Source organism: Rhipicephalus microplus, chromosome 2, assembly GCF_043290135.1.
Source record: "Rhipicephalus microplus isolate Deutch F79 chromosome 2, USDA_Rmic, whole genome shotgun sequence".
NCBI lineage: Eukaryota > Metazoa > Arthropoda > Arachnida > Ixodida > Ixodidae > Rhipicephalus > Rhipicephalus microplus.
Window position 1 is genome coordinate 89,647,838 of NC_134701.1, and position 72,089 is coordinate 89,719,926.

The following is a 72,089-nucleotide window of genomic DNA, read 5'->3' on the forward strand; positions in this document are numbered from 1 at the left end:
CACAAGTCTGGCGACCACGACACGTTTTGGAGCCATGGCCATATTTCTGGCATTGGAAGCAACGGCGGGGGTTGGGAATATATGGTCTCACGGATGTCTTTGTGTACCCAGTCTGAATAGTTTCCGGCAAATCACTCGAAGCAAAGGTCAGTACTAAGTGTTTGGTTGGGATTTCCTTTTGATCTCTTCTGATCTTAATACGCTGTACGTTTGTCACGTTCTGGCTCTTCCATCCTTCCAGAAGTTCAGCTTCCGTCAGCTCAAGCAAATCTACGTCTGATACGACCCCGCGAGATGAGTTCATGGACCTGTGTGGCGTAATACTGATGGGTGTGTCTCCAAACGTTGTGAGGGTGTTCAGTTTATCGAATTGGTTTTGTTCATGTATTTCAAGGAGTAGATCTCCACTGGCCATTTTGGTAACCTTGTACCCGGCACCGAGAGTTTCGGTTAAGGACCTAGCCACTACGAAGGGGGATACTGTTCTGGCTTGCTTGTTAGTTTTTTCACAGTGTATAACATGGAATCGAGGAAAGGTTTGTCTTGGCCGCATGAAAAAGTTGATGTCTTCGGTGCGTACCCGCTTTGAGGAGGCACGATCACTTAGTAAAGGGAATGCTTTGTGCATGCTAATTGTATGTTGTTCGGTAGCGTTGGCGGCCACCCACCACGGAGCCCAACGAGGGGACGCTGCAGGTCTACAGATGCTGAAACCTGCAGGCGCCAGCCGTACAACGCCACTATAACCCAATGCGCCTAGACCAAGGTAGGCTATTTGCACAGGGTTAACCCTAGCCGCCAGGAAGTTTGGAAGTAAACGGAAGAGAGTAGAAGACAGGACAGATAAACAGTAAGAGATAAAGACGAAGATGTAGGGAGAGAGAGATAGGAAAAGGCGACTGCCGATTTCCCCTGGGTGGGTCAGCCCAGGGGTGCCGTCTACGTGAAGCCGGGGCCAAAGGGGTGTGTTGCCTCTGCCAGGGGGCCTTAAAGGTCCAATCACCCAGCGTCAGCTCAACCCCCAGGATCCCCTTTTCCCCGGACACGGCAAAGCCACGCACGGCTAGGCGTGGGAGGGAGCCAAAACTCCCCCGTTAGCTCGGGTCCGTGGTGTCGCTACACACCAAACGCCTACTTGCGCAGGCGCCCCTGCGGGGAGGCTATCTGCTTATGGTTAACCCTAGCCGCCAGGAAGTTTGGAAGTAAACGGAAGAGAGTAGAAGACAGGACAGATAAACAGTAAGAGATAAAGACGAAGATGTAGGGAGAAGGAGATAGGAAAAGGCGACTGCCGATTTCCCCTGGGTGGGTCAGCCCAGAGGTGCCGTCTACGTGAAGCCGGGGTCAAAGGGGTGTGTTGCCTCTGCCGGGGGGCCTTAAAGGTCCACTCAGCCAGCGTCGGCTCAACCCCCAGGATCCCCTTTTCCCCGGACACGGCAAAGCCACGCACGGCTAGGCGTGGGAGGGAGTCAAAACTCCCCCGTTAGCTCGGGTCCGTGGTGTCGCTACACACCAAACGCCTACTTGCGCAGGCGCCCCTGCGGGGATTGTATAGAGAGAGTAAAATTTTTCGCGTTTTGAGTGGCAGGTTTTTCAACATTTCATATGTGACATGGTCGTAGCCTAGAGCGGAATTACTGCAAGTGTTTAGTGATGTTTGCAGCTCAGCTAAGTTGAAAGGTTGGTTGTATGCCTCGTAATTTGTGCACTTGGATTCTAGTTTCTGCTTTTCTATCTTTGCTTTGTATCTTTGGAAAGCTTCAGTGTAGTGTGACGAGCTATACACCTGCTCGTAGTGTGCACCGAGAAAGTTCGCTTGATCTTCCAGGCTGTCACCCTGTGGGTTTACGAGTGGAAGTGAGTTTACTTGTCTTCCTGCTACCCTACGAACCATGTTCCAGACTTTAGCCTCTTGTGTATATGAATTTATCCCTGATAAACCTTGTGCCAGCTTTCTCTTCTGGCCTGCCGACGCGTTCTCCTGCCTCGAGATTTTATTTTCTTAAAGCTCTCAAGGTTTTCCGCTGTCGGCGAGTTCCGCAGCAACCCAGGCAGCACGCCGCCGTTGGAGCAATCTTGGACCAACATCGGCTAACATCGGCACCGACGTCGGGCCGACGTCGGAAGTGCAACTTCTTCCAATGTCGGGCCGACGTTCAAGCCAATGATGGGCCGACGTTTTGCCGATGTTTTAGCCAGTATGCAACCAACATTGGGCCGATGAAGGCTCATCGTATTGCCGACAAAGCTGCCAATGTTCGGCCAACATTAAGCCATATTTCAGCCAGTCACATGTCATTTTTACGCCGATGTTTGCTGCACGACGAATATTGGCTACGGATGTACGACCGACATTGGACCAATCCAGGGCCACATTGCAGCCAATCAAATGCCGTTATTACACCGATGTTTCCTGCACGACGAATATTGGCTACTGATTGGCTTGCCATTATGTAACCATTATTAGTAGGGAATTTTTCTTACCGGAAGATTTAAACAATATGCCTCGATGATCCGCTCTTGTAGCTTTGCAGCCCTGTATACTTGGAGCAACAGAAAATTGAATGCTGAGAACTGAAAGCAGTTACTCGATCTATTTCATCTTTTATACCTCATTCCCTTTGCTAACACTAGAAGTATAGTTTATTTTTTTACCAATTTATCTTTTGCAATAGCGAGTGCTTTATTTGGTACAGCAGATCGAAAAAAGCCGTTAGGAAGTAAATGTTGAAAGCGTATGTCTCCCACTTGCAATCCCCACATATGTCCCCCACATGGTAATCGAGAATATTCATAGTTTAGAGCATTTTTTTGTAACTAAAACATGGTGATGGTGCTTCCGAATCAGCATAACCTAGCCGAACAGTGCACCACCGACAGTCTGCAGAATATTTATTCTTTGTTTTTTTTATTTATTTGGTACAACAAAAAATGTATACATTGAAAAATATATATACACAACTAAAAAAGGCCCGTTCTACTGCAGGCCAGGTTGCGTTGGGGGCACAGTGACAGTGGTGCTGTCAAGGCCCTGGCTGCTGTGGCTGGGCAGGAAGCCAGCTGCCGCGAGCAGCCGATAATCTGCACTCTGAGAGCGGGGATCATCGGGATGCTCCACAACAAATGCTTCTCTGAAGCGCCGCTTCCTGCCCCCACAGTGATCACCAGACCCTGGCAGCCACCTCTTAATAAAGTTGAGGGCCTCCGCCTGGTCGCACCCTGCTTTTTGCAGATGACATCTGCATACAAGAACAGAAATACCATCGTACACATGAAGCGCTGCAGTACAGAGAATACACAAGGGTACACACACATAAAACAATGAACAAGTCTAACCTGTCACTAATCTACAGAGCCTCAGGTTCACAAAGGCCCTTTTCCATTTTCTGCCATGAAGGCTGTACAGCACTTGCACATCATGTGCCAATACAGCCTTCATGGCATTCACACCAATTTCTCGGAGGCCACGTCCCCCAATCTGCAGGAGGTGCTTGCGCTGTAAAAAAATGCAAGAAGCATAGATGGGGTAAACGCAACAGCACATAAAAATGTTTTCATGATAAAAATCTGCAAGAAGAGGACACTGAAAACAACAACTTGAATTTTCGGGCATCACAACATTTCATTGTTTTTTACGCTAACTTCAACTCACTTGACCTAAAATGGTTTCCACATCAGCCCTCTCACACTCAGTGTGAGAACCTTTCAGAGTCCTTCTCTGAATGCAGTTTCGCAGTTATGAAATCAAATACAACACTGTTATAACCCTTAATAAATATTGATTCTAGCTATGAAATAGTATAATTACTTTGTACAGTGTTCAAATTCTAATACACGTTTCTTCGAGGTTACAATGTCTTTGCCTGAATGTTGACCAGGAGTAGCTTCTACAGGTGGAAAACGATAAAATATGTGGAATTCAAAAAGAAGCTTGGACATGTTTTTAATGAATGCATTGTAAGCAGAGCACAACAAGATAAATGAACATGATCAAGGCGTACTAAGAGGCAACCTTAGAGCGACCAAATCTTGGTCATAGATGAAACTGATAGAAAAATAAAAGTCGCACTAGATGGTCGCACCATTTGCTGTTTATATTTTTCTGTGATAGCCAACAAAGAGGCATGTCGCTATAGAAATCTCATCACAATAAACAAAGGTGCATTTTTCTTCACACTGCGAAATTGGGTGCATGTTAGATTTTTAAAAAAGTAAGAAATCGGCTATTACAAGGCAGGGTGAACTGTAGCTCAAAGTAGAGAGAGCCGCAGCGGACACGAAATAGGGTGATAAATGAACAAAATTACTGAATGTCTGTTTTAAGCAGGCTATTGCTAGTCACTGCCCATCAAACACACGATGCCGCCTACATCGTCTGCTAGCTTAGGATAGTTCACTCGGACTTCACAGACTATAGTAAATACAGTCGAATATCATTAATTCCAACACACTTAATTCGAACTGACGCTGTGGTCCTATCAAAGCTATACCGCGCTCCGAAAATGCTCTCAGCACCCCGCCCAATCCTGCGGTGGCACTTCAGACACCTAATCGCTGTGCTTGAAGAAGAAAATGAAGAAAAGGAAAGAAAAGACTGCGGTGGAATGTTTGCCAAATGCCAATCTGCGACATTCCTGTGCCCCGCTTCGGCTTTTTCCGTCCCTGCCACGTAGAGACCCTTCTCCTCTTAGTACTGCGCATGAAGAGAAAGAGGGAAAAAAAGCTGTCGCAGAGAGTTGGCTCTCTCATGCCGATCTGCAACGCGCCGGTGTCACGCTTCCTTGTTTTTCGTTCCTGCTATGTAGAGACTCTTCTCCTTTCAACACCGCGCATGAAGAGAGAAAAAAAAAAGCTGCCGCGGAGTGTTTCTCTCTCGAATGCCGATCTGCTTTTCTCCAGGTGGAGACGCTCCTCCCTTATCATGTGCTGGCCACGCTCCGGCTGCAGCGCAGATGGTAACAGTGGAAACACAGTTGTCTTCGAAGAGTGTCAGCACTGGAAATTGCCGCGCGCAACTTCTTTTGCCAGGAGAATATTGAAGCCGACGTACAAATGCTTTGCAAACTGCACGCAAAACTTGTTGACTCGTTGCAAGGCCAACGTGTACAGACATGTATTGACTACTTTAATTAATGACGGATGTCCTGTAATTTGTGAATAAAACTTCTCCATGCACATGCATCACTGCATGGTGAGCCCTCCGCTCGTTTACCGTATTTACTCCATTCCACCGCGCCCTCGATTGTAACGCGCGCCCAGTTTCTACGACCAAAAAAAAAACACACACACCTAAGACATTGGTTGCAACGCGCACCCTTTTTTCTCGTTGGCCCGCTTGATCACACCACTCGCGAAAACGACTCTTTTTGAGAGCGTCTTCCGCTTAAATATGAAGTACGGGGGAAGCTTATGCCTATCTGACGTGCAACAGAGCATTGCTGTCACTCTAGTTTTACCGTGGCCCGATGTCAGTACACAAACTTGCTTCGCCCCCTTCTCCTAGACGGTTGTGGTGCCAGGCATGTCGAAGTAAAGAGGCGTGTGATTGGCATTCCCGATTTGCCCAAGCAGGTAGCCGTTGTTGTGCCGCAAGTTTAGGAGGAACCTCTGAGGACTCTGAAGCTTTTCTTCGTACTCCTCCGGCAACTTCCGGCATATGCCCGCTCGCCTTCGGAGAGAAAAGCCTTTTCTCTTCATAAAGTTCGTTAGCCAGCACCTGCTCGCTTTAAAATGGCTCTGCATAAGCCCTTTTTCTAAGGCTAACTGCATAGCCTGCACTTGGAGCAGTTCTGTCGTCACGGGCCGCTGTGCCGCTCACTGCTTAATCACATACTCGCCGAGCAGCTCTTCAATTTGTGGAAACCGACCCTGCTGTGGTCCACTGAAGCCTTTGCGTGAATCTTTGCTGTCGACAATATTCTGCTTTTGTTTCCGCCAGTGCCGCACGCACGTTTCGGGAACTCCGAATGACCGCGATGCGGCCCGATTTCTGTCCGTTCCGGCACACGCGACGACTTTTCTTTTAGAAGCAGCATTGTGGTGCACTCATCGAGTTTTTGGAGTCGGCCCTACCATGCCGTCGATGCATATGTACTACAAGATGACGAACTCCTCAGCACACGTATGAAGTGCCGCGCGTGGGAAACACATAGGCAGAAATGACCGACGTGCCATGCCGACGCACGTAGGGGGCGGCCATTTTGTAAGTGGCGATGGCAATAGAATGACCATATTCATTTTTTTTCGCACTCGATTCTAACGCACATGCGATTTATGAACTCTCCTAACCGGAAAAAAGGTGCGTGTTAGATTCAAGTAATTATGGTAACTTTCATTATTTTGAACTTCTTTTAATTTGAACAAATTTTCTGGCCATCATTTTGAACTTCTTTTAATTTGAACAAATTTTCTGGCCTCTTTGAGTACGAATTATTCATATTCGACTGCAGTACAGTGGCTCATGAGATAACCTGACTAGTTTGTTTCCCGAAACACAGTATCTTAAAGCAGTACTTAATTTCTGCATGTTACATAGGCATATTAAAAATCAAGAAATATACACCAAAGCCGCAGCCACAGCTTTACTCTGCACAGCTGCCTCTGCTGCCTCCACTTCTCCAATCGTACCAGCAGGCAGCCGGGGAAGGTCAGAGGGGCGCTGTGCTGGCTGGGCGTGCTGAGGCACGGACAAGAGCCGTACCTTGTGCTTCAGCTGTCGCACCTCCTGCAGAACCTCTCTTTGTTGCTGCCGGATGCCAAGTTGGATCCGCAGGGTCCGTAGCAATAGAGCTGAAACATACAAGAGTACATACCATATTTACTTGCACAATTTGCATCCTCATATAATTTGCTCACCGGTATAATTAGCCAGCCTGCTTTACTACAAGAAACTTTTTGCTCGCATACTTTGCCCTCCCCAACCAGCCCGAGCCACCTTGCCAGCACACACACAGACACATTTGACTTCATGATGCTCTGGTCAGGCACATCTCTTGTCGAGCAGGCGAGTGCAGTCTTACACAAAATGGACTGAGTGCAAGGTCCCTTCTTCCATGAACTTTTATGCTTTCCCTAGAATATCGAACTTGAAAACTGAAACCTGTTTATGTGTAGTCCGAAATGCCTAAAGGTTTGCCTCCTATCTTCCCACCTCTTCCACGGCAAGAATGTATTCCCGAGACACAGCACAGATGTTGAACGCGTGCAAGGACCTGTCACATCAACTAGATGAGGCAGGTTTTCGCACTCATTTTTTTTTCGGTTTCGCCATCTGACCATTGCGTTTTTACCGTTCCTTGTGATAGGCTACAATAATTATATACGAGGCAGATTGCTGTTATAAAGCTTACCGAAGAAACCTGAAACCGTGCTACCGCTAAGCACATCAGCGTGGAGTTCTTCGACATGCAATATTCAGTATGGAAGCCAGCAGAAGAGTGCGTTGAATAAGACTTAGCATAGAAGCTTGGGTGTGTTGGTTAGATATCGGAGGGAACACAACGCAATAGAAGACTGGGACAAGGAATGGACACACACACACATGAAGGGCGACACACACAGCACTGTGTTGGCATCGCGCTTCCTTGTCTGCATCTTACCTTACGTTGGGTTCCCGACAATTATTGGAGAGTACTTATGTTCTCTGGTATAAACCTGTCGTGGAAACTGGTTTTTGTGAGCACTGTTCGGAAGAACTTCAAGAAAATGGGGGCATTTGAGCAGGCTTAGCAAACAAATGACAATCCGCTTTGAGACAGCTGTGACAGCGCCTGCAACATATAATCCCAGTTGAGCTTTCAGGCCAGCGATTTTTACTAGCTTCGCACATGACCGGATTGACAAAAAAAGTACACATAATACGCGAGTATATACCGCATTTGACTCTGTAGCTTTGATGAACCAGGCAGATACAAAAATTTATCCAAAACTCAATTGATTCTGTTGCAAAATTATTCAACAAACAAATTGCGATGTTATCCATGTTACTATACGATTGTGGCACTTTACCATTGCAGCTTTCCAGGAGGCACACATAGTGCAGCGTTAGTTCACCACTCGCAGTTAATTGTATGCAGTAGGTTGCTCACAGCAACTGACTGCATGCAATGGTGAACATCTTGCATGCTTGCACCGCTGTTTCAGCATGCTGGCTGCTTCCCATACGGCTATCAATTGATGTTCACAAAATTGGGAAGATGAAGAAAGACTACACAGTGCCCTCTGGCCACCCTATACTCCAAACCTCCAGCCAATAAACAAACAAAAGAAACAGAAGTAGGCAAATGAATATTATTTCTAATGCAGCTGGAATGGAGTGTAGTTTTCACCAATTCTGTGTGTTAAGTCAATATGGAGTGAGTTAACTCCATAAAGTAGCTTTTCTTATAACAGTGTTCACTCTATTGTAACACAAGGAGTGACTTCATAGCATCTAGAAGGGAAAATAGAATCCTCAGTATCGTGACGGCGATCGCGGAGATTTGGTATTGCATTGAAACAAACTATAAAGAATGGGAAACAATATTAGTTCACTTTGAAGTATAGCCGATCGGTTCAAGTTGGGCGTCAGGATTTTTTTTAATTAGTCAATTAATTCTATACACGGTGTCTATCATGTTCAGTGACTCCACTGTACATTAGCGTACAACAAAAGCAAAATACAAAGTGAAAAGTGTGTTAAAGCATACGCGAAAAATAAAGCGATGACTGGCATTACCGCGGCACACACCACGCGAAGTCGCTATCTGCCTTGTATAATATTTTCCTCGACTATTTCCACAAATTGCAATCAAAGAGGCTCAAGCTCAACACCAACACTGTTTAAAACACTTGGAGGGGGGGGGGCATTGCTACTTTGGTGGCGTAGGCCGTGACAATATATTCATAATATTATATCTTGTAAACTTGCCTAGCTCTGCACGACTAGTTTTCGATGGGAGCAGCTGCGCTTTGCACATCCACTCTTAAAATTGCGGCTCGAGAGATTTTGAGCTTTCACTTGTTTTTGGGCCAGGCAATTTGTAGTGAAAGCAAGATAATAGGCCCTGATAGGTTGTGGCGGCAGCCGGTGTACGCCGTGGCTGGTACATGTGTCGCACATCTTGATTATCTGGTCTTGTATCGAGTGAACGAGCGAGGCCTTCCTAATCCAATGAGCTCGTTAAAGAAAGACAACAAAAAACCACAATGCTTCCACATCGTTCACAGCAACAGATGACGAGCCCCCAACAAACCGCACTGCAGCACGTAAACTGCCGTAGGTACCCAGGGAGTTACCCGGGCATGGCGGGAGAGGGCGACAAGGGCAGAAATGACATAACAGGAACACTATGTATAAAGGGGACATTTAAAGACTTTTTTCCCATTTTTAAACTTCGTGCACTGTTCTGTCACAATTTATAGCTCAGAATAGTTGTATTTTGAAAAGGGCACTAATTCATAAGCCCAATGGTTCAAGGATGGGTGCATTTAGGGGGCCCATTCTACGTTTTACTTATGCCCTTCAAGAACTTGCTTACAGGGCCAAAGTCCTGTTTCAGAAAGAACACGCTAGTGCGTGGCCAGCAGTCCGTCAAGCATTAGTGCTGGTGAGATTTGGAAATGCTGCGCATGAGCATCCTCATCTGCTACTTCTCTGCTCATGCTCTCGGGGCTTACTTGCGAGGCACGGTCCTTCGCACTTTTCATTTTCACACTGTAAATCAACTGATACCAACTCTGCCTTCCATTATTTAATAAACCAATATTTCATGGTCACGAGGACGAGCTTAAAATGTTTGCTACATCAGACCTGAACAGCATTTTGAGTCATCGAAACTTGCTAGTTGCAGCGAGCATTATGCAAAAAATATGATGTGCTTTATGGTGACAACTTGCAAAACACTGCAGCAACGATTAAAATCATGCATTTTTTGTGCTCACAGGAAATCCCTGAAGCAGGAGGCACAGGGCTAGATAAATTGCGCAGCTAAAATACGGATGCGCTTTCCAATGCTGTCATGCGTACAGGCGGAGAAATGGCAGACAAAACTGGGCGCACCCCGATTCTATGCGCATGCGTCCCATTCACAAGCCTCGCTGCCAGTTAACACCACATGGCTCACTGTCCATGAGCTCGCTTGTTTCCTGTAACAGTGGACCATACGGTACACCTATTTAAAAACGAGGATAGAATGTATATAATGCAGCATCTGATGAAGCCATGACGATGTGTTGCTGATGAAATCTGGAACTCTAGTTAGTACCCTTATTGTTAACCAGCCGACCGACTAGCAAAAAGATTTGCGACTGAAATGATGGCATCTACACCTGCCCTTAAAGGGACACTGAACAAAGTTTTTGCCGCCGAGATTTTCAGCCAAAGCAAAAGATTGGGCCATGAAATTCATAGACAATATTAATTTCAAGCAGAAACTACGAAAACATACTGAATTTAATGAGCCTTTTACAAAATGCCGCGTCTAGCTCTTAGACACGGCGTTTTCTAAAAGGTCGCGACATTTATTTTTCAAGTTTTTTTTTGTTATTCAAGACAAATTTACAGTGCATTGTTCACAGAAAACAAAATTGCCTCGGTAAGATTTCTTTGCGAGCAGCTTACTAATTTTAAGGCAGGCGCGTTGATTCGTGAACTGAAGGATGCGAGTGATCGATCTTGCCTGCTAGTGGCTAGGCGACAAAGGCTTTACCTCATGTCCTGGTGTAGCTAAGTCACGCAAATGGAGCAGAAAATGTGCATTATCATTTATTTCACCTAAATATCACACGTATGTGACTTATTGCCGGTGACAGGTGATCAGGATGAAGTCGACAAGTTGCAAATCTGAACAAGAATTCACTCGAAATAAAAACCAACCTATACTCACGTGCACGGTGAAGTCGAACACGTCGTCCGTCAATGTTGTCGCTGATGCCCGAAGGAAAAGAGAAGATGACAAGTGACGGGGTCGTCTCTTTCTATAAAGTCGGCAGAACTGCCAGAACGGCCAACACAAAAGGCATCGGGTTGACATTCCTCCATCTGGGCATCAGTCGCTCCACCCGGGCATGCAGCTGCTACTGGTTCTACTACTATCTTCTTCCCCGTGCCTCTTCCCGACATTGCAGTGTTGCTGCCATACTCGCGAACCTTTTTAAATTAAAGCACGCAATCATGTATTATCGTGCGCCATACTAAACTTAAAAACAGTGCGCCGGTACATGAGATCACGAAGCGCGGTCCACGCCATCACAAGAGCAATTAGAGAAATGAAACAAAGAAAACAGAAGTGTATAAAATATTTTGTCTCAATACGATCCGCAATCCAGTTTGCTGCAGCGGCTTTTGGCTCTGTATGAACGGCCAAGCTAGTGCCAAGCCAAGCTTGCGTCCCTGATCAGCTGTTTGTTTCCATCGAGAATTCAACAGTGAACTGGCAATTTGTTTAGATGATATTGCTAAAGGGCTTGAAATTGAATATTTCTCTACGTACTACTGCTGTACTTTTCCTCTCTGTTTTCTGATCACAGTGATGAGATTGAGGAGGTTACAATTTAGAAAACAGCAAGTGCAGCTCAAGCATTGCTAGTATCGCTGTTTCGGTAATAAAATGTTACAAAGATTTTGCCCCGCGACCTGCTTGCCGTGTTCAAGCACCCAGTAGAAATTTACGGTGCCGCGTTTGAAAGAGTTGAATAAAATTGCAATATTACGAAAGAAAGGCTCTGAAGCAACATCGCAATTTATCAGGCCTACACCTCCCACACCTAGACGAGTAGAACTCGTCGATATTATCTTGCAAAGCTGTGTATAATATTTAAAACACATTCTTTAGCCCACGATGAATTGTTCTCTCGTGTGGCTTCTCCATTTGGTACTGTCATGTTAACTTACAAAGGCAACTTTCCATATTTAGTCTCTTTACATGTTGCAAAAGCTTGACACGTGGTGTGTATGCCATACTGATAATTCTCCTCGTAACCTGGGTCCGCCTCTTTAAACAGCGTCGCATTTTATTGTTCGCAATTGTGTTTATTTTATACTGTAAGCGAGCTGTGTGATTTCATCAATATTCACGAGTGTTCCCTGACTATATACAAACACGTGCGTCTTATTTGGTTCGGTGCACGTTTGTATGTAGCAAAAAATGTCATTTCGTCAGCGTGTGTCTGCATACACTTGCATGCCCTGCAGTACGTGTACATAATTATTGCAGTAAGGACTGCAAATTTGCATAGCCTTGCATGGGACATATATTCCATGCACCCTCAGAGAAATGTTGTTTGTTATGAGCCTACTGTTTATCATTACATTTTTTTTCGTTAAAGTTTCATTTCCATATAAAGCAGCTGTATACAGGCACGAGCTTCAGCAGCTTCCTCGTTGTTCCATTTTAAATAAAAACACCAAGCCTACCCGAATCAATGATCTGTTTGCTATCATTACTGTTATGTGTTCTACGATGTACACAAGGACAGTAGTATACAAAAAATAGGGAGGGAACTGAATGCCCTGCCTGCATGGCTGCGCCATTTCACAAGATCAGGCGCTGCGCTGTGAAGCTCCCTACTGGCCTGCAGAAATTCAAGGGAGCGTACAATAGCGTGGTTCAAGAGGACTTGTGGGGAATACTAGACACACTGGGTGTAAAAGATGGAGTCACTAATCGTTTAAAGGAAATCTATAAAACTAACAAGGTAGTTAAAAAGTGGGAAAAACAGGTATCCAAGCCCACAGTGGTGAAACGTGTACTTAGGCAGGCGTGCCCACTGTCACCCTTCTTATTCATGATGTACCTACAAGGATTAAAGGCCAAATTAGAGGCAAGGGGACTTGGCTTCAACCTCTCTTTAGTCAAACAAGGAAAACTCATTGATCAGGCACTACCAGCATTAATCTACGCAGATGATATAGTGCTAATGGCCGACAACAAGGAAGATTTGCAGAGGTTGATGGACATCTGCGGTAATGAGGGAGATAGGTTAGATTTTAGATTCAGTTAGGAAAAATCAGTAGTCATGATTTTTAATGATAACAAAGGTAGTGAGCTTAGAATACAGGAAGTCACGCTAGAGATAACAGATAAATACAAATAACTGGGCGTGTGGATAAGCAATGGGACCGAGTACCTGAGGGAACACGAAATATGCGTGACGACTAAAGATAACAGGAATGCAGCAGTGATGAAAAATAGGGCACTGTGGAATTACAATAGGTATAATGTTGTGAGAGGAATATGGAAAGGGGTCATGGTTCCTGGGCTGACGTTCGGCAACGCGGTCTTGTGCATGAGGTCAGAAGTTCAAGCAAGATTAGAAATTAGGCAACGTGAAATATGTAGGCTTGCTTTAGGAGCTCACGAGAATACACCAAACCAGGGAGTACAAGGTGATATGGGATGGACATCATTTGATGGCAGGGAAGCTAGCAGCAAGATAAAATTTGAGAAGCGATTGAGAGAAATGGGGGAGGAGCGTTGGGCTATGAAGGTTTTCAGCTACTTGTACATGAAGAATGGCAATACAAAATGGAGGAAGCGAACCAGGAAATTGACTGGTAAATACTTAGAAAACAGCAGGTGGCCAAACCAGAAAGAACTATCGGTTAAAAAGGAACTGCAGGAAACGGAGACTGACATGTGGAGAATTGGCATGATTAAGAAGTCCGCCCTAGAGATCTATCGAACTTTTAAGCAGGAAATTGCCAAAGAAAGAATCTATGATAATGCTCAGGGTAGTTCTCTACTGTTTGAGGCCAGGACGGGAGTATTGCGAACCAAGACGTATCAGGCCAAATAAGAAGAGGTAGACACAATATGCAGTGCGTACGAAGAGAAAGAAAAAACTGCCGAACACTTGACAATGCTCTGTAAAGGGCTTCACCTTATAGTTCAAGATGATGGCGCAGAGTTTTTCAAAGCACTGGTGTTTAGGGACAGGGAGGGCAAAATAGACTTTAAGCGGGTAGACTTAACTAGAAGGAGGTTATCTGATTGGTGGCTAAAGTCAAGGCACAATTGAAAATCAAACCCTTCACTTCAAAGTACCCGTCCAACTTTACTATTTAAAAGGGAAAAAAATCTAGTGGTTAGTTCACTAAGCATTACGGCTACGTGACGTTAGCCGCCGCCCGATCTAAAGGGTACGGCCACATCCGTCCATCTATCCAGCCAAGAATATGCTCTCTGGCTTGTTGCTCCAGGCCTAGTCAGGTAGATTTTCTGGCCTCACCGTTGAATTGTTTGCTCGGGTTGTGGCTTGCAAACATTGCTGTTTTGGGCTTCGTATCATCTTGTTCCGTCATCATGTCCTCCAAGTGGAGGACATGTCGCAGTGTGAGGAGGGAGTACGACAAGGCGCTGATAGAATGAGCTATCAGTCTTACCAGGCAGGCGGTTGAGAGCGCACCGAGGCAGCTGACGCACACCAGCACTATCCGCTTCCTGTATAATACAGGCTAGGGAATTATAGAAACACAGAGCAGAAGTCAACTCTTGTGCCTCTCTCATGCACTCACAAGGCCGAACCTGATTCAAAAACTGAGGACCGAGCTAAGCAACACCATGCGTGACAATAAATCATGGTCTCCTATTGCAATAATGATTAAGGCACGCATGCAACTTAAACCATTGTCACGCAAGATGAATTCACAACACCATCGAAGTGAACCCAAGGCACGTGCTGATTAATATGTACGGTACTAGCGCTAAATTCATGCAGACGTTTAGTTGGCGCTGCAGTAGGCCTAGTTGAAGGAATGGCCACAGCTACTGCTGTGATGGAGAACGGGCTCATTAACATCTTCATGTAGATTAAAACGGCTTACCCCGAAATGGCTGGGAGTGTCACGCTATCCCTAGCAGTGGCACATGCAGTTGCATATTTAACGATTACAGAAATGGCGTACCGATTTCCAAAGCACCTATCAATACTTCCGTCAAGGCGTAGCACCAAACACTTTATCGCACATTTCGGAAAACATTCCTTTTTCTCCCAATCTGGTGGCTAGGCATGACTACGCCCAAGAATAAGCATGTTATTATGTATGTCGGAGGTATTTTCATCTGATCCCTGAAAAATTATTTCTCTAAACCCATGGAAAAAAAAAGAAAATGGAATTCGCACCTGTCATCACATTGCACCCCATCACAGGAATGGGATCTGATTGGCCTGGCGCTCAATACTCCCTTACGCTTAATCAGAGCTCGGTCTGGCACCAGCTCCAGACAAAACCATTTATAATCTCCTGTCTGGCACATCTGTTTTACTCTGCTCTCTCTCAACCAGAGTGCACCATGTACCTGTGGTTCACCCCTGGTGGATCTTTTTCACTGTTTGTGAATTGCACACAGCCCTTACTGGTAGATCCTATTCCCAATTCTTCACTATTCTCACGGGAGGCCACTCTTTGGGCAGCTTACATCACGACATGTGCGTGTCATGATGTCAGTGCCGTCTTTTTCAGAGTCGGCGCCGTCTTTTCTTTCTCTTTTGCTCCTTCCCTGTCCTGTGTTTCTGGTTTTGCGCTGCAAACAAGTGAAGATGTTAAAGAACACCAGATGTTCAAAACTTGCTGCTCATTAATATATCGTGGTTTTGGGAATTAAAACCCCAGATATATTGAAAGAAGATGCATGAAAAGGGAAGGATGATATTGGAAACTGGCAAAAAAAGGTATGACAGACTTCTTAAGCTATGCTGCCATTGAGATTTTCAGCTGTTCACGCAATTCTCACACGTGGCTTTGATGCAGCTATGCACATATCACACAAGCATGCTGACTGTACAGTTAGTATAACTGCAACCTTCATGTACCCAGCCTTCATGTACCCTCTATGACATTTCAGAACATCTGAGTCAGTGTTAGCATCAAGTTATGTTCTTCATGCTGGGGAACCAGTGTGATGAGTTACCATTTCTACAGAATGAAGCCCTGTCTACCTGGAACAAGCTGCAAGATATATAACTAAACGGCCCTTTTCAGGGCCAGTCAATCTCTGTCCGGCTTGGATGCACCAACTGATTCCCCTTATCATCAACCCTCAATAAAACTAGCAAATGTTTGTACATGTGCAAGCAGTGTCATTCAATATCTTAGGAAATGCTTGTGAAGCAATTTCAAGGAGAATCGTTTTTCTGATCTCATAGTGAGGCATTAGGAACCCCTTAGTCACACCAAATGCCATTATTCAATGAGAGGAACAAGAGAAATATTTCACTGGGAACTATGAAGTAAACAAAAAAACAAATGTTTTCAGATACTACGAGATCATTTCATAAAAAAGCTCAGAAGTTGCTATGTGTGGCCACACCTAATCTGTGCAAGCATCGTGTGGTTACAAAATTCTGTACCAAACATAGGTTCAGCTTTCTGGAATAGACCGCGCTGCACAAGCTAGCTCAGTGCATGCACTTCTGTACCCTGCCAGAGAATATTTTTACCACCAGTATGTTGTAACGTGAAGTGAAATGGTGATTGCATTCTAGGGCGCGTCCTGCAGGACCCCAATAAAGTTGTTTCACTTGATCGGTTGGTGTGCTGTAAGCAGAACATTTCCAAGAAAAATCGTATAGTTTGGAGGAGGACTTAAGCAAGGAAAGGTGTAGATAAAACACTGGATTCACTGGCATTATCCTCACCAAGTATAACATTGTTTTTCTGGTGAAGCTTTGTGTCTGAACAGCGAGCAGGATAAGCTGGTAAAAACATGCAAAATGGGAAGTCTAGCACAGCAATCTGTGCAGTACTGCTCATTTCATGGAGCAGTAATTTCGCAGGCTTTGCTCATTGTTAGCGTTAAGCCTATATTATGTCCACTGCAGGTTGGAAGCCCAATCAATGTTCCCTGTCCTGTATGAGCCAATTTCATATTATGGCTGATAATTTCTCGATCTCATTGGAACTAATCACCTGCCACCCTCTGCTACATTTCATGTGTCCTAATACAAATTAATATACATTACTGACCTGTCATCCATCTTTTTTTCTCATTCCCAACTAATGCATTCATTTTTGATAAACTCTGCTTTCTTCCCATGTCTTAATAATATGCTAGCCTTTTTTCATTTTTCTGAAACATTATCTTTGCTCAGAAGCTAGAAGTTATCAGAAAGAACATAACGACATTCTACCTCCTGAGCATATGGCATCATCAATACAAAAATGTAATAAAAGTGAGAAAACATCCTATCTATATAAGAGGCCCTAAAATACTGCAGGAGGCAACAAATAAACTGGTATTTGTATAAAGGCAGGGACAAAAACTTTGACTACTGTCACTTATTCTGATTCTTGGGACATGTTTTTTAGTACATCATAACACATAATTACACATTTACACAATTTACACAGAGGAATTGCCACCACGTGCATTGAGGCCACCCTTCAGAAGTCATGTGAGCACAAGGATGAGGTAAGCCTTAAAAACCAGATTAAAAGACTAAAGGATGCTGGATATCCCAACAGCACCATCACACCCGTGTGCTAAACCCTCCTGCAGAAAGTCAAGTTAAACAAAACAGGACCAAAATAAAAACAGAATGACCAAAGATCTCTGCATGCTATACCGTACGTACATAAGGTGTTTCACAATATAAAGAAAATAGCGAGCCGATATGATTTTATCTTGTTACTTGCCATCCCTTGCAAGTTTTCAAAAGTGTGTGTACTAAAAAGCAACACGAATAGCCATTATTTCACCATTCGTCACGAGAATAGGTATACTGAATGCCAATATAATGTTATGTATGAGATACTATTGACACGTGGAAACGTAAACATAAGACAAACTGGGCAATGCCCCAATGTTTGAGCAAGACAGCATGCTTAAAATGTTAAGAATGGCTATGGTAGTCGCATAGCCATACACTGTAAAGAATGTAAGTGCAGTTCTATGTTTCATAAAACACTGTTTTTGAAAAAAGCAAGAACAAGAAATGAAAGAGAGACTGTGAAAGCATTTTCTTGTCAGAAAGGCCATGGATCAGTGCATCAGTATACCTTCACTCATCCATTCGGAGAGAGAGTATTCTTTTCTCAGTTAAGATTACATTATCATGGTCTCACATGTGTCGTTGTGCATGAGCACTGTTCTTGTACTCTGTAAAAAAGTGGGCGTAGTACCTTCAATAAAATTTAGTTGGCAGTCAGCGCTCTTTCCTGTCCTTTTTGTCTCTTCCTGAACTTCTCTCACTGTTACTAGAACACAACCACGATGAACCAACTTGCCCAGATTAAGCTATTGTTGACGAAAAGTCAGAGCATGAAAATACTTCAGGGGCTCAGAACCTCCTCACTACCCGTCTAGTTACGGCCCTGGTCTATGTGTTCCGAGAGTGAAGCCCTAGTGGAGCTATCTAACTACATAACGGTGAGGAGGGTTTGTGTATACTCGAGCTTGTTTCATGACATGGTGAGAGGTGGCAGGTTGTTGAAATAATATGCTGTGTGGGAGGTCAAGATTTTGATTGAGAACGCTGAGTATGAGCCAGTGACATTAGGCGTTCAAGACTTTTTGCGATATTCACTCTAGCATAGGACCTTGGTTGGTGGTTGACGTGTGCATTTGATAACATTGTAGTCTTCCATCATAATTTTTTTGCCACTTGGCGTCGACGCTCTTGAGTTGTACCAAAGTAATTAAGCATCCAGGTACAAGTATCTTCTGTCAGTGTTTCAATGAAAAGCTGAATATGAGTAATAGCTTCCATCGATACTTCTGGCATTGGTGTATGCACATTTCGTTTGAAGTTCTCTTCTAAAAAAGGCATTAAAGGTATGTTTTTGTGACTTTTTAGTGTTGGCCAGAACTGCTGGTGTGTCCGAACGGCTCTTCGATTGGTTGTGGTGTTGTCTTGTTCAAGGCCACAGAGCTTTCAGTCTTTTTTTATATTTGCCTTCACAGGAATGCTCTTTGCATGCTTCTTCAGTACTTTGTACTATTCCTAAAGCATTGACTTCAAGATTTTGATTGTGGTGCTTTAATCTAGTGTTCAACTTCACGCTAGCTTCGTTTGCACGCAAAGCAAGAACTCAGGAGTATGGTAACTTTTGCTATGGGTTTTCCCTTCTTCAGTCTACTGTATTTTTGCCTGTGTTGTCTAAGCGCTGACAGCCTCGTGCGACAGCTTTTTTTTGTGCACCTATTGTGTGCCAATGACTTATTTGCCTCCTCAGCTAAAGACTTTTTGTATTATAAGAGAAAGCTCTGTCTGTATTGCTTTTGTCATTTGCTGATGGTGTATCTTCAGTATCTTTTCTCAGTGTACACTATACTTGAATGGAAGAGCAGCATGACTACCTTCAGCTGTTAGCAGGCTTTTAGCTGCTGTAATACTGATTGATGCTCCTTTCCCGGGCGTTCTATTTTGGATGGTTGGCATGTCATTGCTTCTTTTAAACTTTAAAACAGCAAGTGCACCTTTTTCTGGTTACACCTGGTATATTTTTTCAGTGGTTATATATATATATATATTGCTAACTTGAGAAACAAGGCCTCTTTACGTTAGGTGCACATCAGGTGGGAAGAGTACTTCTATTACTTGCCAAGATTGTGGCCCCTTATGGTGGGAATCATAATGCACTGTTGATGTGTCAAATTCACATAGCATAATTCCAAGGCACTCGATCAATATCCAAGGAAGAAAATTATGTTCTTTTGCGTGAGTTTCAGCAACTCATAGTAATTTGTATGTAAATGAATACTTCATCATTCTTGGCTGTCATGTTTTATGGAAGCACATGTGCTTCGTTAATAACAAAAAAACACGCACGCTCACGCCAATGCAGTGGCGTGAGCGTGCGTGTGTTTTTTGTCATTAACGATTTGCCCTATGCATGCATTCACGTTTCTTCTTTTTTTGTGTGTCGTACTTCTCGTATCGCGCAGCCTACCGTTTTGGGCACACGTAAAAAAAGTACATAAAAAAGATGCGTTCCACGCCGAAATTCGCGTTCGCAACGAGCTGGGCACCGACAGGGTGCCCTACGACGCCCACACACTCCGCAACACCTTACCAACCGTTCGCTGCGATGTTGTTGGGAATTCGTGTGGTCGTTGCATGAATATAGCGCGTGCGTGCGTGCGTGCGCGCGTCTGTGTGTTAGATCACGTCAACTACGTATGTTGTATGATTCAGTCACCATAACGACACTGACGGCCCCCGCTCTTCCCACACGTCAAGCAGCAGCAAGTGCCGTTAACCGTACTGTGCTGTGAACGCAAAACAGATTCGAATAGGTCACGTAGATAGGTAGCCTGACACATGATACGATAAGATTTGCGTCAGATATTCGACGTCTACATGCACGCGTAAGACAGCGGTATCCGCAGCAGCTTCGTCATACGTACGGATAGCACCGCATCGGACGTCACGTCTGACAGAGAAACTTGATCGGTAATTTTTTCTCACTTAAAAAGTCTACCTTGCACAACTTCAAACAACGATTATGCATTTCAACGAGCTGTGCATGGTTTAATGATTGATTGATTGATATGTGGGGTTTAACGTCCCAAAACCACCATATGATTATGAGAGACGCCGTAGTGGAGGGCTCCGGAAATTTCGACCACCTGGGGTTCTTTAATGTGCACCCAAATCTGAGCACAAGGGCCTACAACATTTCCGCCTCCATCGGAAATGCAGCCGCCGCAGCCGGGATTCGAACCCGCGACCTGCGGGTGAGCAGCCGAGTACCTTAGCCACTAGACCACCGCGGCGGGGCATGGTTTAATGACGAAAAGATAGTTCTATTATTGTGCCCGGCACATATATTACTCTCTCTCTAACTTGAAAAATCGGCGCGTGAATTGGGGCCAGAACAGCGCCAAAAAGCAGCACACGCAGAAATTGGCTCATATTCTAATATTATGACATCGTGATGTTGACTTTTCAGCTGACGCCGGCAATAACGTTCAAACGGCGGGCCAATAATGCCGGTCTTATTGGATGGCTCCGCCCATATTGGCTGCTACTTGTACAACCTGGCCCGATGTGTCCGTTCTAATAGGCCGGCACAGCCTATATGGGCGGAAAGTTCTGAAAGCTGGCCCAATATAACCAATCTAATAGACTGGCACAGCCATCATTGGCGGAATGTTGTTAATGCTGGTCCAACATAGCCGTTCTATTCGGCTGGCAGAACGAATATTGGGGGTACGTTGTCAACGCTGGTCCAACGTCGCCGTTCTATTTGGCTGGCATAGCCAATCTTGGCGGTACGTTGTAAAAACTGGGCCGTTCATGGGCCAGGCAATGCCGATCTATCTCCAATATTGGGCCAACCTTCTGTGCTGCCTGGGAACCTCCACGCCCTGTTCTGTTCCTTTCGCGCATTCTGACACTCAGTGTTCCACCACGGAACGTGTCGTTTGCCCGGAAGTCCAGATGTTTGTGGAATGCACTTGGTTGCTGCGTCAGTAAGAAAAGCCGTGAAGTACTTCACAGCTTCATCCATGCCCAATCCGCATATGTCAGTTCAATTTAAGTGAGTAAGCTTTTGAAGTTGTTCCCAGTCGGCTTTGTTTACCAGCCATTTGGGAGCATGTGGAGGACATTCATTTATTATTGGTGTACTCAAAACTAAACGGAAATGGTCACTTCCGTATGGATTATTTATGACTTTCCACTGAAGTAATGGTGCAAGTGAAGGAGATGCGATACTGAGGTCTACGGAGGAGTAAGTATTGTTTGCAAGGTTATAATATGTTGCCTCTTTTCTATTCAACAGACAAGCACCTGATGAAAAGAGGAACTGTTCAATGAGACGACCTCGTGCATCATATCGATAGTCACCCCTTAAACTGCTGTGCGCATTCAGGTCCCCTAGAACCAAATAAGGTTCTGGTAACTCATCTATTAAAGACTGGAAATCATGTTTTTCCAGGCGGTGTTGCGGCGGTATGTATAGAGAGCGGATGGTGACGAGCTTAATCAATAAAACTGCTCGAACAGCCACTGCCTCTAGGGATGTTAGTAGGGGTAGATGACTACATGCTACTCCTCGATTAACAATAATGGCTACACCACCAGATGACGCCACAGCATCATCTCTGTCCTTTCGGAAGACCACATATTGACGCAAAAAGTTTGTATTCTTGGATTTTAAGTGTGTTTCCTGTACACACAGCACTTTGGGAGAATGTTTGTGTAGAAGTTCTTGGACATCGTCAAGGTTTCGAAGTAGTCCTCTGACGTTCCATTGTATAATTTGTGTCTCCAATATGGGAGTAAAGAAGTGCTGTGTGTACGAAATGTGTGTGGCTGGTGTCTAAAGAGAGAAGTGACTTATCTTACAGAGCCTTTAGAAGGCCCTGTAATTACTGTTTTGTCTTTTTTAGAGCGGTCGAGGAAACCCCGCCGCTCCTTTGGCGCAGTCTGCGCCAGTGCAGTTGATGTGTCCATCGCCTCAGGAGAGACGACAGATAATGTTGTTTTCGTTGTAGGCTTCGTTGTGACAGACGAAGCCTTAAACCCCACCGGGCTGGAGGTCGAGGGGACCTCTTTAGTTTGTGTGGTGCCCTGGCTGCTGCCAAGGTTCACAGGAGCCTTCGGTGGGGCTGTATTCAAGGAGGGTGGGGAAGCCGAGGCTGCTCCCCCCATGGGGGCTTTTGGCGTTTGCCTCGGCACGCTGGGCGTGGTCCAGGGCATTGCCGAAAACCGAAGTGGTGCTGGCCCCCCTCGCACCACTTCGGCATACGATGTGTTCCCAGCAAAATGCGGGGAAACGCGCTGCCGCGCTTCACGGAAGCTTATGTTAATTTTAAACTTTGTAATAATAATTTCTTTTTCCATTTTTCAGGCCACGCATGACCTGGAATATGCAGGATGGTCACCCTCACAGTTTGCGCAGTGGACTTGTAGCTGACAGTCATCGTCAGCGGTATGATCTTTGGTGCCGCATTTCGCGCAGGTAATCTGTCCTCGGGAGCTCTGGGAGCCGTGCCCGAACCTCTGACACTTAAAGCAGCGCCGCGGTTTGGGTATGTATGGTCTAACTGTCAGTTTAAGATATCCTGTTGTTATTTCAGTGGGGAGGGTGCTAGATGCGAAAGTTAGTATGATGTGCATCGTTGGGATTTCCTTATTTTCTCTTTTTATTTTGATACGCTCCACCTGAATGACGTTTTCCTCTTTCCAGCCTGTTAGAAGTTCATCATCAGAGAGGTCCATCAGGTCTCCATCTGATACAACACCCTTCACTGTGTTCATGGTTCGATGCGGTGTGATTGTGATAGGCTGATCCCCAAATGCTGTGAGTTTATGTAGTCTCTGGTACTGTGCGCTGTCTTTTATTTCAAGTAACAGGTCACCACTGGCGGTCTTTGTGGCCTTGTAGTCTGCGCCCAGCGTTTTTATAAGACATTTTGACACAAAGAAAGGTGAAATGCTTCTAGCTTTCTTTTCTGTACTTTCACAGTGGATAATGTGGTACTTGGGGAAGTTATCTTTTTTGTTTGGAACAAATTCAAAAATTGCGTCGGTGCGCCACCTCTTGGAGGGGCGATTAGTTGTGAAAGAGCTAGGGGTTCCCATAAATTTGGTAGCTTATTCGGCGGCCATGCCAGCCACCCACCACCGAGCCCAACAAGGGGACGCTGCGAGACGCGAAGGAGGCGCAGGCGCCAGCCGTACATGGCCGCTATAACCTAATACATCTACCCAAGGTTGGATATTTACACTAGGTTAACCCTTGCCGCCAGGAAAGATTTGAAGAGAAATGAAGTGAGGAGAATACAGGAAAGATGTAAAGTGAGAACAAAAGACAAAGGTGTAGGGAGAGAGAGATAAGAAAAGGCGACTGCCGATTTCCCCTGGGTGGGTCAGCCCAGGGGTGCCGTCTACGTGAAGCCGGGGCCAAAGGGGTGTGTTGCCTCTGCCGGGGGGCCTTCAAGGTCCAATCACCCAGCGTCGGCTCAACCCCCAGGATCCCCTTTTCCCCGGACACAGCAAAGCCACGCACGGCTAGGCTAGGAAGGGAGTAGAAACTCCCCCGTTAGCTCGGGTCCGTGGTGTCGCTACACACCAAACGCCTACTTGCGCAGGCGCCCCTGCGGGGCTCTCTGTGACTTCATGTTTACGTTATTCTAACATTTGTACTGTGTAAAGCGGCAAACTTGTGTTTCTAGTACATGGATTAAAATGACTAGCACTTTAATTAGTCATTGGCAATTGGATTGAACTCACTGGCGTGCGGCCTCATTGAGTTGGCACTTGGATTAAATGTTTGGCACATGGATTAAATAGCTCGGCGCTCAGATTATTTCAATGGCGTGCAGAATATTTAAGCTGGCACTTGGAATAAAGCGGGTGGGAAAACCTGTAGTTGGGATACTGAATTATATTCAAGCCACACATTCAGCACTGGCCTCTATATTTTCTTCACTAGTTGCTCTTGTACGTTTGTGTTAACAATGCTATTGTAGAGCATTGGGATGGCATTAATATATAGCAATTCACTGTGCACAAAATTTACAATTTTGTGCCTACTTCCTTGCTTACTGGTCGGCCTCCAAAGCAAAGAGGATGGGCTTCCTTGAGGAGCTTGAAAGCATCCAGGTAGCCATTGGTGCTCGGCTCCTTGTGTATTAGTACTGCGAGAGGGACAGCACCAGCCTCGGTCGCAGTCAGCACCATTGTTACTATGCGTTTGGTGGTGTCCCATGAGGCAGTCGAATCCATAAAGACGATCTCCCTTGCCAGCTCAAGGTTATGAGCTTGTCGCATGATGGGGGAAACCACGACCACTGCCCAGCAGGCACTGCTGCCACCACGGGTCACACTTATGTGAGTGCCTGGAAAGTTATGTGGAATGCAGGTGGTGACCATTTTGCTCTCTGTACAGTGCAAAGTGCTTCTGAAAAATAATTTTTAGTTCTAGCTTCACCTTGCCTTTTAAAAACGTCCTACAGGCTTTTTTCACGCATTCATAACATTACCTCATTGTGATGATGATGATGATGTTTGAAGTTTTGTGGCGCAAGGGCCATTTCACGGCCAAAGAGCGCCAGTTCATGTTACTAAGAATATGGACAATGATTGTGATAAGCGGCTGTATAAAGGCCATAAAATTCCTCGCGGTAAGGCGGGTAAAAACATACAAGTAATAAAATCATGACCATGCCGTGAAAAGTCTGTGTGGTGAGGATAAATGACAAGAGTTGGTGATTATAAAAAACGATGGTGGATATGAATGGCATTAGCACAAGTACCTCACTCGTTCATACCCTTGCGTCCAAGGGCCGTGAGGCAAGTGCTTTCTTGTGAAACCGCCGCAGCAAAAACCTCTCTAGAGAGGTTGTGCTACGGAATGCCCGGGTGTATGATATGAAAATTATTAATTTCTTTTAAAAACGCTAACAATGATTTATGACTAAAAAGCGGTTCCCTACCAACGAACATTGCAGGGTGTAAAGGTATATGTTGTCGGTAGGGTAATGTAAAATGTTGTTTTCTTATAGTTTCTAAGTGTTTACACTGGATTAACATGTGAAGGACGGTTAATGGTTCACCACATCTGTCACACAATGGTGGATCGCCACCAGACAAAAGATATGTGTGTGTCGTGTATGTGTGTCCTATCCTGAGTCTCGTTAGTATTACCTCTGTTAGACGTGATTTTGATACTGGTGGCCAATGGCCAAGGTGTGGCTTAATAACGTGTAGTTTGTTTTGTGTGTGTGTATCCCACTTGCTCTGCCAGTAGTCCCTGAGTTTTCGTTTGAGAGACGGCTTAAGATCAAGGGCCGGGATTGATGTCGGTGTAATGGCGGTGCTTTCGTGGGCGGATGCAGCGAGCTGATCCGCCCTCACGTTGCCTTGAATCTCACGGTGCCCTGGCACCCAGCACACTACAACATGTTGTTTGAGTGTGTAGAGTGTGCATAAAATGGAGTAAAGTGAGACAAGGACTGGGTTTTTGTGTTTTTTAAGAGTGTGCAGAGCCGTTACTACACTGAGGGAGTCTGTATAAATTACTGCTTTTTGTATTTGTAATTGTTTTATGTGTTTAGCTGCCACAAGTATCGCGTAAGCTTCCGCTGTGAAGATACTTGTGCGTGGATGTAGAGGGCCAGCATCCGAAAAGGATGGGCCGACAGCAGCGTAGGACACAGAGGAGTTAGTCTTGGAGGCATCTGTGAAGAACTCAGGACGTGTGTATTTGTGTTGAAGTTCCAAAAAGTATGTTCGGATATGGGCAATAGGTGCATGTTTTGTAACTTCTAGGAAAGACACATCGCAGTCTATAGTCTGCCACTGCCACGGTGGCGGGTATGCTACAGGAGCCATTAAACTGTGTTCAAGTGACACTGCAGTTTCTTGAGCTAGACACTTCAGGCGAACTGAGAAGGGCTGCCTCATCGAAGGCCTGTTTTGAAACAGAGTTGAGCTCGACAAATCATTAATTGTAGAGTATGAGGGGTGCTCCTTGTCTGCTTTCACCTTAAGGAAGTAAACAAAGGACATGTAGGTTCTTTGCAGATGAAGCGACCACTCATTTGACTCAACGTAAAGGCTTTCTACGGGGCTGGTGCGAAAAGCACCCGTAGAAAGGCGGATGCCCAAATGGTGCACGGGGTCCAGCATCTTCAAGGCAGTTTGAGTAGCAGACTGATAGACAACGGCCCCATAATCTAAGCGGGTGCGAATGAGGCTTCTATAGAGGTTCATGAGGCATTGCCTATCACTACCCCAAGTAGTACGTGACAACACTTTTAAAACATTCATGGCTTTTAAACATTTTGTTTTTAGATACTTGATGTACGGCACGAAGGACAACTTGTTGTCCAAGATTAGGCCTAAGAATTTATGCTCGGCTTTGACGGACAGACGTTGCCCGTTCAGTCGAATATCAGGTTCCGAGTGCATGCCTCTCTTTCGAGAGAACAAAACACACATGCTTTTTTGTGGGTTCAGTCGGAATCCGTTTTCCTCTGCCCTTTTGGAGAGCTTGTTTAAACCTAACTGAACCTGCCGCTCACACAATGCCAGATTGCAAGACCTAAAGCCAAGCTGGACGTCATCGACATATGTGCAATAAAACATATTGCGAGGGATGGTCAAGCGCAAGGAATTCATTTTTATGAGAAAAAGTGTGCAGCTAAGTACACCACCTTGTGGCCCGCCTGTTTCCTGAACAAATGTTTGGGAAAGAACCGTGCCCACTCGGACACGGAATGTCCGGTTTGACAGGTAACTTTTGGTTATGTGAAACATTCTTCCGCGCACGCCAAGGTGGGAAAGGTCTCCTAGAATTCCGAAACGCCATGTTGTATCATAAGCCTTTTCGATATGGAGGAACACAGAGAGAAAATATTGTTTATGGACGAAGGCGTCTCTGATCTGTGCCTCGATACGAACAAGGTGGTCTGTGGTGGATCTACCTTCTCGAAACAAGCACTGAAATGGGTCGAGCAAATTATTTGTTTCAAAGAAATGTACAAGTCGGCAGTTTATCATTTTTTCGAAGACTTTGCACAAGCAGCTTGTAAGTGCTATAGGCCTATAACTCGAGGGTATAGAAGGGTCTTTGCCCTCTTTCAAAATGGGAAAATTAATAGCCTCTTTCCAGGAGGTAGGGATAGCGCCAGAAAACCAGATAGCATTGTACAAACAAAGTAAGGTTTTTCTTGTTTCGATTGGTACGTTTTTAACATTTCATACACCACACGGTCAGAACCTGGGGCAGAAGTACTGCAGGAGTTTAGAGACATTTGCAGCTCAGCTAGACTGAAAGCTTGGTTATATTCCTCGGATCCAGTGCATTTGTGTTCAAGTTTTTGCTTTTCTATTCTTGTTCTGTATTTTTGGAAAGTGTCAGTATAGTGGGATGATCTGGACACCTGTTCGAAGTGTGCACTGAGGAAGTTTGCCTGATCTTCCAAGGTATCACCCCGAGTGTCCACGAGTGGAAGTGTGTTTACTTGTTTTCCTGCTATCCTACCGACCATGTTCCAGACTTTAGCCTCCTGTGTGTATGAATTGATCCCTGACAAAAACTTCTGCCAGCTTTCTCTTCTGGCCTGCCAACGCGTTCTCCTGCCTTGAGACTTTATTTTCTTGAAGGTGTCAAGATTTTCGGCTGTCGGTGAGTTCCGAAGCAGTCTCCAAGCTCTGTTTTGCTGTTTGCGCGCGTTTCGGCATTCAGAGTTCCACCATGGCACACGCCGTTTTCCTGGGTGCCCATTTGTTTGTGGGATGCATTTTGTTGCAGCATCAATCAAAAAAGCTGTGAAGTAGTCGACAGCAACATCAATGCTTAAAGTACATATGTCACTCCAATCTATACGAGCGATAGTATGACATCGTTCCCAGTGGGCTCTGTTTATGAGCCATTTGGGAACACGGGGTGTACACTCAGTTGCTGTAGTTGTGCTCAAAACTACGGGAAAGTGGTCACTTCCGTACAAATTACTGACGACTTTCCACAGGAGTAGAGGCACAAGAGATAGAGACACTATGCTTAGGTCTATGGAGGAGTAGGTGTTATGTGCGAGATTATAATAGGTTGGTTTTTTTCTATTTAGGAGACATGCGTTCGACGAGAGAAGGAATTGTTCAATCAGTCGACCTCGCGCGTCGCAACGAGAGTCTCCCCATAGCCTGCTATGCGCATTGAAGTCTCCAAGGAGAACATAAGGCACCGGAAGTTCATCAATTAAGAAGTGTAAATCACGTTTTTGCAGCTGATAGCTAGGAGGGATGTAAATAGTGCAGATTGTGATTAGTTTATCAAAAAGAACCGCTCGAACAGCCACTGCCTCAAGGGATGTTTGGAGTTGTAAGTGTGTGCATGCGATTCCTTGATTCACTATGATGGCAACACCTCCGGATGATGTCATGGCATCATCACGGTCCTTTCGAAAAATAATGTATTTGCGAAGAAAATTTGTGTGTTTTGAATTAAGGTGTGTTTCTTGTGCACACTGCACTTTTGGTGAGTGTTCGTGTAGGAGTTCTTGGATGTCGTCAAGGTTTCTGAGAAGGCCCCTGACGTTCCATTGTATAATTTGAGTGTTCATGGTGAATGTAAAATAATGCTGTGTGTACGAAAAGCGAGTGGCTGTTTAGACGGGGAGTTTGAGTTCACTTAACAGGGCCGTATCCAGGCCCTGTTATTTGCTTTTTTGTTCTCTTGGCGCGCTCCAAGGAGCCACGCCGCTCTTTCGGCACCAAGGGTGCCGACGTATCCACTGCCTCATCGGAGGCACTGGATGCCCGCACGTGCGGGCTGTTAGTTTGGATTTTGGGCCTCGCCTGGTGAGGGGAGGCCTTGAGACCCGAAGACTCTGGAGTCTCCGGTCTCTGTTTGGGAGTAGGCGGTGTAGCCTGGGCTACAGCCGCCTTGGGGGCAGGTGCCACAGCCGACGGCTCGCTCTGCGCAGGCCGAAGGGGTGGCGAGGGCTGGTGCGGCATTGCCCCGTAAAATGGCGACACTCTTCGTCTTGCTTCTTTGAATGTGATGTTTTCTTTGACTTTAAGAGTGATTATTTCTTTTTCTTTCTTCCAGTTAGGACATGAACGCGAATACGCGGCGTGTTCCCCGTCCCAATTCACGCAGTGAGGCGTAGTAACACAGTTATCAGATGGGTGGCCGTGGCTACCACATCTTGCACAAGTTTCCTGACCCCGGCAGTTCTGCGAGCCACGACCAAATCGTTGACATTTATAACACCGTCTTGGATTGGGAATGTAGGGACGGACAGAGAGTTTGATGTATCCTGTGTCTATAGATGAAGGCAGTGTGCTAGATGCGAAGGTGAGTATTAAATGTTTGGTAGGTATTTCTTTGTTGTCTCGTCTGATGACGATTCGTTTCACATCTGTGACATTTTGCTCTTTCCACCCTTCAAGCAGTTCCTGTTCAGACATTTCAAGAAGGTCTGCTTCTGAAACAACTCCACGTGAGGCGTTCATTGATCTATGAGGTGAAATAGATACTGGGATATTACCAAATGCTACGAGACTGCCAAGTTTTTCATAGTGGTGTTTTTCAGGCAGCTCAAGGAGAAGGTCTCCGCTAGCCATTTTTGTAACCTTGTATCCTGGGCCAAAGACCTCTGTCAGGGATTTAGCAACAAGAAATGGAGATATTGCTCTGGCTTGTTTTGTTGGGTTTTCGCTGTGCACAACATGGAATTTGGGAAAGCATTGTCTGGGTTGGCTGAAAAGTGATATGTCATCGGTGCGTCCCCTCTTAGGCGGGAGACGATCTAGGAGACGGGGAAATGCAGGTGTTCCCATAGTAGTGTACTTTTTGTTCGGCAGCAATGGCGACCACCCACCATGGAGTCCAACCAGGGGACGCTGAAGCACTTAATAGCATAAGGCTGCAGACGCCAGCCGTACATTGCCACTATAACCAAATATAACTACTCAAGGTTGAGTAATTACACAAGGTTAACCTTTGCCGCCATGAAAAATCGGAAGTAAATGGAAGAGAGAAGAAGACAGGACAGATTTAAAGACGAGAAAAGACTAAGATGTAGGAAGAGAGAGATAGGAAAAGGCGACTGCCGATTTCCCCTTGGTGGGTCAGCCCAGGGGTGCCGTCCACGTGACGCCGGGGCCAAAGAGGTGTGTTGCCTCTGCCGGGGGGCCTTCAAGGTCCAATCACCCAGCTTTGGCTCAACCCCCAGGATCCCCTTTTCCCCGGACACGGCAAAGCCACGCACGGCTAGGCGTGGGAGGGAGCCGAAACTCCCCCGTTAGCTCGGGTCCGTGGTGTCACTACACACCAAACGCCTACTTGCGCAGGCGCCCCTGCGGGGCATTACCTCATTGTAGGAGTTTGTTGCCTCACAAATCAATTCGCAGCAAAAATATTCGGACTCCTTTAAGTACGAGTGGAGTTCAAGTTTATTGTAAGCTTTTTGTACTTCATTTATTGATTCTCTACGAGCACACTGTCAGCTACGCCGCGATAAATGACAAAGGGGAAGAAGCTACATCAGCAAGCATTGTTACATATTTGTATCAGATAGAGTAGGGAACATGAGCAAAATCAAGAGAGCATGGACCCGTGCAGGTGCCCGCATTCCCTTATAAATGCGGAGCATTTCTTTGCGTACTGCATGCACTTTCGGTATCTATCTATATATATATAATTATCTGTATATATGTCTATCTATATATCTATCTCTCTAAGCCCTGCCGCGGTGGTCTAGTGGCTGAGGTACTCGGCTGCTGTCCCACAGACGCGGGACCTAATCCTGGTTGTGGTGATGGCATCTATCTATCTGTCTGTCTATCTATTTCTATCTATTTATCTATCTATCTATCTATCTATCTATTTATCTATCTATCTAGCTGCTTACGACTGGGTGCTCTCGTGATAACCTCCTTAACTTGGTGGGAACCTAAATTAGTATGAGAGGGTTTGATGATTATGACACGCTGATCAAAACACAAATAACATTACATACATTGTTAAACACTTCTTGTTAAACAGTTAAACAGTGGCACATGCCTGCGGGTGGGTATGTGCCACAGCTGTTTGACACTTGGTATCTACCCAAAAACGACGAGAACACACATGGGCCATTGTAACGCGTGAACGTTAAAGGGACCCTGAAACACCTTTTTAAGTAACCATGAAATGAATTCGCTAAAAGAGCTTATGGCCTCACCAGTTCAACGCTGCGAAAATTTTAAGAATACGTCCAGTATGAGCGGACTCGCAAAGACTTGTCATGCTGCAATCGCATTTGCTCTGCTCTGATGATAATATATGGTGTTTTTGGCGCAAGGGCCATTTGATGGCTAAAGAGCGCCAGTTCATGGGACAACGAATGTGGACAATGATTGTGATTAGCGGCTGTATAAGGGCCGTAAAATTCCTCGCGTTAAGGCGGGTAAAAACATACAAGTAATAAAATCATGACCTTGCAGTGAAGAGTGTGTGTGGTGCGAATAGATGACAAAAGTTGGTTATAATAAAAACGATGGTGGACATGTATGGCATTAGCACAGGTGCCTCACTCATCCATACCCTTGCGTCCAAGGGCCGTGAGGCAAGTGCTTCGTTGTGTAGCCACCGCAGCGAAAACCTCTCTGCAGAGGTCACGATACGGAATGCCCAGGTATATGATATGAAAACTATGAATTTCTTTTAAAAACGCTAACAATGATTTATGACTAAAATGCGGTTCCCTACCGACGAACATTGCAGGGTGTAAAGGTATATGTTGTCGGTAGAGTAATGGAAAGTGTTGTCTTCTAAAAGTGTCTAATTGTTTACATTGGATTAAAACGTGAAGAACTGTTAATGCCTCACCACATTTCTCCCACAATGGTGGATCGCCACCGGACAAAAGTTGTGTGTGTGTTGTGTATGTGTGTCCTATCCTGAGTCTTGTTAGTGTTACCTCTGTTAGACGTGATTTTGATACTGGTGGCCAATGGCCAAGTTGTGGCTTAATAACGTGTAGTTTGTTTTGTGTGTGTGTATCCCACTTGCTCTGCCAGTAGTCCCTGAGTTTTCGTTTGAGAGACGGCTTAAGATCAAGGGCCGGGATTGATGTCGGTGTAATGGCGGTGCTTTCGTGGGCGGATGCAGCGAGCTGATCCGCCCTCACGTTGCCTTGAATCTCACGGTGCCCTGGCACCCAGCACACTACAACATGTTGTTTGAGTGTGTAGAGTGTGCATAAAATGGAGTAAAGTGAGACAAGGACTGGGTTTTTGTGTTTTTTAGGAGTGTGCAGAGCCGTTACTACACTGAGGGAGTCTGTATAAATTACTGCTTTTTGTATTTGTAATTGTTTTATGTGTTTAGCTGCCACAAGTATCGCGTAAGCTTCCGCTGTGAAGATACTTGTGCGTGGATGTAGAGGGCCAGCATCCGAAAAGGATGGGCCGACAGCAGCGTAGGACACAGAGGAGTTAGTCTTGGAGGCATCTGTGAAGAACTCAGGACGTGTGTATTTGTGTTGAAGTTCCAAAAAGTATGTTCGGATATGGGCAATAGGTGCATGTTTTGTAACTTCTAGGAAAGACACATCGCAGTCTATAGTCTGCCACTGCCACGGTGGCGGGTATGCTACAGGAGCCATTAAACTGTGTTCAAGTGACACTGCAGTTTCTTGAGCTAGACACTTCAGCCGAACTGAGAAGGGCTGCCTCATCGAAGGCCTGTTTTGAAACAGAGTTGAGCTCGACAAATCATTAATTGTAGAGTATGAGGGGTGCTCCTTGTCTGCTTTCACCTTAAGGAAGTAAACAAAGGACATGTAGGTTCTTTGCAGATGAAGCGACCACTCATTTGACTCAACGTAAAGGCTTTCTACGGGGCTGGTGCGAAAAGCACCCGTAGAAAGGCGGATGCCCAAATGGTGCACGGGGTCCAGCATCTTCAAGGCACTTTGAGTAGCAGACTGATAGACAACGGCCCCATAATCTAAGCGGGTGCGAATGAGGCTTCTATAGAGGTTCATGAGGCATTGCCTATCACTACCCCAAGTAGTACGTGACAACACTTTTAAAACATTCATGGCTTTTAAACATTTTGTTTTTAGATACTTGATGTACGGCACGAAGGACAACTTGTTGTCCAAGATTAGGCCTAAGAGTTTATGCTCGGCTTTGACGGACAGACGTTGCCCGTTCAGTCGAATATCAGGTTCCGAGTGCATGCCTCTCTTTCGAGAGAACAAAACACACATGCTTTTTTGTGGGTTGAGTCGGAATCCGTTTTCCTCTGCCCTTTTGGAGAGCTTGTTTAAACCTAACTGAACCTGCCGCTCACACAATGCCAGGTTGCAAGACCTAAAGCCAAGCTGGACGTCATCGACATATGTGCAATAAAACATATTGCGAGGGATGGTCAAGCGCAAGGAATTCATTTTTATGAGAAAAAGTGTGCAGCTAAGTACACCACCTTGTGGCCCGCCTGTTTCCTGAACAAATGTTCGGGAAAGAACCGTGCCCACTCGGACACGGAATGTCCGGTTTGACAGGTAACTTTTGGTTATGTGAAACATTCTTCCGCGCACGCCAAGGTGGGAAAGGTCTCCTAGAATTCCGAAACGCCATGTTGTATCATAAGCCTTTTCGATATCGAGGAACACAGAGAGAAAATATTGTTTATGGACGAAGGCGTCTCTGATCTGTGCCTCGATACGAACAAGGTGGTGTGTGGTGGATCTACCTTCTCGAAACACGCACTGAAATGGGTCGAGCAAATTATTTGTTTCAAAGAAATGTACAAGTCGGCAGTTTATCATTTTTTCGAAGACTTTGCACAAGCAGCTTGTAAGTGCTATAGGCCTATAACTCGAGGGTATAGAAGGGTCTTTGCCCTCTTTCAAAATGGGAAAATTAATAGCCTCTTTCCAGGAGGTAGGGATAGCGCCAGAAAACCAGATAGCATTGTACAAACAAAGTAAGGTTTTTCGTGTTTCGATTGGCAGGTTTTTAACATTTCATACACCACACGGTCAGAACCTGGGGCAGAAGTACTGCAGGAGTTTAGAGACATTTGCAGCTCAGCTAGACTGAAAGCTTGGTTGTATTCCTCGGATCCAGTGCATTTGTGTTCAAGTTTTTCCTTTTCTATTCTTGTTCTGTATTTTTGGAAAGTGTCAGTATAGTGGGATGATCTGGACACCTGTTCGAAGTGTGCACTGAGGAAGTTTGCCTGATCTTCCAAGGTATCACCCCGAGTGTCCACGAGTGGAAGTGTGTTTACTTGTTTTCCTGCTATCCTACCGACCATGTTCCAGACTTTAGCCTCCTGTGTGTATGAATTGATCCCTGACAAAAACTTCTGCCAGCTTTCTCTTCTGGCCTGCCAACGCGTTCTCCTGCCTTGAGACTTTATTTTCTTGAAGGTGTCAAGATTTTCGGCTGTCGGTGAGTTCCGAAGCAGTCTCCAAGCTCTGTTTTGCTGTTTGCGCGCGTTTCGGCATTCAGAGTTCCACCATGGCACACGCCGTTTTCCTGGGTGCCCATTTGTTTGTGGGATGCATTTTGTTGCAGCATCAATCAAAAAAGCTGTGAAGTAGTCGACAGCAACATCAATGCTTAAAGTACATATGTCACTCCAATCTATACCAGCGATAGTATGACATCGTTCCCAGTGGGCTCTGTTTATGAGCCATTTGGGAACACGGGGTGTACACTCAGTTGCTGTAGTTGTGCTCAAAACTACGGGAAAGTGGTCACTTCCGTACAAATTACTGACGACTTTCCACAGGAGTAGAGGCACAAGAGATAGAGACACTATGCTTAGGTCTATGGAGGAGTAGGTGTTATGTGCGAGATTATAATAGGTTGGTTTTTTTCTATTTAGGAGACATGCGTTCGACGAGAGAAGGAATTGTTCAATCAGTCGACCTCGCGCGTCGCAACGAGAGTCTCCCCATAGCCTGCTATGCGCATTGAAGTCTCCAAGGAGAACATAAGGCACCGGAAGTTCATCAATTAAAAAGTGTAAATCACGTTTTTGCAGCTGATAGCTAGGAGGGATGTAAATAGTGCAGATTGTGATTAGTTTATCAAAAAGAACCGCTCGAACAGCCACTGCCTCAAGGGATGTTTGGAGTTGTAAGTGTGTGCATGCGATTCCTTGATTCACTATGATGGCAACACCTCCGGATGATGTCATGGCATCATCACGGTCCTTTCGAAAAATAATGTATTTGCGAAGAAAATTTGTGTGTTTTGAATTAAGGTGTGTTTCTTGTGCACACTGCACTTTTGGTGAGTGTTCGTGTAGGAGTTCTTGGATGTCGTCAAGGTTTCTGAGAAGGCCCCTGACGTTCCATTGTATAATTTGAGTGTTCATGGTGAATGTAAAATAATGCTGTGTGTACGAAAAGCGAGTGGCTGTTTAGACGGGGAGTTTGAGTTCACTTAACAGGGCCGTATCCAGGCCCTGTTATTTGCTTTTTTGTTCTCTTGGCGCGCTCCAAGGAGCCACGCCGCTCTTTCGGCACCAAGGGTGCCGACGTATCCACTGCCTCATCCGAGGCACTGGATGCCCGCACGTGCGGGCTGTTAGTTTGGATTTTGGGCCTCGCCTGGTGAGGGGAGGCCTTGAGACCCGAAGACTCTGGAGTCTCCGGTCTCTGTTTGGGAGTAGGCCGTGTAGCCTGGGCTACAGCCGCCTTGGGGGCAGGTGCCACAGCCGACGGCTCGCTCTGCGCAGGCCGAAGGGGTGGCGAGGGCTGGTGCGGCATTGCCCCGTAAAATGGCGACACTCTTCGTCTTGCTTCTTTGAATGTGATGTTTTCTTTGACTTTAAGAGTGATTATTTCTTTTTCTTTCTTCCAGTTAGGACATGAACGCGAATACGCGGCGTGTTCCCCGTCCCAATTCACGCAGTGAGGCGTAGTAACACAGTTATCAGATGGGTGGCCGTGGCTACCACATCTTGCACAAGTTTCCTGACCCCGGCAGTTCTGCGAGCCACGACCAAATCGTTGACATTTATAACACCGTCTTGGATTGGGAATGTAGGGACGGACAGAGAGTTTGATGTATCCTGTGTCTATAGATGAAGGCAGTGTGCTAGATGCGAAGGTGAGTATTAAATGTTTGGTAGGTATTTCTTTGTTGTCTCGTCTGATGACGATTCGTTTCACATCTGTGACATTTTGCTCTTTCCACCCTTCAAGCAGTTCCTGTTCAGACATTTCAAGAAGGTCTGCTTCTGAAACAACTCCACGTGAGGCGTTCATTGATCTATGAGGTGAAATAGATACTGGGATATTACCAAATGCTACGAGACTGCCAAGTTTTTCATAGTGGTGTTTTTCAGGCAGCTCAAGGAGAAGGTCTCCGCTAGCCATTTTTGTAACCTTGTATCCTGGGCCAAAGACCTCTGTCAGGGATTTAGCAACAAGAAATGGAGATATTGCTCTGGCTTGTTTTGTTGGGTTTTCGCTGTGCACAACATGGAATTTGGGAAAGCATTGTCTGGGTTGGCTGAAAAGTGATATGTCATCGGTGCGTCCCCTCTTAGGCGGGAGACGATCTAGGAGACGGGGAAATGCAGGTGTTCCCATAGTAGTGTACTTTTTGTTCGGCAGCAATGGCGACCACCCACCATGGAGTCCAACCAGGGGACGCTGAAGCACTTAATAGCATAAGGCTGCAGACGCCAGCCGTACATTGCCACTATAACCAAATATAACTACTCAAGGTTGAGTAATTACACAAGGTTAACCTTTGCCGCCATGAAAAATCGGAAGTAAATGGAAGAGAGAAGAAGACAGGACAGATTTAAAGACGAGAAAAGACTAAGATGTAGGAAGAGAGAGATAGGAAAAGGCGACTGCCGATTTCCCCTTGGTGGGTCAGCCCAGGGGTGCCGTCCACGTGACGCCGGGGCCAAAGAGGTGTGTTGCCTCTGCCGGGGGGCCTTCAAGGTCCAATCACCCAGCTTTGGCTCAACCCCCAGGATCCCCTTTTCCCCGGACACGGCAAAGCCACGCACGGCTAGGCGTGGGAGGGAGCCGAAACTCCCCCGTTAGCTCGGGTCCGTGGTGTCACTACACACCAAACGCCTACTTGCGCAGGCGCCCCTGCGGGGCATTACCTCATTGTAGGAGTTTGTTGCCTCACAAATCAATTCGCAGCAAAAATATTCGGACTCCTTTAAGTACGAGTGGAGTTCAAGTTTATTGTAAGCTTTTTGTACTTCATTTATTGATTCTCTACGAGCACACTGTCAGCTACGCCGCGATAAATGACAAAGGGGAAGAAGCTACATCAGCAAGCATTGTTACATATTTGTATCAGATAGAGTAGGGAACATGAGCAAAATCAAGAGAGCATGGACCCGTGCAGGTGCCCGCATTCCCTTATAAATGCGGAGCATTTCTTTGCGTACTGCATGCACTTTTGGTATCTATCTATATATATATAATTATCTGTATATATGTCTATCTATATATCTATCTCTCTAAGCCCTGCCGCGGTGGTCTAGTGGCTGAGGTACTCGGCTGCTGTCCCACAGACGCGGGACCTAATCCTGGTTGTGGTGATGGCATCTATCTATCTGTCTGTCTATCTATTTCTATCTATTTATCTATCTATCTATCTATCTATTTATCTATCTATCTAGCTGCTTACGACTGGGTGCTCTCGTGATAACCTCCTTAACTTGGTGGGAACCTAAATTAGTATGAGAGGGTTTGATGATTATGACACGCTGATCAAAACACAAATAACATTACATACATTGTTAAACACTTCTTGTTAAACAGTTAAACAGTGGCACATGCCTGCGGGTGGGTATGTGCCACAGCTGTTTGACACTTGGTATCTACCCAAAAACGACGAGAACACACATGGGCCATTGTAACGCGTGAACGTTAAAGGGACCCTGAAACACCTTTTTAAGTAACCATGAAATGAATTCGCTAAAAGAGCTTATGGCCTCACCAGTTCAACGCTGCGAAAATTTTAAGAATACGTCCAGTATGAGCGGACTCGCAAAGACTTGTCATGCTGCAATCGCATTTGCTCTGCTCTGATGATAATATATGGTGTTTTTGGCGCAAGGGCCATTTGATGGCTAAAGAGCGCCAGTTCATGGGACAACGAATGTGGACAATGATTGTGATTAGCGGCTGTATAAGGGCCGTAAAATTCCTCGCGTTAAGGCGGGTAAAAACATACAAGTAATAAAATCATGACCTTGCAGTGAAGAGTGTGTGTGGTGCGAATAGATGACAAAAGTTGGTTATAATAAAAACGATGGTGGACATGTATGGCATTAGCACAGGTGCCTCACTCATCCATACCCTTGCGTCCAAGGGCCGTGAGGCAAGTGCTTCGTTGTGTAGCCACCGCAGCGAAAACCTCTCTGCAGAGGTCACGATACGGAATGCCCAGGTATATGATATGAAAACTATGAATTTCTTTTAAAAACGCTAACAATGATTTATGACTAAAATGCGGTTCCCTACCGACGAACATTGCAGGGTGTAAAGGTATATGTTGTCGGTAGAGTAATGGAAAGTGTTGTCTTCTAAAAGTGTCTAATTGTTTACATTGGATTAAAACGTGAAGAACTGTTAATGCCTCACCACATTTCTCCCACAATGGTGGATCGCCACCGGACAAAAGTTGTGTGTGTGTTGTGTATGTGTGTCCTATCCTGAGTCTTGTTAGTGTTACCTCTGTTAGACGTGATTTTGATACTGGTGGCCAATGGCCAAGTTGTGGCTTAATAACGTGTAGTTTGTTTTGTGTGTGTGTATCCCACTTGCTCTGCCAGTAGTCCCTGAGTTTTCGTTTGAGAGACGGCTTAAGATCAAGGGCCGGGATTGATGTCGGTGTAATGGCGGTGCTTTCGTGGGCGGATGCAGCGAGCTGATCCGCCCTCACGTTGCCTTGAATCTCACGGTGCCCTGGCACCCAGCACACTACAACATGTTGTTTGAGTGTGTAGAGTGTGCATAAAATGGAGTAAAGTGAGACAAGGACTGGGTTTTTGTGTTTTTTAGGAGTGTGCAGAGCCGTTACTACACTGAGGGAGTCTGTATAAATTACTGCTTTTTGTATTTGTAATTGTTTTATGTGTTTAGCTGCCACAAGTATCGCGTAAGCTTCCGCTGTGAAGATACTTGTGCGTGGATGTAGAGGGCCAGCATCCGAAAAGGATGGGCCGACAGCAGCGTAGGACACAGAGGAGTTAGTCTTGGAGGCATCTGTGAAGAACTCAGGACGTGTGTATTTGTGTTGAAGTTCCAAAAAGTATGTTCGGATATGGGCAATAGGTGCATGTTTTGTAACTTCTAGGAAAGACACATCGCAGTCTATAGTCTGCCACTGCCACGGTGGCGGGTATGCTACAGGAGCCATTAAACTGTGTTCAAGTGACACTGCAGTTTCTTGAGCTAGACACTTCAGGCGAACTGAGAAGGGCTGCCTCATCGAAGGCCTGTTTTGAAACAGAGTTGAGCTCGACAAATCATTAATTGTAGAGTATGAGGGGTGCTCCTTGTCTGCTTTCACCTTAAGGAAGTAAACAAAGGACATGTAGGTTCTTTGCAGATGAAGCGACCACTCATTTGACTCAACGTAAAGGCTTTCTACGGGGCTGGTGCGAAAAGCACCCGTAGAAAGGCGGATGCCCAAATGGTGCACGGGGTCCAGCATCTTCAAGGCACTTTGAGTAGCAGACTGATAGACAACGGCCCCATAATCTAAGCGGGTGCGAATGAGGCTTCTATAGAGGTTCATGAGGCATTGCCTATCACTACCCCAAGTAGTACGTGACAACACTTTTAAAACATTCATGGCTTTTAAACATTTTGTTTTTAGATACTTGATGTACGGCACGAAGGACAACTTGTTGTCCAAGATTAGGCCTAAGAGTTTATGCTCGGCTTTGACGGACAGACGTTGCCCGTTCAGTCGAATATCAGGTTCCGAGTGCATGCCTCTCTTTCGAGAGAACAAAACACACATGCTTTTTTGTGGGTTGAGTCGGAATCCGTTTTCCTCTGCCCTTTTGGAGAGCTTGTTTAAACCTAACTGAACCTGCCGCTCACACAATGCCAGGTTGCAAGACCTAAAGCCAAGCTGGACGTCATCGACATATGTGCAATAAAACATATTGCGAGGGATGGTCAAGCGCAAGGAATTCATTTTTATGAGAAAAAGTGTGCAGCTAAGTACACCACCTTGTGGCCCGCCTGTTTCCTGAACAAATGTTCGGGAAAGAACCGTGCCCACTCGGACACGGAATGTCCGGTTTGACAGGTAACTTTTGGTTATGTGAAACATTCTTCCGCGCACGCCAAGGTGGGAAAGGTCTCCTAGAATTCCGAAACGCCATGTTGTATCATAAGCCTTTTCGATATCGAGGAACACAGAGAGAAAATATTGTTTATGGACGAAGGCGTCTCTGATCTGTGCCTCGATACGAACAAGGTGGTGTGTGGTGGATCTACCTTCTCGAAACACGCACTGAAATGGGTCGAGCAAATTATTTGTTTCAAAGAAATGTACAAGTCGGCAGTTTATCATTTTTTCGAAGACTTTGCACAAGCAGCTTGTAAGTGCTATAGGCCTATAACTCGAGGGTATAGAAGGGTCTTTGCCCTCTTTCAAAATGGGAAAATTAATAGCCTCTTTCCAGGAGGTAGGGATAGCGCCAGAAAACCAGATAGCATTGTACAAACAAAGTAAGGTTTTTCGTGTTTCGATTGGCAGGTTTTTAACATTTCATACACCACACGGTCAGAACCTGGGGCAGAAGTACTGCAGGAGTTTAGAGACATTTGCAGCTCAGCTAGACTGAAAGCTTGGTTGTATTCCTCGGATCCAGTGCATTTGTGTTCAAGTTTTTCCTTTTCTATTCTTGTTCTGTATTTTTGGAAAGTGTCAGTATAGTGGGATGATCTGGACACCTGTTCGAAGTGTGCACTGAGGAAGTTTGCCTGATCTTCCAAGGTATCACCCCGAGTGTCCACGAGTGGAAGTGTGTTTACTTGTTTTCCTGCTATCCTACCGACCATGTTCCAGACTTTAGCCTCCTGTGTGTATGAATTGATCCCTGACAAAAACTTCTGCCAGCTTTCTCTTCTGGCCTGCCAACGCGTTCTCCTGCCTTGAGACTTTATTTTCTTGAAGGTGTCAAGATTTTCGGCTGTCGGTGAGTTCCGAAGCAGTCTCCAAGCTCTGTTTTGCTGTTTGCGCGCGTTTCGGCATTCAGAGTTCCACCATGGCACACGCCGTTTTCCTGGGTGCCCATTTGTTTGTGGGATGCATTTTGTTGCAGCATCAATCAAAAAAGCTGTGAAGTAGTCGACAGCAACATCAATGCTTAAAGTACATATGTCACTCCAATCTATACCAGCGATAGTATGACATCGTTCCCAGTGGGCTCTGTTTATGAGCCATTTGGGAACACGGGGTGTACACTCAGTTGCTGTAGTTGTGCTCAAAACTACGGGAAAGTGGTCACTTCCGTACAAATTACTGACGACTTTCCACAGGAGTAGAGGCACAAGAGATAGAGACACTATGCTTAGGTCTATGGAGGAGTAGGTGTTATGTGCGAGATTATAATAGGTTGGTTTTTTTCTATTTAGGAGACATGCGTTCGACGAGAGAAGGAATTGTTCAATCAGTCGACCTCGCGCGTCGCAACGAGAGTCTCCCCATAGCCTGCTATGCGCATTGAAGTCTCCAAGGAGAACATAAGGCACCGGAAGTTCATCAATTAAAAAGTGTAAATCACGTTTTTGCAGCTGATAGCTAGGAGGGATGTAAATAGTGCAGATTGTGATTAGTTTATCAAAAAGAACCGCTCGAACAGCCACTGCCTCAAGGGATGTTTGGAGTTGTAAGTGTGTGCATGCGATTCCTTGATTCACTATGATGGCAACACCTCCGGATGATGTCATGGCATCATCACGGTCCTTTCGAAAAATAATGTATTTGCGAAGAAAATTTGTGTGTTTTGAATTAAGGTGTGTTTCTTGTGCACACTGCACTTTTGGTGAGTGTTCGTGTAGGAGTTCTTGGATGTCGTCAAGGTTTCTGAGAAGGCCCCTGACGTTCCATTGTATAATTTGAGTGTTCATGGTGAATGTAAAATAATGCTGTGTGTACGAAAAGCGAGTGGCTGTTTAGACGGGGAGTTTGAGTTCACTTAACAGGGCCGTATCCAGGCCCTGTTATTTGCTTTTTTGTTCTCTTGGCGCGCTCCAAGGAGCCACGCCGCTCTTTCGGCACCAAGGGTGCCGACGTATCCACTGCCTCATCGGAGGCACTGGATGCCCGCACGTGCGGGCTGTTAGTTTGGATTTTGGGCCTCGCCTGGTGAGGGGAGGCCTTGAGACCCGAAGACTCTGGAGTCTCCGGTCTCTGTTTGGGAGTAGGCCGTGTAGCCTGGGCTACAGCCGCCTTGGGGGCAGGTGCCACAGCCGACGGCTCGCTCTGCGCAGGCCGAAGGGGTGGCGAGGGCTGGTGCGGCATTGCCCCCTGACGCGCCGCGTCAGCATATGTTGCGCCGTAAAATGGCGACACTCTTCGTCTTGCTTCTTTGAATGTGCTGTTTTCTTTGACTTTAAGAGTGATTATTTCTTTTTCTTTCTTCCAGTTAGGACATGAACGCGAATACGCGGCGTGTTCCCCGTCCCAATTCACGCAGTGAGGCGTAGTAACACAGTTATCAGATGGGTGGCCGTGGCTACCACATCTTGCACAAGTTTCCTGACCCCGGCAGTTCTGCGAGCCACGACCAAATCGTTGACATTTATAACACCGTCTTGGATTGGGAATGTAGGGACGGACAGAGAGTTTGATGTATCCTGTGTCTATAGATGAAGGCAGTGTGCTAGATGCGAAGGTGAGTATTAAATGTTTGGTAGGTATTTCTTTGTTGTCTCGTCTGATGACGATTCGTTTCACATCTGTGACATTTTGCTCTTTCCACCCTTCAAGCAGTTCCTGTTCAGACATTTCAAGAAGGTCTGCTTCTGAAACAACTCCACGTGAGGCGTTCATTGATCTATGAGGTGAAATAGATACTGGGATATTACCAAATGCTACGAGACTGCCAAGTTTTTCATAGTGGTGTTTTTCAGGCAGCTCAAGGAGAAGGTATCCGCTAGCCATTTTTGTAACCTTGTATCCTGGGCCAAAGACCTCTGTCAGGGATTTAGCAACAAGAAATGGAGATATTGCTCTGGCTTGTTTTGTTGGGTTTTCGCTGTGCACAACATGGAATTTGGGAAAGCATTGTCTGGGTTGGCTGAAAAGTGATATGTCATCGGTGCGTCCCCTCTTAGGCGGGAGACGATCTAGGAGACGGGGAAATGCAGGTGTTCCCATAGTAGTGTACTTTTTGTTCGGCAGCAATGGCGACCACCCACCATGGAGTCCAACCAGGGGACGCTGAAGCACTTAATAGCATAAGGCTGCAGACGCCAGCCGTACATTGCCACTATAACCAAATATAACTACTCAAGGTTGAGTAATTACACAAGGTTAACCTTTGCCGCCATGAAAAATCGGAAGTAAATGGAAGAGAGAAGAAGACAGGACAGATTTAAAGACGAGAAAAGACTAAGATGTAGGAAGAGAGAGATAGGAAAAGGCGACTGCCGATTTCCCCTTGGTGGGTCAGCCCAGGGGTGCCGTCCACGTGACGCCGGGGCCAAAGAGGTGTGTTGCCTCTGCCGGGGGGCCTTCAAGGTCCAATCACCCAGCTTTGGCTCAACCCCCAGGATCCCCTTTTCCCCGGACACGGCAAAGCCACGCACGGCTAGGCGTGGGAGGGAGCCGAAACTCCCCCGTTAGCTCAGTTCCGTGGTGTCACTACACACCAAACGCCTACTTGCGCAGGCGCCCCTGCTGGGCATTACCTCATTGTAGGAGTTTGTTGCCTCACAAATCAATTCGCAGCAAAAATATTCGGACTCCTTTAAGTACGAGTGGAGTTCAAGTTTATTGTAAGCTTTTTGTACTTCATTTATTGATTCTCTACGAGCACACTGTCAGCTACGCCGCGATAAATGACAAAGGGGAAGAAGCTACATCAGCAAGCATTGTTACATATTTGTATCAGATAGAGCAGGGAACATGAGCAAAATCAAGAGAGCATGGACCCGTGCAGGTGCCCGCATTCCCTTATAAATGCGGAGCATTTCTTTGCGTACTGCATGCACTTTCGGTATCTATCTATATATATATAATTATCTGTATATATGTCTATCTATATATCTATCTCTCTAAGCCCTGCCGCGGTGGTCTAGTGGCTGAGGTACTCGGCTGCTGTCCCACAGACGCGGGACCTAATCCTGGTTGTGGTGATGGCATCTATCTATCTGTCTGTCTATCTATTTCTATCTATTTATCTATCTATCTATCTATCTATTTATCTATCTATCTAGCTGCTTACGACTGGGTGCTCTCGTGATAACCTCCTTAACTTGGTGGGAACCTAAATTAGTATGAGAGGGTTTGATGATTATGACACGCTGATCAAAACACAAGTAACATTACATACATTGTTAAACACTTCTTGTTAAACAGTTAAACAGTGGCACATGCCTGCGGGTGGGTATGTGCCACAGCTGTTTGACACTTGGTATCTACCCAAAAACGACGAGAACACACATGGGCCATTGTAACGCGTGAACGTTAAAGGGACCCTGAAACACCTTTTTAAGTAACCATGAAATGAATTCGCTAAAAGAGCTTATGGCCTCACCAGTTCAACGCTGCGAAAATTTTAAGAATACGTCCAGTATGAGCGGACTCGCAAAGACGTGTCATGCTGCAATCGCATTTGCTCTGCTCTGATGATAATATATGGTGTTTTTGGCGCAAGGGCCATTTGATGGCTAAAGAGCGCCAGTTCATGGGACAACGAATGTGGACAATGATTGTGATTAGCGGCTGTATAAGGGCCGTAAAATTCCTCGCGTTAAGGCGGGTAAAAACATACAAGTAATAAAATCATGACCTTGCAGTGAAGAGTGTGTGTGGTGCGAATAGATGACAAAAGTGTGTAAAACGATGGTGGACATGTATGGCATTAGCACAGGTGCCTCACTCGTCCATACCCTTGCGTCCAAGGGCCGTGAGGCAAGTGCTTCGTTGTGTAGCTACCGCAGCGAAAACCTCTCTGCAGAGGTCACGATACGGAATGCCCAGGTATATGATATGAAAACTATGAATTTCTTTTAAAAACGCTAACAATGATTTATGACTAAAATGCGGTTCCCTACCGACGAACATTGCAGGGTGTAAAGGTATATGTTGTCGGTAGAGTAATGGAAAGTGTTGTCTTCTAAAAGTGTCTAATTGTTTACATTGGATTAAAACGTGAAGAACTCTTAATGCCTCACCACATTTCTCCCACAATGGTGGATCGCCACCGGACAAAAGTTGTGTGTGTGTTGTGTATGTGTGTCCTATCCTGAGTCTTGTTAGTATTACCTCTGTTAGACGTGATTTTGATACTGGTGGCCAATGGCCAAGTTGTGGCTTGATAACGTGTAGCTTGTTTTGTGTGTGTCTGTCCCATTTGCTCTGCCAGTAGTCCCTGAGCTTTCGTTTGAGAGACGGCTTAAGATCAAGGGCCGGAATTGATATGGGTGTAGTGGCGGTGTCCTCGTGGACGGATGCAGCAAGCTGATCCGCCATCCCGTTCCCTTGAATCTCACGGTGCCCTGGCACCCAGCACACTACAACATGTTGGTTGAGTGTGTAGAGTGTGCATAAAATGGAGTAAAGTGAGACGAGGACAGTGTTTTTTTTTTCGTTTTTTAAGACTGTGCAGAGCAGTTACCACACTGAGGGAGTCTGTATAAATTACTGCTTTTTGTATTTGTAATTGTTTGATGTGTTTAGCTGCCACAAGTATCGCGTAAGATTCCGCTGTGAAGATACTTGTGCCTGGATGTAGAGGGCCAGCATCCGAAAAGGAAGGGCCAACAGCAGCGTAGGACACAGAGGAGTTGGTCTTAGAGGCACCTGTAAAGAACTCAGGACGTGTGTATTTGTGTTGAAGTTCCAGGAAATATGTTCGGATATGGGCAATAGGCGCATGTTTTGTAACTTCTAGAAAAGACATGTCGCAGTCTATGGTCTGCCATTGCCACGGTGGCGGGTATGCTACAGGAGCCATTCAACTGTGTTCAAGTTAGGTTAATTTGGTTTTTTATGGCGCAAAAGCAGCTAAGGCTATGCTGCGCCAGACACAAGACTTTCAGGAATGGACACTAAAAAGATGAGATTTTAAAGCTTATTTAACAGGTTACTTTCAGAAAGTTTAGCAAGTCAGGCAGAGGTACTAGAGGGTCATCTCCTAGGAACAAAGCAGGGTGTAAAGGTACGTGTTGTTTGTATAGCTTGCTGAAATGTTTTTGTCTCTGTGTTTCAATGGTAGGACATGTGATTAGGATGTGCATAAGTGTTAACGCTTCTTGGCATTTTTCACACGTTGGTTGTTCTTCCTTTGCGAGTAAGAAGTTGTGTGTCAAGTGTGCGTGTCCAATGCGAAGTCGGCATAATACAACTTCAATAAACCGTTGCTGGTGACGGCAGGTCTTCCATTCCCCGAGTGTGGGTTTCACCAGGTGGAGCTTATTGTTCGTGCAGGTGTCCCATTGCTTTTGCCATTTTGCTAGTAGGGCCACGCGAATTGTTCTCTGGATATCTTTAAGGGGAATTTTTACTTTTGTTACTGTTTTATGGGCTGCCTCGGAAGCATATTTATCTGCTTTTTCGTTTCCAGGTATCCCAACATGACTTGGGACCCAGCAGAAACGGATGCAGGTTGCTTGGCTGTTTAAGTATACCATGTTTAGAATGTCGCCTACTATAGGCTCACATTCGGATTTTATATGTAGTGCTTTTAGTGTGCTTAGTGAGTCGGTGTATATGATTGCTTTTTTGTATTTTTCAGCGATGATTTTCCAAACTGCTTCACTAAGGGCATAAGCTTCAGCTGAAAAAATGGAAAAACTACGAGGTACTTTCACAGAAATTGCGCTTTTCGTCGTCACAATCCAAATACCCACGTGGTCCTCCGTTTTTGAGCCATCTGTGTAAAATTCTTTGTAATCCCTATATTCGTGCTGAAGTGTATAAAATTCTTGGATTAGGTGTTCTGGTGGTGTGATTTTTTGTTGAAACGGCTAAGTGAAAATTCGCATAGCTGTGACAGGTCAAACCATGGCGGCAGTCTTGGTGGTTTAATAGCGACATCTAGTGATTCAACAGGGATGGTATAAAAGCGGCAGTATTCCTCGAAACGTAGTACAAGTGGTTTGATTATGTTCGGTTTGTTGAGATAGTGTGAGCGCGAGTCACATTTTGCGGCAATTTCTTAGCAGATGTGTTCAGGTGACGACCTTATTCTTAAAACATATGACAAGGTTAGTAATGCTCTTCGATCACATAGAGGGGCCTCATTGCATTCTACGTATAGACTTTGCACAGGTGATGTTCTGTAAGCACCACTTGACAGACGGAGACCGAGGTTGTGTATAGGGTCAAGACGGCGGATGTATGAGTTTCGCGCCGAGCCGTAGACTATGCATCTGTAGTCTAAAATGCTGCGTACAAGGGATCGGTAAATACGTATAAGGCAGAATCGATCGGAACCCCAGTGTTTATGGGAGAGTACTTTGAGCACATTGAGTGCTCTGTTTTCCTTAGTTTTCAGTGCATTTATGTGTGGCAGAAAGTTTAGTTTTCGGTCGAATGTGATTCCTAGAAATTTGTGTTCTTGTTTTACCGGCATGTTGATGTTGTATAGTTTGAGCGCGGGTTCAGGGAACAGTCCTCTCTTTTGTGTAAAGAGAACAGCTGTGGTTTTTTGGGCTGAAAAGCGGATACCATTTTGGTCGGCCCATTTCGTAAGCCGATTTATTGTAATTTGGAGTTGCCTTACGCAGGATGATAGGCTGGAGGCTCGGCATGCAATTTGTAGATCATCAACATAGATGGAGTGCATGACTGTACGGGGTATAGCCCTGTTGATGGAGTTCATTTTTACTATAAACAGGGTGGTGCTCAAAACGCAGCCCTGTGGTACACCATTTTCTTGGACAAATGTTCGTGACAGTACCGTACCCAAACGTACTTGAAAAGTTCTATTCGATAGAAAATCGTGTAAGCAGTTCAGAATTCTTCCGCGAATCCCTACGTTAGCTAGATCTCTGAGAATTCCGTATCTCCAAATGTGTCATATGCTTTCTCTAGGTCAAAGAAGACCGAGAGACAGAACTGTTTGTGTAGAAATGCTTGTCGTATTTCTTGTTCCAGCCTAACAATGTGATCAGTGGTGGAACAGCCCTTTTTGTATCCGCACTGGTGTGCGTCTATTAGGTGCTCCGATTCCAGAGTGAAAGTAAGTCTAATATTTATGATGCTTTCGTAAGTTTTTGCAAGGCAACTTGTTAATGCATTGGGCCTGTAGCTACTTGGGGTTGTTGGGGGTTTACCAGGTTTTAGGAATGGTATGACTATGGCTTTTTTCCAATCTTCAGGCATTATGCCAGAGTCCCATATTTTGTTGAAGAATTGGAGAAGTGCCCGCGCGGATGCTTGGGATAGGTGTGCCAACATTGCGTAGTGTATCTGGTCAGACCCTGTTGCCGTTTTTTTACCAGCAGAGAGTACCCTGTTCAATTCGTGCAGCATAAGCGGAAGGTTATAACTTTCATTTGAGGTACTGCTAGTAGGCAATCTTTGTCTTTCTGCATTTTCTTTATATTTCAGGAATGTATTGGTGTAATTTGCTGAGCATGATACCTTATAAAAGTGTTCTCCTAATAGGTTGGCCTGGTCTTCTAGCGTTGATTGTGTGTCTGGACTTGTAAGCAGTGGTATTGTGTAGGAGAAGTACTCTCCCTTGAACATCTTCAACTGGTCCCAGATGTGTTTAGATGTGACTGAACTGTTAATTGATGATATGTATTTTTGCCATGAATCCTTTTCTGCCTGTCTTCGAATAAATCGGGCTCTGGCTTTTGCCTGTTTGAAGTTGATGAGGCTGGCGTAGGTGGGATATCTTCGTAGAATTCTCCAGGCCTTATTTTGTAGTTTTTTGGCATCAGTACACTCGTTTGTCCACCAAGGGTTGAATTTCTTGGGTACGATGCCGGATGATTGCGGTATTGCTTTTTCTGCTGCTAAGATTAAAACTTTGACGAACTCTTCGTTTAGTTTCTCAACAGAAAACTCCGATGAGAAAACTTCATCGAGCTTAGCGTTTTCTGTGAAAACTGGCCAGTTCGCGAGCTAAGTTTCCACCGGCGTGGCCTGCTTACTAGAGTTGGGTAGGATGGTATGAGTTTTATGATGCCGGGTTGATGATCACTGCCATAAGATGTGTTGACGACGTCCCATTTAAAATCATTCAAAATACACGATGAACACATGGCGAGATCTAAGCAACTAAAAGTGCGCGAGGTTGGTGGAAAGTAGGTAAAAGCACCGAAATTAAGAAGGCAGATGTCATTTGTTAAAATGAAATCTTCCACGGCTTGCCCTCTTGCGTCATTTTGTCGCTACCGCAAAGGGTTGAATGAGCATTGAAATCCCCAACTAAGATAAATGGTTTTGGCAACTGTTCCACTAGATTTTCTAGGTTTTTGGTGGTGAAAAGGGTGTGAGGTGGGATATACAGTGAGCAGATGGTGATGGTTTTGAATGATTGGATGGTGACGGCTACGGCCTCGAAAGATGTGTTTATTTGGACATCTCACGCAGGAGTGCTGCCCTGCACCACTATGGCTACTCCTCCTGAAAGACGGTTGCAATGTTCGCGGTCCTTTCGGGCAACATTGAAGCCTTTTAGGAAGTGGCTGTGTTTTGCACCAAGATTTGTCTCTTGGAGGTAAAAGGCTACTGGTGAGAATTTGTTAATGATGTCCTTTATCTCACCTAAGTTATGAATTAAGCCTCTACAGTTCCAATGTACAATAAAAGCCATGGCAGAATAAAGTTAAGTAAATATACTTCTGGGGATTGATCGGTATAAAAGATGATAGGTGACAATATTAAGAAATAGAAATAGAAAGAAATACGATAACCATTACGGTTATCGCTTAATTATTGTGGTTACTGGGACTTTGTCCTTGTCCTGTTTGGTACGCTCGAGAGAGCGCTTTTCCTTCGGTGTCGACGACACCGGAGTTTTGTGGTCGATTTCCATTGCCTTGTCTGAGGCGCTGGAAGATCGAGAGTGAGGCGCTGAGAAACGGATCTCAGGCGTTGGCGCTCTATTGAGTTTAGGGCCCAGGGAGACCGGAGTCTGCGGGCCCTTTGATGTGCATGGAGTAGCTGGCGCTTCTTCTTTTACGGGGGCGGTTTGAGTCACCATACAACCACTGGGTGTGGTAGCGGTCGACTCCTGAGGCCTTTGTGACGCTGCCCTTGGTATCTGCCCTTGGTATCCGTGACGCTGCCCTTGACACTTGTTATCTACCCAAAAACGACGAGAACACACATGGGCCATTGTAACGCGTGAACGTTAAAGGGACCCTGAAACACCTTTTTAAGTAACCATGAAATGAATTCGCTAAAAGAGCTTATGGCCTCACCATTTCAACGCTGCGAAAATTTTAAGAATACGTCCAGTATGAGCGGACTCGCAAAGACTTAATTGTCATGCTGCAATCGCATTTGCTCTGCTCTGTTGATGATATATGGTGTTTTTGGCGCAAGGGCCATTTGTTGGCCAAAGAGCGCCATTTCATCTTACTAAAATATGGACAATGATTGTGATAAGCGGCTGTATAAGGGCCATAAAATTCCTCGCGATAAGGCGGGTAAGAACATACAAGTAATAAAATGAGGACCATGCCGTGAAAGATTTGTGTGGTGTGAATGATGACAAAAGTTGGTGATAATAAGACGATGGTATAGATGTATGGCATTAGCACAAGTGCCTCACTCGTTCATACCCTTGCGTGATGATGATGATGATGATATATGGTGTTTTTTGGCGCAAGGGCCATTCGTTGGCCAAAGAGCGCCATTTCATCTTACTAAAAATATCGACAATGATTGTGATAAGCGGCTGTATAGGGGCCATAAAATTCCTCGCGATAAGGTGGGTAAGAACATACAAGTAATAAAATGATGACCATGCCGTGAAAGATGTGTGTGGTGTGAATGATGACAAAAGTTGGTGATAATAAGATGATGGTGGATATATATGGCATTAGCACAAGTGCCTCACTCGTTCATACCCTTGCGTCCAAGGGCCGTGAGGCAAGTGCTTTCCTGTGTAGCCACCGCAGCAAAAACCTCTTTAGAGAGGTCGGGCTACGGTATGCCCGGGTATAAGATATGAAAATTATGAATTTCCTTTAAAAACGCTAATAATGATTTGTGACTAAAAAGCGGTTCCCTACCGACGAACATTGCAGGGTGTAAAGGTATATGTTGTCGGTAGGATAGTGGGAAGTGGTGTCTTCTTAGAGTGTCTAAATGTTTACATTGAAATAAAACGTGAAGAACTGTTAATGTCTCACCACATTTATCACACAATGGTGGATCACCACCGGATAAAAGATGTGTGTGTGTCGTGTATGTGTGTCCTATCCTGAGTCTTGTTAGTGTTACCTCTGTTAGACGTGATTTTGATACTGGTGGCTAATGGCCAAGGTGTGGCTTGATAACGTGTAGTTTGTTTTGTGTGCGTGTATCCCACTTGCTCTGCCAGTAGTCCCTCAGGTTTCGTTTGAGAGACGGCTTAAGATCAAGGGCCGGGATTGATATAGATGTAATGGCGGTGCTCTCATGGACGGATGCAGCGAGCTGATCCGCCCTCACGTTGCCTTGGATCTCACGGTGCCCTGGCACCCAGCACACTACAACATGTTGTTTGTGTGTGTAGAGTGTGCACAAAAAGGAGTAAAGTGAGACAAGGACTGGGTTTTTTTGTTTTTTAAGACTGTGCAGAGCCGTTACCACACTGAGGGAGTCTGTATAAATTACTGCTTTTTGTATTTGTAATTGTTTGATGTGTTTAGCTGCCACCAGTATCGCGTAAGCTTCCGCTGTGAAGATACTTGTGCGTGGATGTAGAGGGCCAGCATCCGAAAAGGATGGGCCGACAGCAGCGTAGGACACAGAGGATTTAGTCTTGGAGGCATCTGTGAAGAACTCAGGACGTGTGTATTTGTGTTGAAGTTCCAGAAAGTGTGTTCGGATATGGGCAATAGGTGCATGTTTTGTAACCTCTAGGAAAGACACATGGCAGTCTACAGTCTGCCACTGCCACGGAGGCGGGTATGCTACAGGAGCCATTAAACTGTGTTCGAGTGACACTCCAGTGTCCTCAGCTAGACCCTTCAGGCGAACTGAGAACGGCTGCCTCATTGAAGGCCTCTTTTGAAAAAGAATGGAGCTCGCCAAGTCATTAATAGTAGAGTATGAGGGGTGCCTCTTGTCTGCTTTCACAATAAGGAAATATACAAAGGACATGTAGGTTCTTTGCAGATGAAGCGACCACTCATTTGACTCAACATAAAGGCTTTCTACGGGGCTGGTGCGAAAAGCACCCGTAGAAAGGCGGATGCCCAAATGGTGCACGGGGTCCAGCATTTTCAAGGCACTTTGAGTGGCACACTGATAGACAACGGCCCCATAATCTAAGCGGGTACGAATAAGGCTTCTATAGAGGTTCATGAGGCATTGCCTATCACTACCCCACGTAGTACGTGACAACACTTTTATAACATTCATGGCTTTTAAACATTTTGTTTTTAAATACTTTATGTGTGGTACGAAGGTCAACTTGTTGTCCAAGATTAAGCCAAGGAATTTATGCTCCGCATTCACAGACAGACGTTGGCCGTTCAGTTCAATGTCGGGTTCTGAGTGCATGCCTCTCTTTCGGGAGAACAAGACACACGTGCTTTTTCCTGGGTTCAGCCGGAATCCGTTTTCCTCTGCCCATTTGGAGACCTTGTTTAAACCTAACTGAACCTGTCGCTCAGACATTGCTAGGTTGCATGACTTAAAGCCAAGCTGGACGTCATCAACATATGTGGAATAGAACATGTTGCGGGGGATGGACAGGTGCAAGGAATTCATTTTTATAATAAAAAGTGTACAACTAAGTACACCACCTTGCGGTACTCCCGTTTCTTGCACAAATGTTTGGGAGAGAGTACTGCCCACACGGACGCGGAATTTCCGATTGGACAAGTAACTCTCGATTATGGAAAGCATTCTACCGCGCACACCCAGGTGAGACAAGTCTCTTAATATCCCAAAACGCCATGTTGTGTCGTAAGCCTTCTCGATATCGAGAAACACTGAGAGAAAGTATTGTTTGTGGACAAAAGCGTCTCGGATCTGTGCCTCGATACGCACCAGATGGTCGGTGGTGGTTCTACCCTCCCGAAACCCACACTGAAATTGGTCGACCAGATTGTGTGTTTCAAGGAAATGTAAAAGTCGGCGGTTTATCATTTTTTCAAAAAGTTTACAAACGCAGCTGGTTAGTGCAATGGGCCTATAACTTGAAACAGAGGAAGGGTCCTTGCCCTGTTTCAAAATAAGGATAACAATAGCCTCTTTCCAGGAAGCAGGGATGGTGCCTGAAAGCCAGATAGCATTGTATAGAGAGAGTAAAGTTTTTCGCATTTTGAGCGGCAGGTTTTTCAACATTTCATACGTGACACGGTCAAAGCCTGGAGCGGAATTACTGCAAGTGTTTAGTGATGTTTGTAGCTCAGCTAAGTTGAAAGGTTGGTTCTATGCCTCGTGTTTTGTGCACTTATATTCTACTTTCTCTTTTTCTATCCTTGCTTTGTATCTTTGGAAAACTTCAGTATAGTGTGCCGAGCTAGACACTTGCTCGTAGTGTGCACCGAGGAAGTTTGCCTGATCTTTCAGGCTGTCACCCTGTGTGTTTACGAGTGGGAGTGAGTGTACTTGTCTTCCTGCTACCCTACTAACCATGTTCCAGACTTTAGCCTCTTGTGTATATGAATTTATCCCTGATAAAAACTTGTGCCAGCTTTCTTTCCTGGCCTGCCGACGCGTTCTCCTGCCTCGAGATTTTATTTTCCTAAAGCTCTCAAGGTTTTCCGCTGTCGGCGAGTTCCGCAGCAACCTCCATGCCCTGTTCTGTTCCTTTCGCGCATTCTGGCACTCAGTGTTCCACCACGGAACGTGTCGTTTGCCGGGCAGTCCAGATGTTTGTGGAATGCACTTGGTTGCTGCGTCAGTAGGAAAAGCCGTGAAGTACTGCACAGCTTCATCTATGCCTAACCCGCATATGTCAGTCCAATTTAGGTGAGTAAGCTTTTGAAATCGTTCCCAGTTGGCTTTGTTTACCAGCCAATTGGGAACATGTGGAGGACATTCATTTATTATTGGTGTACTCAAAACTAAAGGGAAATGGTCACTTCCGTATGGATTATTTATGACTTTCCACTGAAGTAATGGTACAAGTGAAGGAGATGCGATACTGAGGTCTATGGAAGAGTAAGTTTTGTTGGCAAGGTTATAGTATGTTGCCTCTTTCCTATTCAACAGACAAGCACCCGATGAAATGAGGAATTGTTCAATGAGACGACTTCGGGCATCACAGCGAGAGTCACCCCACAGACCATTATGTGCGTTCAGGTCCCCAAGGACCAGGTAAGGTTCAGGTAGTTCGTCGATTAAAGACTGGAATTGAAGTTTTTCGAGACGGTGGTGCGGAGGTATGTACAAAGAGCAGACAGTGACAAGTTTGTTTAGAATAACTGCTCGGACAGCCACCGCCTCGAGGGAAGTTTGAAGGGGTAATTGCGTGCATGCTATACCTTGACTTACTATAACCGCTACACCACCGGATGGTAGCATGGCATCATCTGTATCCTTTCGGAAGATTATGTAGTTACGTAAAAAGTTTGTGTTAGTTGGTTTAAGTGTGTCTCCTGTACACACAGCACTCTTGGATTGTGTTCATGGAGGAGTTCTTGTAAGTCATCGAGGTTTCAAAGAAGGCCTCGGATGTTCCACTGTAATATTTCTGTCTGCATATTTAAACAAGAGAGATACTGCTGTGTGTACAAAGAGTATCCTGTGTTGGAGTGAGCTCGTTAATTCAGGTGGCAGGACGGTCGTCCGGCCCCGTTATTGGTTTTTTATTTTTCTTAACGCGCTCCAAGGAGCCGCGCCGCAGTTTTGGTACCAAAGGTACCGTTGTGTCCATTGCCTCCTCAGAGGCACTGGGTGCCCGAACATGCGAGCTGGTGGCTCGGATTTTAGGCCTCGCCTGGTGAGGGGAGGCCTTGAGACCAGAAGACCCGTGAGTCTCCGGCCTCAATTCGCTAGGCGGCGGAGTAGACTGAACTACTGCCGCCTTGGGGGCAGGTGCCACAGCCGTCGGCTCGCTCTGCGCTGGCCGAAGGAGTGACGAGGGCTGGTGCGGCGTTGCCCCCTGACGCGCCGCATCAGCATATGTAGCGCCATAAAATGGCGACACTCTTCGTCTTGCTTCCTTGAATGTGATATTTTCTTTAATTTTCAATGTGATAATTTCTTTTTCTTTTTTCCAAAATGAGCAAGACCGTGAGTATGCGGCATGATTTCCGCCACAGTTCACACAGTGTGATGGTTCTTCGCAATTTTCAGAGTTGTGGCCTGACACTCCACATTGCGCACAAGTTTGGTGACCACGACAGCTTTGTGAGCCGTGGCCATACTTCTGGCATTTGAAACAACGACGTGAATTAGGTATGTATGGTCTGATCGACGTCTTAGTGTACCCTGTTTGAATACTTTCTGGCACATTACTGGAAGCGAACGTGAGTATTAGGTGTTTTGTTGGTGTTACCTTGTTGTCTCTTCTAATGGTGATCCTTTGTACAATGGTCACATTCTGACTCTTCCACCCCTCCAGAAGTTCGTCTTCAGTCAAGCCGAGCAAATCAGCATCAGATACTACTCCACGGGTTGCGTTCATGGATTTGTGTGGCGTTACAGTGATGGGAGTGTCACCAAAAGTTGAAAGATTCTGTAGCTTTTCAAACTGTTCTTTTTCTCGAACTTCAAGGAGGAGGTCTCCGCTGGCCATTTTGGTAACTTTGTACCCGGCTCCTAGAGTTTCTGTGAGACATCTGGCTACTACAAAGGGGGATACAGTTCTGGCTTGCTTGCTGCTTATCTCACTATGTATAACATGAAAATGGGGGAAGTTCTCAGTTGATCGGTTGAAAAATCCTAAGTCTTCGGTGCGTACGCGCTTTAAGGCGGTACGATCACTTAATAATGGAAATGCTCTATGCATGGCAGTTTAATTTTCTTCAGAAGCGTTGGCGGCCACCCACCACGGAGCCCAACGAGGGGACGCTACAAGTTTGCGGGTGCTAAAACCTGCAGACGCCAGCCGTACAACGCTACTATAACCCAATGCGCCTAGACCAAGGTAGGCTATTTGCACGGGGTTAACCCTAGCCGCCAGGAAAATTGGAAGTAAACAGAAGAGAGTAGAAGACAGGACAGATAGATAGTGAGAGATAAAGACGAAGATATAGGCAGAGAGAGATAGGAAAAGGCGACTGCCGATTTCCCGTGGGTGGGTCAGCCCAGGGGTGCCGTCTACGTGAAGCCGGGGCCAAAGAGGTGTGTTGCCTCTGCCGGGTGGCCTTAAAGGTCCAATCACCCAGCGTCGGCTCAACCCCCAGGATCCCCTTTTCCCCGGACACGGCAAAGCCACGCACGGCGAGGCGTGGGAGGGAGCCGAAACTCCCCCGTTAGCTCGGGTCCGTGGTGTCGCTACACACCAAACGCCTACTTTGGTGAGAATTTGTTAATGATGTCCTTTATGTCACCTAAGTTATGAATTAAGCCTCTACAGTTCCAATGTACAATAAAAGCCATGGCAGAATAAAGTTAAGTAAATATACTTGTGGGGATTGATCGTTATAAAAGATGATAGGTGACAATATTAAGAAATAGAAATAGAAAGAAATACGATGACCATTACGGTTATCGCTTAATTATTGTGGTTACTGGGACTTTGTCCTTGTCCTGTTTGGTACGCTCGAGAGAGCGCTTTTCCTTCGGTGTCGACGACACCGGAGTTTTGTGGTCGATTTCCATTGCCTTGTCTGAGGCGCTGGAAGATCAAGAGTGAGGCGCTGAGAAACGGATCTCAGGCCTTGGCGCTCTATTGAGTTTAGGGCCCAGGGAGACCGGAGTCTGCGGGCCCTTTGATGTGCATGGAGCAGCTGGCGCTGCTTCTTTTACGGGGGCGGTTTGAGTCACCATACAACCACTGGGTGTGGTAGCGGTCGACTCCTGAGGCCTTTGTGACGCTGCCCCCGACTGGGTCACGTCGGCGTAACTTCTGTGGAAAAGGTATGATAGCCGTGTTCGCGCTTCGCTGAATGATATTTTTTTCTTTGACGGTCAGAGCGATCACTTCTTTTTCTTTTTTCCAACATGGGCATGACCGGGAATACGCTGGGTGTTCCCCGTCACAGTTAACACAGTGGGGTGAGGATGAGCAATTTTCTGATTTGTGGTCGTTTGCACTGCATTTTGCGCATGTTTCTTTGCCTCTGCAAGAGTCCGAGGCGTGTCCGAATCTCTGACATTTGAAGCAGCGTCTGGGGTTGGGAATGTAAGGTCTGACATTTATTTTTAAGTACCCAGCCTTAAGAGAGGTGGGCGTTTCACATGTTCCAAAGGTTAGTATTACGTATTTGGTGGGCACTTCCTGATTATTGCGACGGATTACTATTCTTTGGACTTTTATGACATTTTGGTCTTGGAATCCTTCGAGGAGCTCTTCGTCACTAAGGCCTAAGAAGTCTTCCTCAGAGATTACTCCCCTGCTGGTATTTAGAGAGCGATGGAGCGAAACGGTGACAGCTGTTTCTCCAATGCTGGTTAGTTGGGATACCTTAGGCATTTGGTCTTTTTCGGTTAGCTCCAAAAGGAGGTCACCGCTTGACATTTTGGATGCTTTGTATGTGGGTCCTATTTTTCTTTTAGGCACTTGGCCACCAAAAATGGGGATAATTTTCTTAGAGGTGTGCTGTCACTGTGGATAATGTGGTACTTTTCGAAAGTAAATTTGGTTTCTTTCGAGACGTGATAACTTGCTTCGGTGCGGCCTCTTTTGCGAGACCGATCAAGGTCGTCGGATGCTTGTAAAGCCATACAAGTATGAATGTGTTCGGTAACCGCGGCGACCACCCACCACGGAGCCCAACAAGGGGACGCGGTTGGACTTGTTGAAACAAGCCCTCCCGACGCCAGCCGTACGCTGTCACTATAACCCAATGTAATTATCCAAGGTGGGATACCTACACAAGGTTAACCCTTGCCGCCATGAATATCGTAAGTAAACGGAAGAGAGTAGAAGACAGGACAGGCAAATAGTAAGAGATAAAGACGAAGATGTAGGGAGAGAGAGATAGGAAAAGGCGACTGCCGATTTCCCCTGGGTGGGTCAGCCCAGGGGTGCCGTCTACGTGAAGCCGGGGCCAAAGGGGTGTGTTGCCTCTGCCGGGAGGCCTTAACGGTCCAATCACCCAGCGTTGGCTCAACCCCCAGGATCCCCTTTTCCCCGGACACGGCAAAGCCACGCACGGCTAGGCGTGGGAGGGAGTACAAACTCCCCCGTTAGCTCGGGTCCGTGGTGTCACTACACACCAAACGCCTACTTGCGCAGGCGCCCCTGCGGGGGTGTGTTCAAGTGAGACTCCAGCTTTCTCAGCTAGACTCTTCAGGCGAACTGAGAAGGGCTGCCTCATCGAAGGCCTGTTTTGAAACAGAATTGAGCTCGACAAATCATTAATAGTAGAGTTTGAGGGGTGCTTCTTGTCTGCTTTTACCTTAAGGAAATAAACGAAGGAAATGTAAGTTCTCTGCAGATGAAGCGACCACTCATTTGACTCAACATAAAGGCTTTCTACGGGGCTGGTGCGAAAAGCACCCGTAGAAAGGCGGATGCCCAAATGGTGCACGAGGTCCAGCATCTTCAAGGCACTTTGAGTAGCAGACTGATAGACAATAGCCCCATAATCTAAGCGGGTGCGAATGACGCTTCTATACAGATTCAAGAGGCATTTCCTGTCACTACCCCACGTAGTACGTGACAACACTTTTATAACATTCATGGCTTTTAAACATTTTGTTTTTAAATATTTGATGTGCGGTACGAAGGTCAACTTCTTGTCCAAGATTAAGCTTAAGAATTTATGCTCGGCTTTAACAGACAGACGTTGCCCATTCAAACGAATGTCAGGTTCGGAGTGCGTGCCTCTCTTTCGAGAGAACAAGACACACGTGCTTTTTTCTGGGTTCAGCCGGAATCCGTTTTCCTCTGCCCATTTGGAGAGCTTGTTTAAACCTAACTGAACCTGCCACTCACACATTGCTAGATTGCATGACTTAAAGCCAAGCTGGACGTCATCGACATATGTGGAATAGAACATGTGGCGGGGGATGGACCGGTGCAAGGAATTCATTTTAATAATAAAAAGTGTACATTTAAGTACACCACCTTGCGGTACTCCCGTTTCTTGCACAAATGTTTGGGAGAGAGTACTGCCCACACGGACGCGGAATTTCAGATTGGACAAGTAACTCTCGATTATGGAAAGCATTCTACCTCACACACCCAGGTGAGGCAAGTCTCTTAATATCCCAAAACGCCATGTTGTGTCATAAGCCTTCTCGATATCGAGAAACACTGAGAGGAAGTATTGTTTGTTGACAAAAGCGTCTCGGATCTGTGCCTCGATACGCACCAAATGGTCGGTGGTGGATCTACCCTCTGGAAACCCACACTGGAACTGGTCGAGCAGATTGTGTGTTTCAAGGAAATGTAAAAGTCGGCGGTTTATCATTTTTTCAAAAAGTTTACAAAGGCAGCTGGTTAGTGCAATGGGCCTATAACTTGAAACTGAGGAAGGCTCCTTGCCCTGTTTCAAAATAGGGACAACAACAGCCTCCTTCCAGAAAGCAGAGATGGTGCCAGAAAGCCAGATAGCATTGTACAGAGAGAGTAAAGCTTTTCGCGTTTTAGGCGGCAGGTTTTTCAACATTTCATACGTGACACGGTCGTAGCCTGGTGCAGAATCACTGCTAGAGTTTAGTGATATTTGTAGTTCCGCTAAGTTGAAAGGCTGGTTGTATGCCTCGTATTTTGTGCAATTATATTCTAGTTTCTGTTTTTCTATCCTTGCTTTATATCTTTGGAAAACTTCAGTATAGTGTGCCGAGCTAGACACTTGCTCGTAGTGTGCACCGAGGAGGTTCGCCTGATCTTCCAGGCTGTCACCCTGTGTGTTTACGAGTGGGAGTGAGTGTACTTGTCTTCCTGCTACCCTACGAACGATGTCCCAGACTTCAGCCTCTTGTGTATATGAATTTATCCCTGATAAAAACTTGTGCCAGCTTTCTTTTCTGGCCTGCCAACGCGTTCTCCTGCCTCGAGATTTTATTTTCTTAAAGCTCTCATGGTTTTACGCAGTCGGCGAGTTCCGCAGCAACCTCCATGCCCTGTTCTGTTCCTTTCGCGCATTCTGACACTCAGTGTTCCACCACGGGACGTGTCGTTTGCCGGGCAGTCCAGATGTTTGCGGAATGCACTTGGCTGCTGCGTCAGTAAGAAAAGCCGTGAAGTACTGCACAGCTTCATCTATGCCTAATCCGCGAATGTCGGTCCAACTTAGGTGTGTAACCTTTTGAAATTGTTCCCAGTCGGCTTTGTTCACCAGCCATATGGGAACTTGTGGAGGACATTTGTATGTTAATGGTGTACTCAAAACTAAAGGAAAATGGTCACTACCGTATGGATTATTTATGACTTTCCACTGAAGTAATGGTACAAGTGAAGGAGTAGCGATACTGAGATCTAAGGAGGAGTAAGTTTGCAAGGTTATAATATGTTGCCACTTTTCTATTCAACAGACAAGCACCTGATGAAAAGAGGAACTTTTCAATGAGACGGCCTCGTGCATCACATCGACAGTCACCCCATAAACCGCTGTGCGCATTCAGGTCCCCTGGAACCAAATAAGGATCTGGTAACTCATCTATTAAAGACTGGAAATCATGTTTTTTTAGGCGGTGTTGCGGCGGTATGTGTAGAGAGCAGATGGTGACGAGCTTATTCAATAGAACTGCTTGAACAGCCACTGCCTCTAGTGGTGTTAGTAGTGGTAGATGACTGCATGCTACTCCTCGATTAACAATAATGGCTACACCACCAGATGACGCCACAGCATCATCTCTATCCTTTCGGAAGACAGCATATTGACGCAAAAAATTTGTATTCTTGGATTTTAAGTGTGTTTCCTGTACACACAGCACTTTTGGAGAATGTTTGTGTAGAAGTTCTTGGACATCGTCGAGGTTTCGAAGTAGTCCTCTGACGTTCCATTGTATGATTTGTGTCTCCATTATGGGAGTAAAGAAGTGCTGTGTGTACGAAATGAGTGTGGCTGGTGTCTAAAGAGAGAAGTGACTTATCTTACAGAGCCTTTAGAAGGCCCTGTAATTACGGTTTTGTCTTTATTAGAGCGGTCGAGGGAACCCCGCCGCTCCTTTGGTGCAGTCTGTGCCGGTGCAGTTGATGTGTCCATCGCCTCAGGAGAGACGACAAATAATGTTGTTTTCGTTGTAGGCTTCGTACTGACAGACGGAGCCTTAAACCCCACCGGGCTGGAGGTCGAGGGGACCTCTTTAGTTTGTGTGGTGCCCTGGCTGCTGCCAAGGTTCACAGGAGCCTTCGGTGGGGCTGTATTCAAGGAGGGTGGGGCAGCCGAGGCTGCTCCCACCATGGGGGCGTTTGGCGTTTGCCTCGGCACGCTGGGCGTGGTCCAGGGCATTGCCGAAAACCGAAGTGGTGCTGACCCCCCTCGCACCACTTCGGCATACGATGTGTTCCCAGCAAAATGCGGGGAAACGCGCTGCCGCGCTTCACGGAAGCTTATGTTCAATTTAAACTTTGTATTAATAATTTCTTTTTCCATTTTCCAGGCCACGCATGACCTGGAATATGCAGGATGGTCACCCTCACAGTTTGCGCAGTGCACTTGTAGCTGACAGTCATCGTCAGCGGTATGACCTTTGGTGCCGCATTTCGCGCAGGTAATCTGTCCTCGGCAGCTCTGGGAGCCGTGCCCGAACCTCTGACACTTAAAGCAGCGCCGCTGGTTGGGTATGTATGGTCTAACTGGCAGTTTAAGATATCCTGTTGCTATTTCAGTGGGGAGGGTGCTAGATGCGAAAGTTAGTATGATGTGCTTTGTTGGGATTTCCTTATTTTCTCTTCTTATTTTGATACGCTGCACCTGAATGACGTTTTCCTCTTTCCAGCCTGTTAGAAGTTCATCATCAGAGAGGTCCATCAGGTCTCCATCTGATACAACACCCTTCACTGTGTTCATGGTTCGATGCGGTGTGATTGCGTTAGGCTGATCCCCAAATGCTGTGAGTTTATGTAGTCTTTGGTAATGTGTGTTGTCTTTTATTTCAAGTAACAGGTCCCCACTGGCGGTCTTTGTGGCCTTGTAGCCTGCGCCCAGCGTTTCTATGAGACATTTGGACACTAGGAAAGGTGAAATACTTCTAGCTTTCTTTTCTGTACTTTCACAGTGGATAATGTGGTACTTGGGGAAGTTATCTTTTTTGTTTGGAACAAATTCAAACATTGCGTCGGTGCGCCACCTCTTGGAGGGGCGATTAGTTGTGAAAGGGCTAGGGGTTCCCATAAATTTGATTGCTTATTCGGCGGCCATGCCAGCCACCCACCACCGAGCCCAACAAGGGGACGCTGCGAGACGCGAAGGAGGCGCAGGCGCCAGCTGTACATGGCCGCTATAACCTAATATATCTACCCAAGGTTGGATATTTAAACTAGGTTAACCCTTGCCGCCAGGAAAAATTGGAAGTGAAATGAAGTGAGGAGAATACAGGAAAGATGTAAAGTGAGAACAAAAGACGAAGATGAAGGGAGAGAGAGATAGGAAAAGGCGAGTGCCGATTTCCCCTGGGTGGGTCAGCCCAGGGGTGCCGTCTACGTGAAGCCGGGGCCAAAGGGGTGTGTTGCCTCTGCCGGGGGGCCTTAAAGGTCCACTCAGCCAGCGTCGGCTCAACCCCCAGGATACCCTTTTCCCCGGACACGGCAAAGCCACGCACGGCTAGGCGTGGGAGGGAGTCAAAACTCCCCCGTTAGCTCGGGTCCGTGGTGTCGCTACACACCAAACGCCTACTTGCGCAGGCGCCCCTGCGGGGTTCATGGCTTTTAAACATTTTGTTTTTAAATACTTGATGTGCGGTACGAAGGTCAACTTGTTGTCCAAGATTAAGCCTAAGAATTTATGTTCCGCATATACAGACAGACGTTGACCGTTCAGTTCAATGTCAGGTTCTGAATGCACGCCTCTTTTTCCGGAGGACAAGACACAGGTGCTTTTTTCTAGGTTCAGCCAGAATCCGTTTTTTTGTGCCCATTTGGAGACCTTGTTTAAACCTAACTGAACCTGCCGCTCACACATTGCTAGGTTGCATGACTTAAAGCCAAGCAGAACATCATCGACATATGTGGAATAAAACATGTTGCGGGGGACGGACAGGTGCAAGGAATTCATTTTGATAATAAAATCTGTACAACTAAGTATACCACTTTGCGGTACTCCCGTTTCTTGCACAAGTGTTTGGGAGAGAATACTGCCCACACGAACACGGAATTTCCGATTGGACAAGTAACTCTCGATTATGGAAAGCATTCTACCGCGCACACTCAGGTGAAACAAGTCTCTTATTATGCCAAAACGCCATGTTGTATCGTAAGCCTTCTCGATATCGAGAAACAGAGAGGAAGTATTGTTTATGAATGAAAGCATCTCGGATCTGTGCCTCGATACGCACTAGATGGTCGATGGTGGATCTACCCTCTCGAAACCCACATTGGTATTGGTCAAGCAGATTGTGTGTTTCAAGGAAATATAAAAGTCGGAAATATAAAAGTGCGCACCTTCATCTATACCTAATCCGCATATGTCAGCCCAACTTCAGTGAGTAATCTTTTGAAATTGTTCCCAGTCGGCTTTGTTTACCAGCCATTTGGGATTATGTGGAGGACATTCATATAGTATTGGTGTACTCAAAACTAAAGGAAAATGGTCACGTCCATATGGATTATTTATGACTTTCCACTGAAGTAATGGTACAAGTGAAGGAGATGCGATACTGAGGTCTATGGTAGAGTAAGTTTTGTTGGCAAGGTTATAGTATGTTGCCTCTTTCCTATTCAACAGACAAGCACCTGATGAAATGAGGAATTGTTCAATGAGACGACCTCGTGCATCACAGCGAGAGTCACCCCACAGACCATTATGTGCGTTCAGGTCCCCAAGGACCAGATAAGATTCAGGTAGTTCGTCTATTAATGACTGGAATTGAAGTTTTTCAAGACGGTGGTGCGGAGGTATGTACAAAGAGCAGACAGTGACAAGTTTGTTTAGAATAACTGCTCGGACAGCCACCGCCTCGAGGGAAGTTTGAAGGGGTATATGTGTGCATGCTATACCTTGGCTTACTATAACCGCTACACCACCGAATGATAGCATGGCATCATCTCTATCCTTTCGGAAGATAATGTAGTTACGAAAAAAGTGTGTGTTATTTCGTTTTAAGTGTGTCTCTTGTACACATAGCACTCTTGGATTGTGTTCATGGCGGAGTTCTTGTAAGTCATCGAGGTTTCGAAGAAGGCCTCGGATGTTCCACTGTAATATTTCCGTCTGCATATTTCAACAAGAGAGATACTGCTGTGTGTACAAAGAGTATCCTGTGTTGGAGTTAGCTCGTTAATTCAGGTGGCAGGACGATCGTCCGGCCCCGTTATTGGTTTTTGATTTTTCTTGGCGCGCTCCAAGGAGCCGCGCCGCAGTTTTGGTACCAAAGGTACCGTTGTGTCCATTGCCTCCTCAGAGGCACTGGGTGCCCGCACATGCAAGCTGCTGGTTCGGATTTTAGGCCTCGCCTGGTGAGGGGAGGCCTTGAGACCAGAGGACCCTGGAGTCTCCGGCCTCAATTCGCTAGGAGGCGGAGTAGACTGAACTACTGCCGCCTTGGGGGCAGGCGCCACAGCCGACGGCTCGCTCTGCGCTGGCCGAAGGAGTGGCGAGGGCTGGTGCGGCGTTGCCCCCTGACGCGCCGCGTCAGCATATGTAGCGCCATAAAATGGCGACACTCTTCGTCTTGCTTCCTTGAATGTGATATTTTCTTTAAGTTTCAGTTTGATGATTTCTTTTTCTTTTTTCCAAAATCAGCAAGACCGTGAGTATACACATGATTTCCGCCACAGTTCACACAGTGTGATGGTTCTTCGCAATTGTCAGAATTGTGGCCTGACACTCCACATTGTTCACGAGTTTGGTGACCACGACAGCTTTGTGAGCCGTTGCCATACTTCTGGCATTTAAAACAACGACGTGGGTTAGGTATGTATGGTCTGATCGACGTTTTAGTGTACCCTGTTTGAATACTTTCTGGCAGATTACTGGAAGCGAACGTGAGTATTAGGTGTTTTGTTGGTGTTACCTTGTTGTCTCTTCTAATGGTGATTTTTTGTACATTGGTCACATTCTGACTCTTCCACGATCATGATGATGATGATGATGACGGTAGATTTTAGTGGCGCAAGGGCAACTCAGGCCAAAGAGCGCCAAACACACGGTTTTTGGTCGATTTGATTATAAAAAGTATACTCAGGGTGGCAAGAGTAAAAGAGTAGTGTATAGAACTTAAACTTAGGTGTAGTGACTATGTGTGATGGGTTTAAAACGGGCTACGCTTATGGGTTTTACAAAGTCATGCCATGTCGTCAACAGTCCTTGTCAAGACAAGGAGTGCGTGCTGCATGACATTTGATAAAAAAAAAGTCTCAGCGGTTTCCTCAGGATTGAGAGGAGGCTGAGATTAGTGAGAATATGTTATGGAATGTAGGAAGCCTACACTAGCTAAAAACTTTAAGACTACTTTTGGGGGAAACAAGGGATCGTCTCCAAGAAAAAATTGTGGATGAGGCGGAATGTGACATTTGTACAGCTTTGAAAAGTGACACAGTCTTTCTGGTTCAAGGTACGGACAGGTAATTAGAACGTGAACGACAGACAGCTCATCACCACATTTTGCACAATGTAGTGCTGGAGAGTTCTTTAAAAGGTGCGAGTGTGTTGCATGTGTATGACCGATCCTGAGTCTGCACAGTGCAACCTCTTGGTGCCTGTTACGTTTTTCAGTCAGATATCTTCCTATTCTTGGCTTTACTAAGTGCAGTTTGTTTGCGTTTGCTGCGTTCCATTCTTCTTGCCATTGTCTACGCATTCGGGATATGATGAGTGGCCTCAGGTCCTCATACGGGATGGTGTTTACGTCAACTGATGGGCGGAGTGCTGCTGACTTCGCAAGTTTGTCCGCTATCTCATTGCCAGCAATGTTGCAGTGTCCCGGAATCCAGCATAGCATGATTTTGAGCTTAGATTTGCGGGCTGACATGATGCATTTTCGAAGTGTATTAGTAACTGGGTTTTTGAGTATCTTAGTGGAGGACAGCGCAGTCACAGCACCGAGAGAATCTGTGTATATGATTGAGGCTGGCTCTTTCTCCTTTAAAATGTGAGTTACAGCTAAAAGTATGCCATAGCATTCTGCAGTAAATATACTGGTATGTTCGTTCATTGTTCTAGATTCAGAGAAAGCGGGACCGTGTGCCGCACATGCGACTGCGGAGGACTTCGAGGCATCAGTATAATATTCAGCACACCTGTATTTGGCCTGCAGGTACTTGAAGTGTTGATCGATCGCGACTGGGTGGCCATTTTTTCCTACCTCTAGGAATGACAAGTCACAATCGATAGCCTGCATTTCAAATGGCACAACAGTGTCCTTGTGAGAGGTTAGTTGAAGACTGGAGACCGGTATGTGCATATTTCCAAGGTGTGAGGCCACTCTGAGGGGATACGGTGGCGTAGCTGATGATCGCCTCAAAAACAGGGGGGCGTTCGATGTATCCTGCAATAGCGCACGAGCTGGGTGGTCGATATGGGAAAACACCTTGGTGGCATACGTGACACTTGTAAACTGACGTCGCCGTTCTAGTGACCACCGGTCTGTCTCAACATGCAGGCTGGCTGTTGGGCTGGTCCGGAAAGCACCGCTGGCCAGCCGAAGCCCAAGATGGTGCACTGGGTCAAGCATCTTCAATGCAGATCTTGAAGCTGACTCGTAAACCACCGAGCCGTAATCGATACGTGATAGCACTACACTGTTGAGAAGGTTCAGTAGACAGTCACGGTCTGTGCCCCATGACTGATGTGAGAGAATCTTGAGCAGGTTTAAGGCTTTCAAGCATTTAAGTCGTAGCTGTTTGATATGTGCAAGAAAGCTGAGCTTTTAATCAACCACAACACCTAGAAATTTGTGATCTTTTTTGGCAGTTATGGTTTGTCTGTTAATTGAAATATTGGGGGAGTGGCCTTATGCCACGTAGTTTGGGAAGAGTACGCAAACAGTCTTGTCACAGTTAAACTTAAACCCATTTTAGTCTGCCCAGCTTGACAGCTTGTTTACTGCCAACTGAATCTGACGTTCACATGTGGCTAGGTTGCATGATTTGAAGCTGATCTGAATGTCATCTACATATACAGAGTAGGAGATTGTTCTAGGCAATATGGTGCTTATGGAGTTCATTTTTACGATGAATAGTGTGCAGCTAAGAACACCACCCTGGGGGACGCCATTTTCTTGCGTAAACCACTTCGATAAGGCATTACCAACACGAACCACAAATGTACGGTCAGAAAGGTAGCTTTCAATAGTATTCAGCATGTTTCCTGACACTCCAAAAGATCGCAGGTCACGGAGAATGCCATAACGCCATGTCGTGTCGTAAGCTTTCTCTAAATCGAAAAATACAGATAGGCAGTGCTGTTTATGAATGAAGGCATCCCTGACATAGGATTCAAATGCTACCAGTTGGTCAGTTGTCGACCGGCCAGACCTGAATCCAGCTTGATGACGATCAAGGAGGCCATTGTATTCAAGGTAATACATAAGGCGGCGATTCACCATTTTTTCGAACACCTTGCCCAAACAGCTGGTCAGCGCTATAGGCCTGTAACTAGAAGCAAGTGTGGCTTCTTTTCCTTGTTTAAGGGTGGGTATGATAACTGCCTTTTTCAAGGTCATGGGCAGACGCCCAGAGGACCATACACTGTTGAAAAGAATGAGGATTACGTCAAGCGTTTCTTCGTGTAGGTGTTTCAGCATGCCGTAAGTAATCCTGTCCGAGCCTGCTGCTGAGCTGCTGCACTTTGCCAGTGCTGCCTTTAGTTCACCTATAGTAAAGGGGGCATAGTACCCTCCCGCCGATGGCCTGTCATCACGAATAGGTTCACGTTCCTCGGCAAGTTTGTATCGCCTAAAGGAGCCTGTATAATGTGCTGAGCTGAAAATATACTCGAAGTGTTGCCCTAAGGCATCTGCCTGGTGTTCAAGTGTATCACCAGCAGTACTAACAAGGGGCATCGAATGAGTGCTGTGCCCTTGGAGTGCTCTTACTCTGTTATACACCTTATGTGTGTCAGTGTAAGAGTTCACGGATGATAGGAAGGATTGCCAGCTCTGTCGTTTAGACTCTCGTCGGACACGTCTACCGTTTGCTTTTGCACGCTTAAAATTCACCAAGTTTTCGACTGTAGGATACCTGCGGAATTTCGACCATGCTTTGTTTTGATTGTCACGAGCATTTTCGCACTCAGAGTTCCACCAAGGTCATCTTTTGTTCCGTGTATTGTTAGATGTATGTGGGATGGATTGCTCTGCGGCCTGTATAATGTGTAGTGTGACCAACGCTTCAGATTCATCGATGCCTAAGGTTTCAATTGATGAGCGCCATAGTTTTGAGAGTTTTCGGAATTTCGTCCAGTTCGCACCCTGTTCTCGAAACCTGGTTACATTCGCAGTCATTGTACTCGTATTTCCTTTATAATTTAGACAAACAGGAAAATGATCACTTCCATAGAGGTTATGAACTACAGCCCATTCAGTGGTTGCCAAGAGTGAAGGAGATCCGATAGCAAGATCTATTGCTGTGTATGAGTTGTGCGCTGCGTTAAAGTATGTTGGCTCTTTTTTATTGAATATACAGGAGCCGGAGGACAACAGAAAGTTTTCAATTAAGGAGCCTCGAGAATCCGTTCTTCTACATCCCCATCTCCGACACTCCGACCAACAGAAATGGATGCGGAAGCTGGTCGATGAGCGTTTCCAATTCTTTAGTAGAGAGTTGGCAGTCTGGAGGGATGTATAGTGAACACACGGTTGTTACTCGTCCAAAAATTAGGGTTCGTATTGCCACTGCTTCTAAGTCAGTAACCAGAGTGAGGCTTTGAGACGGAACTGCTTTCTGCACCACAATAGCGACACCACCAGATGAATGGGAAGTGCCCTTTCTGTCCTTTTGGTATACCACATATCTTTTCAAAAGGCTAGTGTGTGTAGGTTTTAGGTGTGTTTCCTGTTAGCAAAGTATGTTTGGTTGGTGTTGTGCAAATATTTCATATATGTCGTCTAAGTTCTTAAGTAAGCCTCGGCAATTCCAAGGATAATATTTTCGGCAGCTATTTTTATGAATGAGGAAAAGAGCGTGACTTATTCACACTTCACTGCCTTTATTAGGAGGCTTAACTGGCGGGTGTCTTTTCCCTCTGAGGCGATCTATGGAGCCCCGCCTCACTTGGGAGGATTCCGTCAGCATCTTAGACGCTGAGGATTTTGGTGTCACTTCCATTGCCTCCGGTGGACCCTCAGAAGCTAATGGAGGTTTGTCAGAAGAGACAGGTGTCTCAGTTGTCTGTGTGGTCCCTGAGGTCTGATGAAGTTCGACCTCCGGGACGTAAAAGGTTGGTGCAGCCGGTGGCTGCTTGGTGGGGGGCAGAGATGTGTACGCATCAGCAAAGCTGTATTGCGTGCCCACCGTCACTAGACGCCGCCCGGCCCCCCGGCGCGCTGCGTCAGCGTACGTTCTTCCGGAGAAGAGTGACACCTTCTTCCGGGCTTCAGAGAATGTTATGTTTTCCATTATTTTAATCTGGATGATTTCCTTTTTCTTTTTGAAAATTTCACATGTCCGCGAGTACGCTGCGTGCGGCCCGTGACAGTTAGGGCACTCTGTTTGCGTGGAAGTACAGCTCTCTGTTGGGTGCTCATGATCACCACATTTTGCACATGTTTGTTTTCCGTGACAGGTATTCGACCCATGTCCATATTTCTGGCATTTGTAGCACCTTCTAGGGTTGGGTATGTAGGAGCGGACCTTGCAGTGAAGGAACGCAGCTTTCACGGATTCTGGCAGAGTGGAGCGGTTGAATGTTAGTACTATATGAGGCGTCACCACTTCTTCATTGTTTCGCCTGATGGTGATCCGGCGGATGGCGACTACGCCTTGCTCTCGAAAGCCTTCAAGGAGGTCAGCTTCAGTTTCTCGCATCAGATCACGTTGTGAAATGACGCCTTGAACAGTGTTAAGGCTGCGATGGGGGGTGATAGACACGTCCAGGTGGGCGAACTGCTTCTGTTTAAGGATAGTGTTTGCATGCTGTTTCTGGCTTACTTCAACAAGAAGATCATCGGATGACAGTTTCTTTTCCTCGTACTTTTTGCCTATTAAGTTAGCAAGGGTTTTAGCTATCAGGAAAACCGACAGTCCTGCAACTGAGACGTTATCTGCCAGAGAGTGTATGACTAAAAAGCGTGGGAAGTGGTCACAATCGCTTCCGGTTCGTTTGGAGCTTTCATCGGTGCGGTTCCTTTTCAGGGACCGATCATTGAGGGGGTGGGGGAAGATTTTGCCATGTGGTGGACTTCATGTTCGGCGACGATGGTGACAACCCACCACCGAGCCCAACAGGGGTACGCTACAAGGTAGAACACTTGAAGGCGCCAGTCGTACATCGTCGCTATAACCAGATATAACTACCCAAGGTTGGGTAACTACACAAGGTTAACCCTTGCCGCCAGGAAATTTGGAAGTAAACAGAAGAGAGTAGAAGACAGGACAGATAGATAGTGAGAAATAAAGACAAAGATGTAGGCAGAGAGAGATAGGATGATGATGATATATGGTGTTTTTTGGCGCAAGGGCCATTTCATGGCCAAAGAGCGCCAGTTCATGGGACAAAGAATGTGGACAATCATTGTGATTAGCGGCTGTATAAGGGCCATAAAATTCCTCGCAATAAGGCGGGTAAAAACATACAAGTAATAAAATCATGACCATGCCGTGAAAGATGTGTGTGATGTGAATAGGTGACAAAAGTTAGTGATAATTAAAAACGATGGTGGACATGTATGGCATTAGCACAAGTACCTCCCTCGTTCATACCCTTGCGTCCAAGGGCCGTGAGGCAAGTGCTTTCCTGTGTAGCCACCGCAGCAAAAACCTCTCTTGAGAGGTCGTGCTGCGGTATGCCCGGGTATATGATATGAAAATTATAAATTTCCTTTAAAAACGCTAATAATGATTTGTGACTAAAAAGCGGTTCCCTGCCGACGAACATTGCAGGGTGTAAATGTATATGTTGTCGGTAGGATAGTGGAAAGTGTTGTCTTCTTAGAGTGTCTAAATGTTTACATTGAATTAAAACGTG

The 72,089-nt window shown here is 45.9% G+C and overlaps 1 protein-coding gene across 1 annotated transcript; it reads right to left on the reverse strand.

The window, feature by feature from the left end:
* Positions 1 to 3,009: 3,009 nt before the first annotated feature.
* Positions 3,010 to 24,804, reverse strand: LOC142784018 (uncharacterized). The gene is made up of 3 exons (XM_075882638.1): positions 24,588 to 24,804; positions 6,701 to 6,789; positions 3,010 to 3,496 (listed from the first exon to the last, which is right to left on the reverse strand). The coding sequence occupies exons 1-3, from the start codon at positions 24,802 to 24,804 to the stop codon at positions 3,332 to 3,334; spliced, it is 471 nt and encodes a 156-aa protein (XP_075738753.1). The 3' UTR covers positions 3,010 to 3,331.
* Between the last annotated feature and the right edge of the window lie 47,285 nt (positions 24,805 to 72,089).

Excerpts from the sequence above, each read along its gene's own strand:
- LOC142784018 (XM_075882638.1), bottom strand. The coding sequence starts at position 24,804 with ATGGTCACCACCTGCATTCCACATAACTTTCCAGGCACTCACATAAGT. Across the intron at positions 6,790-24,587 it reads GCTGACTGCGACCGAGGCTG|CTCTATTGCTACGGACCCTG; the intron begins GTGCTGTCCCTC and ends TGTATGTTTCAG. Across the intron at positions 3,497-6,700 it reads TGCGACAGCTGAAGCACAAG|CGCAAGCACCTCCTGCAGAT; the intron begins GTACGGCTCTTG and ends ATTTTTTTACAG.